This window comes from Grampus griseus (genome assembly GCF_964374135.1).
Source record: "Grampus griseus genome assembly, chromosome: 5".
NCBI classification, from domain to species: domain Eukaryota; kingdom Metazoa; phylum Chordata; class Mammalia; order Artiodactyla; family Delphinidae; genus Grampus; species Grampus griseus.
Genome location: NC_138998.1, coordinates 37,190,155 through 37,262,243, shown reverse-complemented (window position 1 = coordinate 37,262,243; position 72,089 = coordinate 37,190,155).

Sequence of the window (72,089 nt, the reverse complement as noted above, 5' to 3'; positions counted from 1 at the left end):
TTAATTTCTGCTTTACAGCAAAGTGATTCAGAATGTGTGTGTGTGTATATATATATATACATTTTTTAATATCCCTTTCCATTATGGTTTATTCAGGTAGCTTTTTTTTTTCAGGATAAATAAAACATTTTCTGATATTAAGACCAAAATTACTTATAAGCAGGGGACTATGTAATGGACTGAGTAATATTTATAACATGCTTTTTAATTTAATGAAACGGCCATATTTTATAGGGCTGTTTCTCTTATTGTTTAGCATAGATCAAAGCTACCATTGGCATGCATTTCTCTGATCTCACTTAGACGTTTCTGCTCATTCTCAGTTTTTGAGACATTACCTTCTTCCCAAATTCTAAACCAGTGTTTCTCAAACTTAGCTGTCCACTGTAATAATCTGAGGGCTTTTAAAAATGTAGCCACGTAAGCCCAACACAGAACAATCATATCAGAGTCTTTATTAGTTGGATCTGAATATCAGTAGTTTTTAGGAAGCTCCATAGAAGAATGTAATAGTGAGGGTAACTGAGGAAGACTACTCAAAGCATGGGAATGAGCCCAGGGCTTCACTTCCTGTTCCAGAGTCATTCCCTAGTCAATCTTTTCCAGCCTCATAGCTTTAAATACCGCCTGTGTCACCACTTACTCTGGACCCAAATAACCACTGTCCACTTGAAGACTCCACAGGGATGGTCAGTAGGCATCTCAAAATTACCATATACAAACCTTCACTCTTGTTTTTTTCTCTTCCCTATTGTCTCCCTCCCTCCCACCCTCCCTATCCCACCCCTCCAGGCGGTCACAAAGCACCGAGCTGATCTCCCTGTGTTATGCGGCTGCTTCCCACTAGCTATCTACCTTACGTTTGGTAGTGTATATATGTCCATGCCTCTCTCTTGCTTTGTCACACCTTACCCTTCCCCCTACCCATATCCTCAAGTCCAATCTCTAGTAGGTCTACTAGGACACAGTCTTTATTCCTGTCTTACCCCTAGGTTCTTCATGACAGTTTTTTTTTTCTTATATTCCATATATATGTGTTAGCATACCGTATTTGTCTCTCTCTGACTTACTTCACTCTGTATGACAGACTCTAGGTCTATCCACCTCATTACAAATAGCTCAATGTCGTTTCTTTTTATGGCTGAGTAATATTCCATTGTATATATGTGCCACATCTTCTTTATCCATTCATCCGATGATGGACACTTAGGTTGTTTCCATCTCCAGGCTACTGTAAACAGAGCTGCAATGAGCGTTTTGGTACATGACTCTTTTTGAATTATGGTTTTCTCAGGGTATATGCCCAGTAGTGGGATTGCTGGGTCATATGGTAGTTCTATTTGTAGTTTTTTAAGGAACCTCCATACTGTTCTCCACAGTGGCTGTATCAATTTACATTCCCACCAAAAGTGCAAGAGGGTTCCCTTTTCTCCACACCCTCTCCAGCATTTATTGTTTCTAGATTTTTTGATGATGACCATTCTGACGGGTGTGAGATGATATCTCACTGTAGTTTTGATTTGCATTTCTCTAATGATTAATGATCAGCATTCTCTCATGTGTTTGTTGGCAGTCTGTATATCTTCTTTGGAGAAATGTCTATTTAGGTCTTCTGCCCATTTTTGGATTGGGTTGTTTGTTTTTTTGTTATTGAGCTGCATGAGCTGCTTATAAATTTTGGAGATTAATCCTTTGTCAGTTGCTTCATTTGCAAATATTTTCTCCCATTCTGAGGGTTGTCTTTTGGTCTTGTTTATGGTTTCCTTTGCTGTGCAAAAGCTTTGAAGTTTCATTAGGTCCCATTTGTTTATTTTTGTTTTGATTTCCATTTCTCTAGGAGGTGGGTCAAAAAGGATCTTGCGGTGATTTATGTCATAGAGTGTCCTGCCTATGTTTTCCTCTAAGAGTTTGATAGTTTCTGGTCTTACATTTAGGTCTTTAATCCATTTTGAGCTTATTTTTGTGTATGGTGTTAGGGAGTGATCTAATATCATGCTTTTACATGTACCTGTCCAGTTTTCCCAGCACCGCTTATTGAAGAGGCTGTCCTTTCTCCACTGTACATTCCTGCTTCCTTTATCAAAGATAAGGTGACCATATGTGCGTGGGTTTATCTCTGGGCTTTCTATCCTGTTCCATTGATCTATCTTTCTGTTTTTGTGCCAGTACCATACTGTCTTGATTACTGTAGCTTTGTAGTATAGTCTGAAGTCAGGGAGCCTGATTCCTCCAGCTCCGTTTTACATTCTCAAGATTGCTTTGGCTATTCGGGGTCTTTTGTGTTTCCATACAAATTGTGAAAATTTTTGTTCTAGTTCTGTGAAAAATGCCAGTGGTAGTTTGATAGGGATTGCATTGAATCTGTAGATTGCTTTGTGTAGTAGAGTCATTTTCACAATGTTGATTCTTCCAATACAAGAACATGGTATATCTCTCCATCTATTTGTATCATCTTTAATTTCTTTCATCAGTGTCTTATAATTTTCTGCATACAGGTCTTTTGTCTCCTTAGGTAGGTTTATTCCTAGATATTTTCTTTTTGTTGCAATGGTAAATGGGAGTGTTTTCTTGATTTCACTTTCAGATTTTTCATCATTAGTGTATAGGAATGCCAGAGATTGCTGTGCATTAATTTTGTATCCTGCTCCTTTACCAAATTCATTGATTAGCTCCAGTAGTTTTCTGGTAGCATCTTTAGGATTCTCTATGTATAGTATCATGTCATCTGCAAACAGTGACAGCTTTACTTCTTCTTTTCTGATTTGGATTCCTTTTATTTCCTTTTCTTCTCTGATTGCTGTGGCTAAAACTTCCAAAACTATGTTGAATAAGAGTGGTGAGAGTGGGCAACCTTGTCTTGTTCCCGATCTTAGTGGAAATCCTTTCAGTTTTTCACCATTAAGGACGATGTTGGCTGTGGGCTTGTCATATATGGCCTTTATTATGTTGAGGAAAGTTCCCTCTATGCCTACTTTCTGGAGGGTTTTTATCATAAATGGGTGTTGAATTTTGTCAAAAGCTTTCTCTGCATCTATTGAGATGATCATATGGTTTTTCTTCTTCAATTTGTTAAGATGGTGTATCACGTTGATTGATTTGCGTATATTGAAGAATCCTTGCGTTCCTGGAATAAACCCCACTTGATCATGGTGTATGATCCGTTTAATGTGCTGTTGGATTCTGTATGCTAGTATTTTGTTGAGGATTTTTGCATCTATGTTCATCAGTGATATTGGCCTGTAGTTTTCTTTCTTTGTGACATCCTTGTCTGGTTTTGGTATCAGGGTGATGGTGGCCTCGTAGAATGAGGTTGGCAGTTTTCCTCCCTCTGCTGTATTTTGGAAGAGTTTGAGAAGGATAGGTGTTAGGTCTTCTTTAAATGTTTGATAGAATTCGCTTGTGAAGCCATCTGGTCCTGGGCTTTTGTTTGTTGGAAGATTTTTAATCACAGTTTCAATTTCAGTGCTTGTGATTGGTCTATTCGTATTTTCTGTTTCTTCCTGATTCAGTCTTGGCAGGTTGTGCATTTCTAAGAATTTGTCCATTTCTTCCAGGTTAATCATTTTTTTGGCATAGAGTTGCTTGTAGTAATCGCTCATGACCGTTTGTATTTCTGCAGTGTCAGTTGTTACTTCTCCTTTTTCATTTCTAATTCTATTGATTTGAGTCTTCTCCCTTTTTTTCTTGATGAGTCTGGCTAATGGTTTATCTATTTTGTTTATCTTCTCAAAGAACCAGCTTTTAGTTTTATTGATCTTTGCTATCGTTCCCTTCATTTCTTTTTCATTTATTTCTGATCTGATCTTTATGATTTCTTTCCATCTGCTAACTTTGGGGTTTTTTTGTTCTTCTTTCTCTAATTGCTTTAGGTGCAAGGTTAGGTTTTTTATTCGAGGTGTTTCTTGTTTCTTAAGGTAGGATTGTATTGCTATAGACTTCCCTCTTAGAACTGCTTTTGCTGCATCCCATCGATTTTGGGTCGTCGTGTCTCCATTGTCATTTGTTTCTAGGTATTTTTTGATTTCCTCTTTGATTTCTTCAGTGATCACTTCGTTATTAAGTAGTGTATTGTTTAGCCTCCATGTGTTTGTATTTTTTACAGATCTTTTCCTGTAATTGATATCTAGTCTCGTAGCGTTGTGGTTGGAAAAGATACTTGATATGATTTCAATTTTCTTAAATTTACCAAGGCTTGATTTGTGACCCAAGATATGATCTATCCTGGAGAATGTTCCATGAGCACTTGAGAAAAATGTGTACTCTGTTGTTTTTGGATGGAATGTCCTATAAATATCAATGAATTCCCTCTTGTTTAATGTATCATTTAAAGCTTGTGTTTCCTTATTTATTTTCATTTTGGATGATCTGTCCATTGGTGAAAGTGGGGTGTTAAAGTCCCCTACTATGAATGTGTTACTGTCGACATCCTTTTTATGGCTGTTAGTATTTGCCTTATGTATTGAGGTGCTCCTATGTTGGGTGCATAAATATTTACAATTGTTATATCTTCTTCTTGGATCGATCCCTTGATCATTATGTAGTGTGCTTCTTTGTCTCTTGTAATAGTCTTTATTTTAAAGTCTATTTTGTCTGATATGAGAATTGCTACTCCAGCTTTCTTTTGGTTTCCATTTGCATGGAATATCTTTTTGCATCCCCTCACTTTCAGTGTGTATGTGTCTCTAGGTCTGAAGTGGGTCTCTTGTAGACAGCATATATATGGGTCTTGTTTTTGTATCCATTCAGCCAGTCTGTGTCTCTTGGTGGGAGCATTTAATCCATTTACATTTAAGGTAATTATCGATATGTATGTTCCTATTCCCATTGTCTTAATTGTTTTGCGTTTGTAATTATAGGTCTTTTCCTTCTCTTGTGTTTCTTGCCTAGAGAAGTTCCTTTAGCAGTTGTTGTAGAGCTGGTTTGGCGGTGCTGAACTCTCTCAGCTTTTGCTTGTTTGTAAAGGTTTTAATTTCTCCATCAAATCTGAATGAGATCCTTGCTGGGTAGAGTAATCTTGGTTGCAGGTTTTTCTTCATCACTTTAAATGTGTCCTGCCAGTCCCTTCTGGCTTGCAGAGTTTCTGCTGAAAGATCAGCTGTTAACCTTATGGGGATTCCCTTGTGTGTTATTTGTTGTTTTTCCCTTGCTGCTTTTAATATGTTTTCTTTGTATTTAATTTTTGTTTAATTTTTGATTAATATGTGTCTTGGCATATTTCTCCTTGGATTTATCCTGTATGGGACTCTCTGTGCTTCCTGGACTTGATTACCTATTTCTTTTCCCATATTAGGGAAGTTTTCAACTATAATCTCTTCAAATATTTTCTCAGTCCCTTTCTTTTTCTCTTCTTCTTCTGGAACCCCTATAATTTGAATGTTGGTTCGTTAATGTTGTCCCAGAGGTCTCTGAGACTGTCCTCAGTTCTTTTCATTCTTTTTTCTTTATTCTGCTCTGCAGTGGTTATGTTCACTATTTTATCTTCCAGGTCACTTATCCATTCTTCTGCCTCAGTTATTCTGCTATTGATCCCATCTAGAGTATTTTTCATTTCATTTATTGTGTTGTTCATCATTGTTTGTTTCATCTTTAGTTCTTCTAGGTCCTTGTTAAATGTTTCTTGCATTTTGTCCATTCTGTTTCCAAGATTTTGGATCATCTTTACTGTCATTATTCTGAATTCTTTTTCAGGTAGACTGCCTATTTCCTCTTCATTTGTTAGGTCTGGTGGGTTTTTATCTTGCTCCTTCATCTGCTGTGTGTTTTTCTGTCTTCTCATGTTGCTTATCTTACTGTGTTTGGGGTCTCCTTTTTGCAGGCTGCAGGTTCATAGTTCCTGTTGTTTTTGGTGTCTGTCCCCAGTGGCTAAGGTTGGTTCAGTGGGTTGTGTAGGCTTCCTAGTGGAGGGGACTAGTGCCTGTGTTCAGGTGGATGAGGCTGGATCTTGTCTTTCTGGTGGGCAGGTCCACGTCTGGTGGTGTGTTTTGGGGTGTCTGTGGACTTATTATGATTTTAGGCAGCCTCTCTGCTAATGGGTGGGGTTGTGTTCCTGTCTTGCTAGTTGTTTGGCATAGCATGTCCAGCACTGTAGCTTGCTGGTCGTTGAGTGAAGCTGGGTGCTGGTGTTGAGATGGAGATCTCTGGGAGATATTCGCCCTTTGATATTATGTGGAGCTGGGACGTCTCTTGTGCACCAGTGTCCTGAAGTTGGCTCTCCCACCTCAGAGGCACAGCACTGACTCCTGTCTGCAGCACCAAGAGCCTTTCATCCACATGGCTGCTCAATTTGGGATGATTCACTGTCTATTCAGATATTCCACAGATGCAGGTACATCAAGTTGATTGTGGAGCTTTAATCCGCTGCTTCTGTGGCTGCTGGGAGAGATTTCCTTTTCTCTTCTTTGTTCTCACGGTTCCCAGGGGCTCAGCTTTGGATTTGGCCCCACCTCTGCGTGTAGGTCGCCGGAGAGCGTCTGTTTTTTGCTCAGACGGGACGGGGTAAAAGGAGCCGCTGATTCGGAGGCTCTGGCTCACTCAGGCGGGGGGGAGGGAGGGGTGCGGAGTGCGGGGCGGGCCTGCGGCGGCAGAGGCCAGCATGACGTTGCACCAGCCTGAGGCGCGCCGTGTGTTCTCCCGGGGAAGTTGTCCCTGGATCCCGGGACCCTGGCAGTCGTGGGCTGCATAGGCTCCCCGGAAGGGGTGTGTGGATAGTGACCTGTGCTCGCACACAGCCTTCTTGGTGGCGGCAGCAGCAGCCTTAGCGTCTCCTGCCCGTCTCTGGGGTCTGTGCTGTTAGCCGCGGCTCGCGCCCGTTTCTGGAGCTCCTTTAAGCAGCGTTCTTAATCCTCTCTCCTCGGGCATCAGGAAACAAAGAGGGAAGAAAAAGTCTCTTGCCTCTTCGGCAGGTCCAGATTTTTCCCCGGAATCCCTCCCGGCCAGCCGTGGCGCACTAACGCCCTGCAGGCTGTGTTCACGCCGCCAGTCCTCTCCCTGCGCTCCAACCGAAGCCCGAGCCTCAGCTCCCAGCCCCGCCCACCCGGGCGGGGGAGCAGACAAGCCTCTCGGGCTGGTGAGTGCCGGTCGGCACCGATCCCGTGTGCGGGAATATCTCCGCTTTGTCCCCCGCACCCCTGTTGCTGTGCTCTCCTCCGCGGCTCCGAAGCTTCCCCCTCCGCCACCCGCAGTCGCCACCCGCAGTCTCCGCCCGCGAAGGGGCTTCCTAGCGTGTGGAAACCTCTCCTCCTTCACAGCTCCCTCCCGCTAGTGCAGGTACCGTACCTATCCTTTTGTCTCTGTTTATTCTTTTTTCTTTTGCCCTACCCAGGTACGTGGGGGGTTTCTTGCCTTTAGGGAGGTCTGAGGTTTTCTGCCAGCGTTCAGTAGGTGCTCTGCAGGAGTTCCTCCACGTGTGGATGTATTTCTGGTGTATCTGTGGGGAGGGAGGTGATCTCCGCATCCTACTCCTCCGCCATCTTCCCGAAAGCCCAAACCTTCACTCTTCTTAGGTAGCTTTTGAAACTTTCTTTGGAAGTGATCTTTGGAGCCAGTCTATGTGAGAAGACTCAGTGTCTCAACATGTTACTCACCAGCGGCATTGCTTTTTACTCCTACTTGTTTTTCTAGCCAACTTCAACATTATTTATCAAACTTGACAAAAGTCCAAAAATCAACCCACCCTCAGAATACAAAGATTTATCACACCTGAAATAGATCAAAAGCATAACAGCAAGTTCTAAAGTAGCTTACCAAGTGGAAGCTCAAAAGTTGTTTAGTAATGACAACCTTTGGGAACAATGAGATAACTGCCTCTCAGGGTATTCAGGTTGTGATGGGCAAGGTTAATTTGATTATGGACAGCCCAGTATTATGTGTAAAAATATGTCACAATGTTATACAGTACATGAATTGGAAATATTTTTCTTAGAGAAGAATTATAGCTATGTAAAACATTACATATGTACCTGGACAGAGCTGGAAAAGGAAAAAAAAAAACCCATAATGATTTGGTAGAAAGTAGAAGTATGAATGACTTTCCTTCTCATTTGAAAATGTTTCCTATTGTTAAAAATTGCTTGTGCAGTACTTACAATTATAAAGCCATAAAATGAAAAGAAACATTGTCTTATAGAGGTATTTCATAAATGCTATGCAAGGTGACAAAACACAGAAAGAAATGTGACCACATAGACTCAGTGTGTGTATACTGCACACATTGATTTGAGTTAAATAAATACTGCATATGTTTGCTCTAATTCTTTTCCCATACAAACCTTATGAAGCGATGTAAGAAAAGAGATGCTTGAGATCTTGGGGAGGGGTTCTTGCGTACTGCAAACACATTATGGAAAACATCATTTGGAAGAGGGGATAAATGGAAAAGTTGGAATTAATGTTGACCAATTAAACTTGGGCACAGAACTCATTGTGTAAGCACAGTTCCTGGAAACCCAGTAAATTTGTTAGTATTTATGAGCTAGTATGTTTTAATTATTATTACTTACTGACTTCTTCAACATAAGGATTATCAGCTTTCTAGAATAATTACTGCCTCCATATGCCTAAAATCTTAGAATTTCAGAAAAATTGGTGAAGTGGTGTAGGGAACAGAAAGAAAGAAGGGAAAAGATTTAAATGTTACTTAGAAGGTGCTCCTTGATTTCTTAAATGTGACCACGTTTATTTGGTAGAAGAGGAAGAGGGTAAGAGATCCATGCTCCAATTTTATCACCTGTCTTCAGCAAGCTTTGCACTTCATTAAATTGTCTAGCGATGTTCTAGCAGGCCCTCCAATACATAACTCAGAGACATGGATATTAGTTTTATTGTTTTGTCATTTTTAAAGCCAAAAAAATTGTTCAGAAGGTTTTATTTGTTTTATTTCTTTCTGTAAGCAGATGTTGCTGTTTTTAGAATCTCATTGTTCCTTTTAAAAACATATGTAACCTAAGCTTCTAACTGAAAGATTTGGACTGTCTACATAACTGAAACATCCCATTTCCCCATATCAGCCAGATTCAGGCAAATCAACACCTTATTTACAATGTAAATTTACAGATACCAGGTAAAGCCAGTAATTCAGTGCAACTCTGTCCAGACATTTTGTGACCTGTCCTGTGAGAATCCTTTGATTCTCCCCACTCATGCTGGAGCTTGAACCTTGGGACAGATAAGTGGGGTGAAAATAGGTTTGTTTATAGTAAAGTTAAGCATAGCTCATGCCTGCATGAAGTCAAGTAGGAGGAGGTGAATGTGTTAAATAATTAGTATTCAGGTGATAAATCCTACACAGACATTGACATTGACTTTTGAAAGGCAATTGTAAACGCTCTTCTCTGGTTGAGTAGATGAAGTGGACCATGTCAGTGGCAGTAATGAGGGGAGGAGTGTGCATGGCTTTGGGGGGTCATACCAGGGTCCAGTCTGGCTCACTAACTAGGTACACTTCAGCACAAAATCCCTCTAAGCCTGTTTGTCTTCATTCATAAATATAGGGATAGTAATAATAATAATAATAATAATAATACCTCTAGAGTTGTTGTGAGACTCGAATAAGATAGCTTGTGTAAATTGCCTGGCATATGTAGGCACACAAACATTTTAAAATAATTAATATGGAGTATTTCTGTTCTTTCAGATTTTAGGATTAATTAGGTTATTCCACACACAGAAAGTTATCCCAAGTAGTTTTCCAGTTGGATTTCCTAGAGACTACCCAGAAAACAATTGTATTTTTTTCTCTGCTATACCTGTTCAGAACCTCCTTTACTGTTTTCTATATTTCAGGGTCAAGCTGTGTATGGGGAGCTCAGCTGTTTCTCAGAATAATGTTAAACAAAAATTATCACCAGCTCCCCAAAAGATGGGGGGCTTGGGGGGGTCCAGAGTAGGATCAAGTTCTAGGGTGAAGCCATCAAATGCTTCCTCCCTCAGGAAGCCATGTTCAAGGCTCTAGCTGGAGAGGCTTCAAGTGAATGCAGGAGTGGCAACCAGAGGGTTGGAAGAGAAGGCAAAGGGGCAGAAAGGGCCTGGAGACAGACATTCAGGAGTCGTCTGGATTGGGATGAAGCTGTGAGACAGGCACAACCTTCTCAGAGGATGACTGTTCTCTGGGAAGAGAGCAGAGAACTGAGCCACCCCCGGGGCTTTCACACTGAAGTAGTTCAGTTCATTCCCATCTATTTTGAGTCATCTAGCACATCACACATTTCTGTCATTAAAACCTGCATATTCCAGTATAGAAAACTGTTACACATCCATAAGTGAATAAGAGTTCTCATCACTCTTTCACAGTAAGTTGTTTTTGTATTCAAAAAGGAATTTGATGAGATATTTAACAAAGCTCAAGGAATGATTTAAGAAGACCTGGGCTGCCACCTCCTAACCCATGGGCTTTAGGCAGGCTCATCCCTGAGCCTCAGTTTCCTTATCTGTAAAGTGGGATAAAAAGGAAACCTACGGGACTTTCCTGGTGGTACAGTGGTTAAGAATCCACCTGCCAATGCAGGGGACATGGGTTTGAGCCCTGGTCCAGGAAGATCCCACATGCCGCGGAGCAACTAAGCCCGTGCACCACAACTACTGAGCCTGTGCTCTAGAGCCCACGCACCACAACTACTGAGCCCACGTGCCACAACTACGGAAGCCTGCTTACTTAGAGCCCGTGCTCCACAGCAAGAGAAGCCACCGCAATGAGAAGCCCACACACTGCAACGAAGAGTAGCCCCTGCTCGCCGCAACTAGAGAAAGCCCCTGGGCAGCAATGAAGACCCAACGCAGCCAAAATTAATTAACTAAAAAAGAAAACCTACAACATGAGGTTGTTAGGATTAAATAAATTAACATATTCCGTAAGGCTGTGACCTTCATAGACGTCCGATAAATATAGAATAGTGTTGATAAGCCACTTCCCATGCCCTGCTCATTGATGCCAGCTGATAGAGGTGCTGTTGACAGTGCTAGCTCTGGTGCTCTGGTACTTTGTGTGGGAGAGTAAATCAAACCAAACAAACTAACCAACTAACCAACCAGCTAACTAACAAATTGCCTAAAATCTGGCTTTTGCTTTTCTTAGGAAGAAAAGTTCCTATCCTTCCTGTCTTCTCCTGCATATGTGCCCACACACCCAACACCCTCTCCTTCAGCATGATTCCAGATCCCTATCTCCTTATGTGGCTGGGATATTTATTTCATTGTCTTTTTCGCCAAAGTTCAGCTCCAGTCTGAATATGTATCCAAGAGCTCTTCCAACTTGTCAGTCAATAAATGCATATTAATGGTCAACTCTGCTCTCAATAAAGACCAGGAGGTTAGAAGAGACAGGGCCACAGTCAGGGAGCCTAGGAAATGCTGAATAGCACTTATCAAAGATATGAGTGAGTAAGGTGCCAAGAAAGTAGTACAGATGATGCTACATGAGAGGCTCTCTGTGTGGCAGCGTGGTCAGAAGGCTTCCACTGGTCAGCCTTCTGAACAGCCTCTCCCCCTGAGTCAGCTTTAAAGAAAAGCAAAGTTTCAGTGTGTGGGATTGCATTAAAAACAAGCTCACTCTGCATCCTGGGTCTCTAGCTTTTGGCAGGACCCAAGGCTGGAGATGAGTTTGGAAAACAGCCTTACTTTGTCCACAAATCAGAGACAGTAGCTTGATGCCTTGTCTTAATAACTTTTATGGAAAAATGCTTGTATCCTCCCACGTGGTTTCCATAGACTAGCAGGATTCAGGCACTCACTTTGTTTCCAACTCTTATCCCCACACTGGATTTGACTGCTGTGACTTTGTTATAAAATCAAAGTGGAGTTTCCTGCATTAGAGCTAAGGAGGAAAGGGATTACAATGTAGAGGACAGCCTTACAATTTCCAGCAGGAACTGTCTGAATGAAAACACTGTTTCCTACTATTTCTCTGGAAAGATCACACATTATAATCACTATTTACAGTATACTGTGTAAAATGATCTACATTTGTTTTCTACAATGGATACTGTGTCATTTAATTAATTTAGACTAAAGAAAAGCAATCAACATTCAGTAACAACATTCCCTTAGGGGATATAAATGAAAAGTTCTCCATACCCTACACAGCAGTTAGAGCAAAGGAAGTGCTGATATTTATTTATGAACATCAGTGCTCGTAATTGCAAGCAACAGAGCTCTAGCTGATTTCAGTAGCAAGGCATGTATGAAAGGCAGAGGGAGTACTTTACAGATCACCATAAGGGTCGGAGAAACACAGTTAAGTAGCCAGAGACAACAGCTACTGCCATGCCACAGAGCAGGCTTGATGAGAAGAACCATGGCTGCACCCACCAAGCACAAGATGATGGCACTTGAGGCGTAGCCACTTCAGCCTGAAACATGGTGGCCCTGCAACCAACAAGCACCATTGCCACCAGAGGAGGGATTCATGCAGTACCTGTTTCTCTGCATCTTTGGCTTCTGATTCTGTCTGGTATGATTGAGTCTGACTATTGGAGACTAGTCCATGACCTCACACCATCCCTGCAAGAGAGGCTAGAAAAGCAAAGATATGGCAGTTTCCACTTGTAGAGTAGGAGTGGGCTCTTCCTGTCTCTGAAATTCAAAAGACAGGGAAGTCCTTAAGTGCATGAAACACTTAGCAGAAAAAAAAAAAGACAAATGTCTACCCAAATCAGCATTGCCAGGAATAGGACCTCCAATGCCCTAATCATAGCTATAGAAATGTGTCAGGCCCTCCCCTTGAGCTACACAGCCCAACAGCATGGACCTCCTTCAAAATAAGGATAAATCACCATCAGTGCGGGAAGATGCAGGAAGAGATTCTTTTTTTTTCCCCCAAGTACTGTGCTTGATCAAACTTACCTGAATGGAATCTGTTGCTCTTGTGTGAGAAGTCTTCATTTTGAGCTAATCTTGATCAGATATTAAATTGGGTAGAATTTCCTATTATGCTTTTGTCTTTACTAAGAACAGCATGTTCTCTTGATGGGCCCAGGATACCAAAGACCTGGACATGCAGCCATGGTTTGAAAGAAAACTAAGAAAATATGATTCATTTTAGAATATTTATTTGACCATTAGAGCCCCAATAACAGTTGGTTTGGAACAACAGTGGAAATAAAATAAATACAGGGCAAATGATTCTACATGAATCCTTCCTCTGGTGGCAGTGGTGCTTGTTGGTTGCAGGGCCACCATGTTTCAGGCTGAAGTGGCTACGCCTTAAGTGCCATCATCTTGTGCTTGGCGGGTGCAGCCATGGGTAAAAGAACCCGATAGCCTACGAGGCGTTTATAGAGCTCAAGTCCAAGATTCCAAGATAGGAGATACTCAAATAAACAGCTGCCTCTTCTGTAACTGCACTTTAAAATCTCATTCTATCCACACAATTTTCCCCCTACTGTCTGATGCACGCTTGGGTTGATATGATTTTTTTTATTAAGATAGATTGATTGGCCAAAGTTTTAATTTTAATTCCTGGGTTTATTTAAAAGAAAGCAATTTAGCAATCCGTGTGGTTAGCAATGTTTATGGAAGATGAAGCAAAGGAGCAGAGATAGCCAGGAGGAAAAAAATCTGCAGTTTAGCATTCTCGTCCCTGTAGGAATCTTCCTTATATTATGGAAATTTCTGCAGACCTTAGGCCATGAGTATTGAACAAATCTCACCTTCCACAGCTTCTCATTGACCTACAGCACAATATAGGGTTTTTTGAACATAAAAGAATCATTGACAACCTCTATATTATTCTAAGAAATTGTTTACCCATGTGATAAAGAAGCCTCTGAAACTTCCTTAATTAAAAGTATGTTACATCAGTGACCCACCTTCCTGGTGGAGAAGCTGAAATCCACCAAACTTGTTTCTCCCCTACCAATTAAATCACATCCTTTGTTTGCAACTTCTACCCTGTTAGCTCTGTGATATCACAAGGACGATTTCCCCCTGCATGACATGTTGACTGGCTATAGAACAGATTGCCCAGGGTCTCCAATGTCTCTGGGCAGTTGAAGCCTTTGCCTTTGGATTTATTAATTTGTAATTACATTATTTGAGGAATCTGGTGAAAAAAGGGCTGATGATATGTCTGCTTGATTTGCCTCTCCTGCTCTTTTCAGCGTACCAAACTGAGTGGAGATGAATTTCAGCAAAAAAGGCAGACCTAGGTTCCCCCTCCTCTCCTGATGCTGTATTGATATTATGGGCTCACATGATTTCAACGTTCTTGCATCTGATAACATAAACGTGTTTACCATAGAAAGAAGCAAGAAAGAGGTCGAAGGAGTATGAAAGGGAAAAGAGGAAACGCTGTTGCATCCCATCCTTGGGACAGTAACGATCATTTTGCATAGATGTGTGAGTTTCCTGGAAGAGTCAACTAAGCAAAGCTTTCAGACTGCTAGGAATCTATAAGGTTGCTTTAATTTGAAAACAATTTGAAGAAACAAAAGAAAGAGAGACTAAGAAGGCAAGCAAGAAAATAGCAGTTCTGTGGATTAGCACTAGTTTACTAATTACTTGTGGCATCCATGATGTGTCTCTTTTTAAAAAAGGTATTCAAAATTCAGTGAATGGTAATTTTATGTATCACGTATTTTAAAGGAGAGATTTATTTAAGTAGGGGCAGCACACAAGGAACTCAAAAATAATTGGGTTGTTAAATAATTTAACTAATATAAAACTTAGTTAACAAGGGTTTATTTTAATTATATAAATAATGCATCTCTTTCTTGACTTATAAAGAGTTTTGCAACTGAATGGCTCTTTTGTATGAGACCAAATTGGCAAAATGAAAAGCAAACTGTTCAAGTAGCCATCCAAGCATCACCAAATATCTGAGTGTTTTCTCCAATCATGTAGATCTCATTCATTCATTCAAGATTAAATGAAATACCTGTGTTCTAGACATCATGTTGAATGGGGCTGGGGGATGCAAAATAAGGAAGCTATAATCCCTGCACAGAAGGAGCTCGGTCTCAGGAGAATTTGCATGTGTTTGTTCCTAAGGCTGCATCATAAACTGAGTGGCTTAAAACAACAGACATTGATTCTTTCATAGTTCTGGAGGCTAGAAGTCCAAAATCCAGGTGTCAGCAGGACTGATTCTTTTTGGGGGACTCAGAGGGAGAAGCTGGTCTCTAGCTTCTGGTGGTTGCCCTCAATCCTTGGCCTTCCTTGGCTTGTGGCAGCAAAACTCCAGTCTCTACTGTGGTCACATGGTATTCTCCCTGTGTGTGTCATTGTCCAAATTTCCCTTTTCTTATAAGGACACTAGTAATTGGGTTTAGGGCCCAGCTTAATCCAGTATGACCTCATCTTAACTTGATTACACCTGTAAACACCCTACTTTCAAGTATGGGTACATGCTGAGGTACTGGAGGTTAGAACTTCAACATACCTTATTTTTTGGAGGGGGAACACATTTCAATCCATAACACATCCAAGGAGACCCTATGCAGAGGTGAAGAGAGCTAGGTTGGATAAGCCTGGAGGTGTACCACCCGTGTGCAGGGACTGCAGGAGGCCTTGTAAGTGACCTGTCACAGATGATGCAGAGGAATGGAAGATGGGGGTGGGGAGCTGCCCAAAAGAAAGAGTTGGTTTTAACCATCTGTACCAACAGGACAAACCAACACCACATAGAAGCCAGTCAAGAAATACGGTTCCTGCTCGCTTTCTGACAAGGAGTCAGAAACTGAGACCACCAGACTGAGTAGGGTAAGGAAACAGCTTGTGTAGGGTAGCCCTCAGCTCCTCTGCCACCACAGGCTTTCACTTGTAGCAAGATCCAGTTGCATGAGGAAAGAAGATGTAGCCTGAAATAAAGTTCAGGGTTCTGATTATTAGCTAAGACGAGACGCATTTATTAGTAGTATGAGACTTTTTGAGGAGTAAGATGACCAGAGGATTTATTGGCCAAGATTGATCAGAAAAGTTATGGCCCTGTTTTTCATTGAAGGAGGTGGCAGGGGAAAAAACATCCTACAGAATGGGCAGGAGGGACAGTCTTGAGGAAAGAATAGTCACTTACAGAGCCCAGCTGGTTCCACACAAGCCTTAAAATAGAAACGGATGTCTGGTGGGTTTGGGCAAAGAGGCTGTGCTATGTCCTGACATAGAGGTGCACTCACACCCTTCTATCTGCCCTCTGCCCTGGGCTCTCTCAATTCTGGGACCTGGAGAGCATCCAAAAAGTCCCCAGGATCACAGGGGATGAACTTGGAAGGTAGTTGAGGTTTGAGAGTGACACTCAGTCCTGACGGTGGAGAGTGCGGGTTGACGTTTCCTGTGACCTGGGCTGTGGGGTAGTCCGCTCTAGCTGCAGATCTGATGCTGGACTGGGCTGAGCCTTGGAAGACCATCAGCTTTACAGGGCCAAGTCAGAGGTGGGGGGATCCCATGGAGCTGATCTGCTTGTTCACCCCCCTCTCTGCCTGTGACAGAGATTTGAAATCCCCTGTGTTGACAGTTCAGTGACAGCAGGCAGCAAGTTGCGTCAGCTGGGAACATCAGAACCAGAAGTAAAGACAGGCATTGAAAGCAAAGTGGAACAGGCGGGATCATTTATCCCTCAGTACGGGTGGAGGGGGCTGAGGAGGGCAGCAGGGTAAAATGCCTCACTCTAAAGTCAGGGCCACAGTCTGTGGTCATAAACTCTCACTCCCTAAGGAAGGGAGGGAGAATTTTGAGTTAGGCGTATTATCTAGCCCAAGGGCACAATCAGAGGGGAACTGAGTTACTGTGACTTTTTTAAAAAAAATTATTGAAGTATAGTTGATTTACAATGTTGTGTTTAATTTTTGCTCTACAATAGAGTGACTTAGTTATACACATATATATTCTTTTTCGTATTCTTTTCCATTATGGCTTGTCACAGAATATTGAATATAGTTCCCTGTGCTATACCATAGGACCTTGTTGTTCATCCATCCTGTATATACTAGTTTGCATCTGCTAATCCCAAACTCCCAATCCTTCCCTCCCCCACCCCCCTTCCCCTTGGCAACCACAAGTCCGTTCTCTATATCTGTGAGTCTGTTTTTGTTTCGTAGGTATGTTCATTTGTGTCGTATTTTAGATTCCATGTATAAGTAATATCATATGGTGTTTGCCTTTCTCTTTCTGACTTACTTCACTTAGTATGATAATCTCTAGGTCCATCCATGTTGCTGAAAATGGCATTATTTCATTCTTTTTAATGGCCGAGTAATATTCCACTGTATATATGTACCATATCTTCTCCATTCATCTGTTGATGGACATTTAGGTTGTTTCCATGTCTTGGCTATTGTAAATGGTGCTGCTATGAACATAGGAGTGCATGTATCTTTTCAAATTATAGTTTTGTCTGGGTATATGCCCAGGAGTGGGATTGTTGGATCATATGGCAGCTCTATTTTTAGTTTTTTGAGGAACCTCTATACTGTTTTCCATAGTGGCTGCACCAATTTACGTTCTCACCAACAGTGTAGGAGGGGGAAACTGAGTTATTTGATGACAAAGTTTTTAGCTGCACATGGAAAAATGGCATCGAGAGCTACATTGAGTTAATTCATAGAGAAACAAAGAACGTTCTATTTAGATACATCTATATTATGACTGTATTTTCATCCTGCTACTGAAACAATTATGTTGGTTAAAGAGAATGAGTGGGTGGAACAGAGACCAGCAAGGGGCCCTGAAGGCCCCCCCAGTGGGTGTGGGAGGGATGTGTTTCATCCAGGACAGCCCAGACCAGCATATAGGAAAATGCTTTTACTGGCTATTGACAGTCAGTGTGGCACTAAAAAGACTCATATTTCTACACTAGTAAAATTAATCACATTATTTTCTCAAAAGCTGCAGGGAGTTATCATTTCTGAATTATATCAGATTGATGAAGTGAAGGAGGCAATAAGGATCATAGGCTTCTCTAAGCTCCCTGGGATGGGTGTGGCTTGTGGCCACAGAAATCTATTGTAAGCATCCCGGGAAACACAATACATCTGTCAGTTTTGCAGGCACTTGGCCCCCAGCTTGTGTTAAGTATGTAGGAATGCAAATATGGAATTATAGTTTATTGATTAAAAGCAGAGAGAAGCAGTCCCTGGAATTTGCTGGCTCCTGGTTCCCAAGTCTACTCTTCCCTATGGTACACTTCGCTAGTGTGAAGAGATTCATATTTTGAATGCCAAAATTAGACACAATAACTAACAAGTATATAATGTTTAGTAGGTACCCTGTTCTAAGGGCTTTATATAAAATAACTCATTTAAACCTTACACCAACCTCATAAGGTGAGTACAGTTATTATACCCATTTCATGTATGAAGAAACTGAGGCACAAAAAGGTTAAGAAATGTGCCCAAGATCATATAGTTAATAAATGGCAACCCTGAGGGTCATACAGGTAGTATGATAAATAAAACTGAAACAAAGACCAGTTTGGATAAGGATGATTTGAAAAATATTCTGTTCTTTGCAAATTGGAAGGAAGGGAGCTGTCACAATTTCCTGTCACTCCACCTTCCCTTTTCCTCAGATATAAGCCGGTTCTGTGTTTGTTCAGGAGCCTTCACGTACAGAGGTCCACCTGGGGCTCTGACATATCATTTTCTTCCTGAAGAGATACCACAGAATAGGGTGGAAGAGTTTTGCATCTATTCTCAGAAACATACTCATCAACTCTTTCAGCAAGTGCAGAAGAGAAATTAAAAATCATAGAGGGATGTCACTCATTTTGCTGCCTGCCTTTAAAAAAGTTGTTATCTGTGTGGATTTTCTCCACAATTATTGAATGACCTGTGCTTCTTATTGATAAGAGATGGAAGTAACCATCCAATTTCTAATGAGACAATAAAGTTTATTACACATGCCAGGAAAGACTGGCTTTGGATGAAATTGTAAAGAGTAGGGCTGGGATTTGGGTCTCCGGTCTCTCTTTACATAGTTTTACAGGATCATAGAGCATTTGAGCATGAAGAGCCCTGAAAGATGTTGTCTGATCTCCTGGTTTTACAGATAAGAAAACTGAGGACGGAGAAGGCATGTAATTTGCTCCAATTAGAAAACCCTATTATCTGGACTCCTAGCCCAGAGCTACTCGGAACGTACACGTATACTACACACAACCACACACACAGAGACATGTCTACACACTGACACATAGCACACATTGCACATATACACATGGACACACACAGGTATACACACGTACTCACAGATGAGGGTACAAGCAAGCACACATGTGCACACAAGTGCCCTGCTCCTGTATGAAGTCATATTTTCTGCCTAAATTCTTCATTAATAACCTGGTAGTTGGTGGAAGTTGATTACTCTTTCCTAAGAACATTTGCATCTTAAGAAATGTCTCCAGAAAACAGAACCAGAGTGAAAATACAAAGTAAAGAATTTTAAAGCTGCAATTTCAGACAGAATCAGGGACTGAGTGCTGCCCCCTGCCCTGCCAGCCGCTTCTTTGGGGAGGACTTCTTGTCCTTGGGACCATCCAGCAAAATCAATATTCTTGTAAAGATGTTAACATTTCTTCTCAATCCAATTTTGTCCCAATCCACCTTGCTAGGGTTCCGCTTTCCACAAGCATGGCTCGTTTAAAAGACATTTTAAAAATAATCGTGAAATACAAAAGACTAATGTATAGGTTGTGAAGGAATTGTTCATTTTTATCTATTCTTTCCTCTTCAAGAAGACAAACTGCCTCAGAGCCATGGCTGTGGTTCCAGCTGGCTGGTTCACCTTACTGCTCTGCGGAGCCCAAGGTTTCACTGGGCTCCGTCTGCTCCCTTTGGGCCCAGAGCTTAGCTGGGGGTGGAGCCTGAGGGCGACCTTCTCATTTTCAACACTGAAATAAATGTTCATTAGACAAAAGCTTCTCGTCAACATTGCTGGGTTCAATATAAGCGGCTTGCCTGACCCACATATTGCAGCTCCCTTCATGTTGCAGTGATACTGTAATAGCTCATATTGTACCTTGAGGTTGAACTTGGCTATTGATCTATTTAAACGAAAATATGGCAATTAATTAGAGATGGGCTTGGACTAAAATATCTGACCTTTCTGGATTCTTGAGAGTGTCATTGGGACAACTTCTGACAAGAGACAGAACCTCAGAAGGGCATTTTATAGCCAAGGATATTCTCAAGAAATCACTCCATGGGGCTGGACCAAGGACTTGCTGCAGCAGTTTCCAGTGTATTCTACCAGTTTAGCGTGAAAATCCACACCCTTTGACCCTGGAGGAGCTCAGGCTAGCTGTGGGACAGGATGGTGAGGAAAAAGCTTGTTTCTTGACATATATATGCTGAAGTACAGAAAGAAATACAGGGATATTTTTCACTTGGCTTCGAGCCTCCTGGAGTGTCTGTCACCTGCCAGTGATGGACGGCCACGCAGGGTGAGAAGATGGGGCCCCATGCCATGCAGAGAGCTTCATTCCTACACCAGTTATCTTAGCAGGAATCTGTCATAAACACAGCAGAAGGGGACACCAAGGCCTTCATAGCAGCCCCTCAGTGGGTGAGTGGGGGGGAGGGCCTGGGTCCCCCAAATTCTCCAAGCACAAAGGAGCACATGGGAGTGCTCTCCACAGCAGCACCCCAATGGCTTTTTGCCAGACTGAGTCAGTTCCTCTTTTTCACTGCAGCCAGTGAGGTCCCATGACCCGGCCCTGCTCTAGCTCTTCCCCTTCATTTCTCTCCTCCCAGCCTGACTCATACTGTCCAGGTCCAGTGGCCTGTTGTTTATGTCTCTTGAATGTGGCCAGTCTTCTCTTTCCTCGGGCTGGGCTGAGGTTGGGTGGGACCGTGGAACACCTTTTCTGAATGTTCCCAGGGCTGGTTCCTCCTTGTCATCTCCACCCTCAGGCCTCAGTTCCCATGTCCTCCCTGCCACCCCTCGGATGTAGCCCTCCCACCCCGTCCCCTCTCATTTCTCAATTGTATTTTCCTCCCAGCACTTTATTACCAAGATTTTCTTGTTTATTTCTGTCTCCTTCTCCTATTCTGGATGAAAGCTTGATGAAAACGAGGACTTGACTCGTTCTTTTCATCACTGTATTTGGCACACAGTAGGTGCTCAATAAATACTTGTTGAATGAAGAAAGGAATGTTAGAGTTTTAAGGGGGTGCAGTGACATCAAGATTTCCTTCTCAAGATTTCTTCTTCCTCATTAACTGCTTATAAGGCAGGATGACCTTTACATCTCCCGAGAATTGTTGCACTGGTTGATATGACAAAAGTGATCTTTGCGTGAGGTTGGCAATTGGCAATATCTTTCCAGAGTCTCTGGGGATGTAGGCCATCTTGGTGATGTTTTGGAATCTCATAAAGTTCCCCATCCTGTTCATCAGACAGCCGGGGACCAGAGATGCCCAGAACGCTAGGCAAGGCCCCTGTGCCCTGGCTACTCTGATTCAGTTATTTCTAAAGCTTGGTCCCAACCCTTACTGAGGCCCACCAGACCAAAAGACTCCCTCTCTTAAGCTTGTACTTACAACATCACAAAAATGTCTTGGCTGAATGGCTTTCCCTTCAGGAGTGTTGGAATCTAGGTCTTATTTCAGGCTAAATAGCCATTTAAATTCTGGCTCTGCCACTTATTTGCCTTGTAATCTCAAGCAACTTACTTAACCTCCCCAGACCTCAATTTTCCCAATGTGTAAAATGAGAATATTATAATAAAGTTGTTGTGAGGTTTAAGTGAGAAAATGATGTAAATAAATAATAGAATGGCTATTTACTGAGTTCAGTTACTCCCTTTGGACTGTCTTGTCATTTAAAAGAGATGTCACCTCCTCCCTGAGGCCTTCCCTGACCCAGACTGAAATAAACCTCTGCTCACACCTCTATCCCAGCACCTGTCTTGGTTTCTCAATAACGTTAATCACCAGTGGACACAATCTGGTTGGCTCACACGTTTGTAGTTTATGGTCTGGGTGTCCCCACCTGGATGAGAACAGGGTCCCCTCTCTGCCATCCTCAGTGTCTAGAACAGTGCCTGGCCCATAGTGGATGCTCAGTGCTTAATGCTTGTTGAATAAATGACTGAATGTTCCAGCTGCTTCATATATGTCACTTCAGTTAATCCTGACCATTCAGCAGAATAATAGTCCCATTATTTTAAAGATAGTGAAAATGAAACAAATAACCTAAATAACTTGCAAACTGATAATATTTTCTGAGTGTTCACTACAGGTCAGACACTAAGGGGAGGGGTTTTCAGTGCTGATCTCCTTATTAAGGAAGAGGAGTCAATGAAGGAGCATTGAGCCCAAAAGGTCATTTAGGGCTGAGCGCTTACATCCACTATGGGCTAGGCACTAGTTTTTTGGTTTTTGTTTTAAATGTTGAGCCTTCTTTTAATTTATTTTATTTTTATTTTTCGCTGTGTTGGGTCTTCGTTTCTGTGCGAGGGCATTCTCTAGTTGTGGCAAGCGGGGGCCACTCTTCATCGCGGTGCACGGGCCTCTCACTGTCATGGCCTCTCTTGTTGTGGAGCACAGGCTCCAGACGCGCAGGCTCAGTAGTTGTGGCTCACGGGCCTTGTCGCTCCGCGGCATGTGGGATCTTCCCAGACCAGGGCTCGAACCTGTGTCCCCTGCGTTAGCAGGCAGATTCTCAACCACTGCGCCACCAGGGAAGCCCTAGGCACTAGTTTTAAATGAGGATTACTTCTTAGAATGAGATCCAAGGTTTCCTTTATCCCAAGACCTGTTCCTTTATCCAGACCTGTTCAGCAGCTATGTGATGTCACCAACGTCTCAGCATCCTTCTAGTTTTCTGCTCGGCCTCCCTTAGTACTGGCATCTTCTTCATGCTTGGTGCTTCATTGTTGCAAGATGGTTGCTGTATCTCCAGGATTCACATCCACATTCCGGTAGCCTCAAACGGAGGCTGGAAGATGGAATCTTTTTGCTGGGCGTTTTACCTCCCAAGGAAGAAGAAAATAGCTGTTGGGTAGAAAACCAGAAAAATGATGACTAGTCCATTGGCTGACAAGATGACCAATTGTTCTTTAATAAACATATCAGATAATCAGAGATCAAAATGAGTTAGGGGAATATATTAAGTCTTTGGTGTTTCATATGACCATAGAATCAGCTTGCAGTGAATCCCACAAAGTACTTAGGGTTCTTAAAATATGTTGATGAGTGCCCTTTGAATCAGACACTCTCAGATATTTGTAGGAATGGAGGCAAGCTCTTTTTCAAAAATTTGACTGACCATACCCAGGATTCAGACTTATTTTATGCTGTCCACAAAGGCCATCTACCTGAATCCAGCTGCCATAGTGAAAATTCACATGGAGAATACACCTGGAATTGATTCCTCTCTACTCTAAAGGGATTGGGAAATGATACTCACTGAGTGGGCAGATGCTGTAATTGCCTCTCCAATAGTCATCTCCACCCATTCTTCCTTGCAACATAATCCCAGTCTATTCAGTTATTGGGGAGAGATACCTTAAGCTCACAGAGTATAGTTCTCCACTCCAACTTTAAGGAACAAATCATTATTTATCTAAATCAGTCCTGGAAAACTCTTTACCACTGGACAGTAAATGATCTATGGTGGCAGGGAGTGCCCAGTTCTAGACGATGAGAAGTAAGGGAAATTTGCTGGTGGTTGTAGTGGCTGAGAGCAAAGAGTCGGGGGTTAGGATTGAGGGATAGTTCCCTTCTCCAAAAGACGAAGATTTTTTTAGACATCTTTTTATTAAAGTATAGTTGATTTACAGTGTTGTGCTAATTTCTGCTGTACAGCAAAGTGATTCAGTTATACATATATATACTTTTTTTATATTCTTTTCTATTATGGTTTATCATAGGATACTGAATATAGTTCTCTGTGCCATACAGTAGGACCTTGTTGTTTATCCATTCCACATATAAGCTTACATCTGCTAACCTCAACCTCCCATCCCATCCCTCCCCCATCCCTCTCCCCCTTGGCAACCACAAGTCTGTTCTCTAGGTCTGTGAGTCTGCTTCTGTTTGTAGATAAGTTCATTTGTGCCATATTTTAGATTTCACATATAAGTGATATCACATAGTATTTCTCTTTCCCTTTCTGACTTACTTCACTTAGTATCATAATCTCTAGTTGCATCCATGTTGCTGCAAATGGCATTATTTCATTCTTTCTTTTAATGGCTGAGTAGTATTCCATTGTACATATGTACCACGTCTTCTTTATCCATTCATCTGTTGTTGTACATTTAGGTTGTTTTCATGTCTTGGCTATTGTGAATAGTGCTGCTATGAACATTAGAGGTGCATGTATCTTTTTGAATTATAGTTTTGTCTGGATATATGCCCAGGAATGGGATTGGTGGATTGTATGGTAATTCTATTCTTAGTTTTCTGAGGAACCTCCATATTGTTTTCCATAGTGGCTACACCAACTTACATTTCCACCAACAGTACAGGAGGATTCCCTTTTCTCCACACCCTCTCTAGCATTTGTTACTTGTAGACTTTTTAATTATGGCCATTCTCACCAGTGTGAGGTGATACCTCATTGTTTTGATCTGTATTTCTCTAATAATTAGTGATGTTGAACATCTTTTCATGTGCCTATTGGCCATCTCTATTTTTTCTTTGGAGAAATGTCTACTTATGTCTTCTGCCCATTTTTGGGTTGGGTTGTTTGTTTTTTTGTTGTTGAGTTGTGTGAGCTGTTTGTATATTTTGGAAATTAAGCCCTTGTCGGTTACGTCATTTGCAAATATTTTCTCACATTCTTAAGTTGCCTTTTCATTTTGTTTATGGTTTCTTTTGCTGTGCAAAAGCTTGTAAGTTTGATTAGGTTCCATTTGTTTATTTTTGTTTTTCTTTCTATTGCCTTGGGAGACTGACCTAAGAAAATATTGGAACAATTATGTCAGAGAATGTTTTCCCTATGATCTCTTCTAGTTTTATAGTGTCATGTCTTATGTTTAAGTCTTTAAGCCGCTTTGAGTTCATTTTAGTGTATGGTGAGAGGGTGTGTTCTAACTTCATTGATTTACATGTGGTTGTCCAGCCTTCCCAACATCGCTTGCTGAAGAGACTATCTTTTTCCCATTGTATATTCTTGCCTCCTTTGTCAAAGATTAATTGACTGTAGGTGTGTGGGTTTATTTCTGAGCTCTCTATTGTGTTCCATTGATCCATATAAGACAAAGATTCTTAAGAAGTAAGTCCTTTTCCTTCCAACTCTGAAGGTAGATGTGTCACTGTACCTGTGTGGGCATCTTGGAAGACATCAGTCCTCATATTGCTTTGTTGCTGAAACAATGGGGCGTCTACTACCTCTGGATTTCTTGCAATATGAGAAAAGTAAACCCCTATTTAAAACACTGAAATTGTTGTTTTTTTCTTCCTGTTACTTGCAGCCATACACAATTCTAACTCATACACATACACCATGTTGAGCACTGAAATTGGTGCTTTAGCTACCCAGTTCTACACTTTACGGCTCTGTACTTGACTTCAGTTTTCAATTCTATAAAACAAAGCTAGTAAAAGCACCTGCCTCGTTGACTGTGGTGAGGATGGAACAAACAGTCTGGGCAAAGAGCTCCTTGTTCATTCTGTCACACTGTAAGCTGTCAGAAAGTGGGAGCTATCATTATTATTCAAATGTGTTTGCTTTGAAATATTCTGAGAACAGTACAAGGCTGGCTTGTAGAAAAGGAGAGGGAGCAAGAGGGTCAGCAAGGGAACTGCTTGTGGCAAAAAGACAAGGGGGCTGGAAATGTGGACCAGGAAGTTCTGTGGGATTATAACAGCTGCAAAGCCTGGCTGGGAAGGTCCTGGGAGGAAAAGAAGGGGCAGAAACGAGGGAGAGAGTTGCATAGTGTAGCACTGTGGTCTTGTCAGAGCTACAGAATTGCAAAATAAGCAAAAGAGGGCATCCATGTACAGTGTTGTGTTAGACGGGAATAATATCATGAAAGAATGCAATTGCAGCAGCCAGTTAGAACTCGGCATAAATGGATGGATATTCTTGCCACACTTTTATTTCAAAGACCTCTGTATATGGCTGCTAGAACGGAATATGTGTTAAAAAGAAAAAAGCAGGCAAAGACAAACAAATAAACACAACAGAGATACGGAGAGAGAAAGGAAACCAAGCCTGACATGAAAGGAATGATATCATCTCGGTGGTGGGGAGAATCATTGAGCCTTTGAATCATTCCTTGTGTGTTTTCTGTTCTGCCCACAGTTAGGATTAATTCTCCCTGATCAGAGCTGCTCACTTAGAAATCTCTACTGACCTCCAAGTTCTCACCCAGAAGGCAATGCAACCTCACAAACTAATCTTCCCCAACCTTGGGTGGTTATCTGGAACCACAGAGAAGCAAGGGTGTTCATTTTAAAGATGCTCCAGCTGAAAGGGTCCAGACGTCATGCTGACCCCTTTCACTTTAGGCTCTCAGCCTAAACACACAGCAGATCTCAGACATGAATCAATAGTGCTACCAATCCAAACAGCTGGAACCCACCCCAATTCTGAGCTGTCTTGGGTACAAAGCATGATGGTATTTCTGCTGAATGTGCATAGTAACGATATTTTACCTTAGAAATCCTCAGGGAGAGCCAGTCTCTTGGCACCAAAAGTCATGTATAAGTGTTTCTGAGTCTTTCTCACATATTTAGTGACGGGAAGGACTCCCATAGTCACCAAAATATTCCTTAGACTGTATATTATGTATATTAGACTGTATATTATGATCTGAAGATGTTAGTCTCTCCTTTTGTTCCTGATGACTCTGGAAACAAGCACATGACTTTATGGGACTTTCATAGGCCATGAGTATTTCATTTGGCAGAAATGAGCCCATCTTTTATATATAACAGATAACACTTGTGTCTGTGTGTGTGTGTGTGCACATGTGTGTGCATGTGTGTCCATCCCTCTATCTTCTCTCACCTGAATTGTTACTAGGATCTATGGTCTCCTTGACTCTGTTCATCCCCCTGCCAATCTATCCTCCACATTAGAGGCAGAACGAGTTTCCTGCCTCTTCCTTGCTTAAAACCCTTCAAGGGCTTGTCCATAGGATGAAGTCCAAGGAGTAACATGGGCTTGTTAGTCAGATGAACTTCTCCCTGGTTTGCCTGAGATAGTCCTGATTCTTGCCTGTTGTTCCTGTATATTAACAGTGTCTCCTTTCACTCCAAAAGTGGTTACATTGGGAAGATATAGTGGAAGATAAGTTCTGTGGGCATCCTATTCATAAGGTCCCAAATCCTCCAGCCTTAGTTATCCCTACGCCACCCTTCAATTCCATGCTCCAGAATAAAAATATGCCATATTTCTCCTTGCCCAGGACCCTTCATACATGTATTTTTTTCCCTTGCCTAAAACATTTCCCCCTCCTTCAACCTCATTCACTTGGCTGACTCCTACACATTCTGGGAAGCCTTCCCAGAATCCCCAATTCTATCAGAGTTAGATAGCCTTCCTTTGGCCTTCCATGATACCCTAAGCTTTCCTTACTTCAGCTTATCACACCATCTTGATACTGCCACAGTGCCTGCTGTGGGACAGACTCTATTATCCCTCTCAGTTATTCATTGCTTCTGCATAAGGATTATACATCCCTGCCTGCTGCCGTGTCACTTGCAGGGTTTTGTACCCTTGCCTGCCCCATTGATGGGAAGCTTGGCTACATGGCTTGCTGTAGCTAGTAGAAGGGAATACAGTATATGTTGTGTCTGATGGAAGCTTTACAAGCCTTCAGGTGTGTGCACCAGCTCAACTGCTTTTCCGTGGTCGTAGGAACAACATATCCCATGTGAAGTCTTCTCTTTCAGCCTGGATCTCAGAATGAAAAGACATGTGGGCAAAGTCACCACCTACATCATATAACATAAATGAAAAATAGAAAAAGCAGTTGTGATTGTAAGCCACCTGAGATCTGGGGGTTGTTACTGCAAGATAACCCAGTGAAGGCTGACTGCTCTGTGTAATCTCCTTTATGTCTTAGTACAGTACACAACCTGAGGTCAGGCAGCATGTCTCTCTAAATCACCCTTGTATCTCCAGTTCCTAGAGAAGCAGCCAACATTGGTCATTCCTCATTAGGTTTCGTTCAATGAATGTATAGATGTGTACCTTTTGTTTTCTTGAATGATAGATTGAATATCAACTTTTCCAAGGTCCAGATTGGTTATATCTTTAGAAAATATTATGCTTCTCACACAACAGTCCAATTTTCTATTTAGTTTGATTATCACACACAACTGGAAAATAAAGAGGTATCACCATTTGGCAGGTGAAAAAACTGATGTCAGAGAGATTTTTACTTCTAAGATCACACAGCTATCTAACAGCAAAAAAAAAAAAAAAAAAATGAAAGACTTGACTTTCTGGTGCCCAGTTCAGGGTTCTTTCCCATCCTATCTGTGACCCCAATCCCAGAGAAGACAGAAAATAACTGTTCCTCTCCACCTAAAGCCTTCTTGGTATCAGCTTTCATCTGCTCGCCATGACCACTCTTAAGGGGAGATACATTGAATCCATCAATCCCTTTCTTTGGGATTAAGGGGGGCAGTTAGCTAAAATGTCTTCTCTGTTTTAAAAAGGGACCATTTGAAGAACAGAAAGGGAGAGAGAATCACCCAAATTTAGTTCCTGTCTGGTCTTTGTAGATTTCAGGAACAAATTCTGAGCTCCCACAGAGTGAATGAGGTTTTTTGTTCTCCACAAAGGTTGTGTTCAAGAGAACAGACTCCAGTCTGCCTCACCAATCCAAATTCTCAATTTCAATAAAGAGAAACTCTTATTTTTGGTGGTTTATTTAAGTCAAAGCTGATGTTTAAGTGTCACATCTTCCTACATCAACAAATATTTATTGATTATCTCTATGCACAAGGCATTGTGCTGGTGGGAGTTGAGTTAATTTTAAGTGCTTCCTAATTGCCCTTTGGCTGGCTGAGGTTAAAGTAATTCTTAATCAGAACCTTTGTATCTGTCTTTACTGAGGAAAATGTAAGGGCAGTGCGTCTCTACTGGGCACATTGGAATCACCTGGGGAGCTTTTAAAACTAGTGGTGCCTGTGTCCCACCTCCTGCATTCTCATTTAATTGGTCTGGGATGTCACCTTGACATTGGGATTTTTAAAAGTTTCCCAAGTGGATCATATGTACAGGCAGAGTTATAAACCAATGTGTTCAGGAGTCCAGTCCCCAAATTCCTTCTTGTAGACTGATGATCAGAAGCATTAGTTCAAATAATGTTACATTCCCAAGATCCTCCTGACCCAATTCACCAGCTGAATTTGAGACATGGTGCTGGGGCAGAAAGAGACCCTGTAAAGTGTGGCCAAGAGATCTGGGCTCCAGATCTGGCTCTGCTGCTCACTGAAAATATGACTTACCTTGACTTAAGTGCTCTGGATCTCAGCTTTCTGGTCTGAGAAATGAAATAATTAGACTTGATCAGTGTTTTCTAAACTTTTTTCATCAAAGGCCACCTTTTAAGCCCTCTCTTCCCAAGTGGATATAATGTTTTTTAAAACTTCATCTATCACACTCCATTTATTAAGTGTTAATTCTCCCTCCCCCAATAAGAAGATGTGGCACATATATACAATGGAATATTACTCGGCCATAAAAAGAAACGAAATTGAGTTATTTGTAGTGAGGTGGATGGACCTAGAGTCTGTCATACAGAATGAAGTAAGTCAGAAAGAAAAAAACAAATACCGTATGCTAACACATATATACGGAATCTAAAAAAAAAAAAAAAAAAGGTTCTGAAGAACCTAGGGGCAGGACAGGAATAAAGACGCAGACGTAGAGAATGGCCTTGAGAACACGGGGAGGGGGAAGGGTAAGCTGGGACAAAGTGAGAGAGTGGCATGGACATATATATACTACCAAATGTAAAATAGATAGCTAGTGGGAAGCAGCCGCATAGCACAGGGAGATCAGCTCGGTGCTTTGTGACCACCAAGAGGGGTGGCATAGGGAAGGTGGGAGGGAGATGCAAGAGGGAGGAGATATGGGGATATATGTATACGTATAGCTGATTCACTTTGTTATAAAGCAGAAACTAACACACCATTGTAAAGCAATTATACTCCAATAAAGATGTTAAAAAAAAAAAAGAAAAGGGGGATGGTGCTTAAATCCTACTAGACATCACTTTCCTTCACATTTTGGCTGACTTTGAATAAACGCAAAGTACTGAGTTGAGTGAACACCAAGTGCATCCCTTTATTCATCTTAGAAAACATGACCGGGATGCTCACCCACCACCTGGGAGCTGAGCATGGCTGGGCTATCCTCACTTACCACCCCCATTCCTCAGCCCAGCCTCTCCCATGACCGTCAGGAAAGCCTAGACAGCAGGACTGCTCAGCTTACCTCGTCTTACCTCTTGGAGTGAGTGCAGGCAGCTCCAGGAGGAAGCGTGTGACATGGGGTCCTGCTTCCAAGAAGACAATGTACTAACCCTGCCTAACAGACAATGTCAGGCTCTTGCTAACCTTAGCAAACAGATTTCCCTCCCTCATTCTGTGAAAAGAAGTAAGTAAGAGGAAGGAGGGATGAAAGCTGTCTCCATGGCCTTTTGCAGGAGAGCTGCCCTTAGCAGAATATCTTTTCTCTGGGGACTGGGGCAAGAATGTGAGAAGGAAAGAAAAATTGAACTTGTGTGGCTATAGGTGTCCATCAGATCCTCGGATTAATGTAAAACTGTCAGTATTATCATTGAGCAAATAATGTTTAAGCGTAAAGCAAAGAAAACTGAGGTGTTAGCCAGCCTCTGAGTGTTATTAGAGACAAATGTTGATTTTTTGTTAGTCCTTTTAAAACAGTGAAACTAGTTTATAGATCCCCATGACTAGCTTTGAAATTTGGGGATGGGAACTGATGGCTGGGCTGCTGAATTAGTGAGTTCTTATTCTTCTAAGACTAAAAAATAAATACCCTATTATTTAAAAAATGTAAATGATTTAAGAAAAATACTGTTGGTGGTGAAATGGATCAATATTAAAGAAAAAATATGGAATGTGTTCTAACCAACACATATGCTTTGAAGCTGCTCAAAACCAACTGTGATTATGGGAGGTAACTTTTTAGGCACTAGAACTTTGGGCTGTTTTAGACGACTACTCGGGGAATCCTAGGCTTGGGGAAAAAGCATTGTTTTAGCTGAAACCCTTTTGTCCACTCATCTTAAGCCACTGGAGTGGATACTGAACAAATAAAAAATATACATTAAATAATATATCTTGGTAAAGTGTTAAATTTTGATTACTCAATGGCGAATTATTTCATTTGATAACTACCAGGGACTCTTCCTTCCCTCAAACCTTATCTGGCTTTTAAGCAGTACAATGCTTCACTATTTCACTTCTTTCTGAGAAGTGGGGGTAAAAACCTGAAGAGGCTAAATGCATCCATGTTGATACTCATGGGCATCTGTATAGCAAGTGTGCATGGCGCACGTGTGGTGGTGGAGTAGGGTGGACTTGTCAATTCTCTAACCGTGCTTGATTTCTCTTCATCCAAACGACCCTGCTCACTCATGCAGAGGATCAGCCTTTCATTATACATGACCAGGCCCAGTTGATTAGACCAAGGGTAGACAGCTGATCAAAGAAGAGCCAAAACATTGGTTAGGTTAAACCAGACTTTTCTTTATAATTTGAACCAAGAGACACAGAGTCAGCAATCAAAGAATGGTGCACTCTAGATTTCAAAAATCGTATAGAATCAGGGCCAAAGTGGACTCTAGTCTAAGTCAAAGCATGAACCAAAACCATGGGGAAGCAGAAACTAGGAACACTGCAGAGGAAATCAGTTGTCAAGAGAACGCAGCAGGAATACAGAGAAAAACAAAGATGAGAGGCAAGGTAGCCAGATGATTGAACAAGTATTTAACAGTCTACTACCTGCTGAGAATATTAAAATGAATAAGAAAATGCCTCATGCCTGGAGGAGTGTATAGTCTGAAGAGACACACATATACTATTAGCTATTACAGTCATCAAATTTATTTCTCAAACTTTTGTTTATTCTCTTTATGCATCCTCTAAGTGGTATGTGGAGATTTCTATGGGACCACAGAGGACCGTGTGGGTCATTCTGGCTGGGGCATTGAGGAAATCTCCACAGAAGTGAGAATAAGCAGTGAAAATATTTCTAGTATATGATGCTTTCCAAATTGTGCTCCATGGAACACTAGTTCCATGAGATGTAATCCTTGTTAGTATAGATGGATGGATGGATGGATGGTTGGATGGATGGATGGATGGATGGACAAATAGATCCATGAACAATATTTTCAGAAATACTGAGTTTAACAACATCCACAAATTTCTTTACTGTAGGTCTTCTCAAAGCCTTTAATATTCAACTGTGAATTCTGAATCTCCAAGAGAAACTTAAATTATATAGTACTGCCCCGAATTATTGGTTTACAAATCTCTTTTTTCCTTTGAGCGTTTTATAGGGACCAGTATTTTGCAAGTACAGATGGAAAAAATGCATTTTTCCCATTTCTGTTTGTTTGTTTCTTACTCCTATTATCCAGAAGAGAGTATTATTGCCATTATGCAGGCATAACAATATTTTAATATCAAGACTATACAGGGAGGACTTGCTTGTAGATTCCTAAAAGGATCAACCAGTAGTTCTTCAAAAATAATTTGTTTTATTTTGATAAACCACTGACCAATCTGACTTAAATAAGAAGATGCTTTTTCCAATTTTTGGATCATCTTCTTTTAGCAAGTTGCTGAAACTTTATCAAAATCACATTTCATGGACATTAGGTGGGAATTGAGGTCCCATAAACCTTGGGGGCTCTGGGCCATGTCAGTGTGCAGGAGTATTGCGGCCTGGACTTCACACACTTACTCACCCACCTGTGTGGTAAAGTTGCGATTAGCATTCTAGGGTTCTTCTCATGATCACACAAATGGCTCCAACTCCCTGAATTCTGGGTGATGTTTTTCAGCTCAAAGGAGAGAAAGTTGTTGCCTCAGAACCAATAGAAATCCAAAGACTTAACAGTCTTGTGTCTCAGCATGTTTGAATCCAGTTACTTAATTTGAATCTTTAGGGTTTTTTTCACTGTTGTGTTCATTTTCTTCTTGCTGATTTTGAGATATGAAACAACCTCAAAGACCTTCATTTGAGGGCTCATTAAAAGTCTAGGAAATCTTTCATTTTCTTGTTCCCTCTCAGGCATTAGTTTGCATAGCTCATCATAATAAGAGGGTCAAGGAGAGCATGGAACTACTTCACACAGCATTTCACGCCTATCCATTGCTGTTAAATGGATCAAATCAGCTCTGTGGGCCCCTGACACCGTTGGCTAGGCTTCTTGTCTCTCTTGCCATATGTTGTGTTGGCTATTAAAGAGAACACTACACACTTAGAAAAATTAATTGTTATAATTGCTTTTTTTTGCACACTGGACAGAAGGTTAACAAGGCAGCCTCTGTAAGAGCTTGTTAGCTATTTGGTTCTGCTAAAACTTTGTAGTTTTTACTTTATAGTTTTCAGATTTTCTGTCAGATTGGCTATAGCTACTAGAAAAATTATTTTTTTCCCATTGGAAAATTGAAAAACACTACCCATTGACACCAAAACAGTTTTTCCTTCCTGTAAAGTAGGAGTTACTTCTCTTTCCAAGATTGCTAATTTATTGTTGTTCATAACAGCCTGTTCTTGTTTTAGAACTCTCTCTTCTTGTTTCACTGATGCAATGCTTTCCTTTATCTCACTAGGGATACTAAACCTAATTATTTTGAAATCCTGTTCTAGCTGCTTTGTTAACTCTGTTTCCTTATATGTAGGTTCTTTTATTTATTTGCTTGTTTTGTCTATTCTCTTTTTCAAGACATTGACTTTCCTCAGATGCTGAAGATTTTTGGTCATGTATCCATTTTTCCCCATAGATTTCTCCACTGGCCACCAGAATGGAAACTTCTTACTGTTGTTACCTAATCTCAATATTATTTCTCAGAGATCCTCCTAGTTTCTGGTCCACTGATAGTGCTCCACTGTGTCTGGGGTGTCCAAGGGCATATATTACAGTGTGTGCTCAGCCTGTCACTTTGTCCTAAAACCAAGAGTTACTTTTGTACATGCTCTTACTTCCCCCAGGGAATATTATGTAAAAATCTTTAGAAATATTTTTTATTCAAGGCTTGCCCTAGGGGTTGTCAGATTCCATAATCACCTTGCAGATTTGATTTTTGCAATGGCCTTTATCACATTTTCAAATGACATCTATTTATTGAAGGCTTGCTGTGTGTTTAGGAATCATTCTTGGCTACCAGCCCTGACTTCTGCACTAACTAGGACGTGTGGACTTGAGCTCATTAAGTCTAAGTTTCCTCTTCAGTGAAACTGAGATAGTAATTTCCACCTTATAAGGTCAATGTAAAGATATTAATTATGTGTGCAAAACAACTAGTAGAGTGCCTGTGACACAGTAAATGCTCATACCAAAAATAAAAGAAAAAAGAAAAGAAAAAAATCTTTTTTTAACCCAAATGTTTACCAGTTCCTTTCTTTTGCACCTAGATTTCCATTTAGCATGATTTTCCTTCTGTCTGAAGGACCTCCTCCTTTAATATCTCTTTTGGAGCAGGTCTGCTTGTAGTGAGTTCTTTTAGCTTTTGTATGTCCAAAAAAGTCTTTATTTCACCTTCATTCATGAAAGATACTGCTGAGTATAGGGGTCTAGAATGATCATTCTTTTCTTTTAGTACTACTACATGTTAATCCACCATCTTCTGCCTTGCATTATATCCAATAAGAAGTTTGCTGTCATTCTTTGTTCTTTTGTACATAATAAATATTTTTTTCCTTTTTTTAAAATAAATTTATTTATTTTTATTTTTGGCTGCTTTGGGTCTTCTTTGCTGTGCGTGGGCTTTCTCTGGTTGCGGCGAGCCGGGGCTACTCTTCATTGCGGTGTGCAGTCTTCTCATTGCAGTGGCTTCTCTTATTGAGGAGCACGGGCTCTAGGGGCGTGGGCTTCAGTAGTTGTGGCACGCGGGCTCAGTAGTTGTGGCTCGCGAGCTCTAGAGCGCAGGCTCAGTAGCTGTGGTGCACAGGCTTAGTTCCGCGGCATGTGGGATCTGCCCAGGCCAGGGCTCAAACCCATGTCCCCTGTACTGGCAGGCAGATTCTTAACCACTGTGCCACCAGGGAAGCCCTTTTTTCCTTTTAAGGTTCTCTCCTTATCACTATTTTAAAACAATTTGATTATTATGTGCCTTGGAGTAACTTTCTTGGGTTGGAAGGTCAGTTGAGCTTCTTGGATCTGCAGGTTTATAAGTTAAAATTTGAAAAACTTTAGCCATTATTTCTTCAAATATTTTTTATCCCTTCCCCTCCTTCAAGGACTCCAATTACATGTATATCAGACTCCTCGACGTTGTCCCACTGCTCACTGAGGCACTATTCATTTCATCTCAGTCTTTGTCTCCCTGTATTTCATTTTGGATAGTTTCTATTGCTCGTCCTCAAGTTCACTAATCCTTACTTTAGCAATATCTAGACTGCTGTTAATTCCATCCAGTGGATTTGTCTTTTCAGACATTGCAGTTTTCATGTCCAGAAGTTCAAACTGCATCATTTTTATTTCTTCTTATTATGCTTATGCTTTCCTCTCTCTTTTTCAACTGAGTTATAATAATTGTTTTTAAATCCCTGGCTGCTAATTCTATTATCAGTGTCGTTTCTGAACCTTTTCTATTGATTGTTTTCTGGCCTTATTATGAGTCTTATTTTCCTTTTTGTGTGCCTGCTAATTTTCAGTTGGATACCAGACAATGTGAATTTTACCTTATATGTTGCTAGATGTTTTTATATTCCTCTAAACATTCTTGAGCTTTTTTTTCCTGAGATACAATGAAGCTACTTGGAAACACTATAACCCTTCCAAGACTTGCCTTTAAGATTTGCTACGCAGACCAGAACAGCCTTTAGTCCAGATTTTAGTCTAGTCTGCTGAGGCAATAACCTTTTGTGTACTGTATTCAGTGCCACGTGTGTCATAATGTCTTTCCACTCTAGCCAGTGAGAACATGAAATTATTCCTGGTCTGTTCCTTTCCAGTAGTTCTTTCCCCTGCCTTGGATGGCTTCCTCACTTGCATGCAGTGATCAGTACTCAGCGGCAGACTCTAGGGGAAACATCTCCAGAGCTCTCTTTCTGTGCAGCTCTCTACACTTAGTAACTCTGCCCTGAAAATTATAGTTGCTTTAGGCTTCCTTAATTCTCAACTTTGTCTCCTCAACTCAGAGAGACCTCCAGGTTCTGTTTGGGTTCTCCCTTCCTGCACTGTAGCCTGCAAACTCTCCAGGGAGTAGGCTGGGGCGACTATAGAGTTTACCTGTTTTGTTTCCCTTCTCTCAGGGATTGTTGAACTGTGCAGCCTGCTGCCCAATCTCTGAAAATTATCGTTTCGTATATTTTGTTTGCTTTGTTTGTTTTTTAAGGCAGTAGAGTAAATCCAGTCCCTATTACTCCATCTTGGAAATCAGTGTAAATGGTCAATAAATCATAATTATTCATCTTTTGTTTTCAATTTTGTGTATGTGCTTTAAATTTTTTCTAGCTTTATGGAAGTATGCTTGACAAATCGAAATTGATATATACAATTTTTATTTAAGGTGTACAAGTTAAGGTGTACAATGTGATTTTTGATATATGTATACATTGCAAAATAATTATGACAATCAAGCTAATTAATGTATACATCATGTCACATAGTTACATATGTAACTTTGTATGTATGTGTGTGGTAAGAACACTTGAGATCTACTTTCTTAGAAAACTTCAAATGTACAATATCTTATTAACTATAGTCACCATGCTGTATACTAGCTCCCCGGAAATTATTCATCTTATATCTTAAGGTACACTTTGACCGGGGCTTCCCTGGTGACGCAGTGGTTGAGAGTTCGCCTGCCGATGCAGGGGACACGGGTTCGTGCCCCAGTCTGGGAAGATCCCACATACCGCAGAGCGGCTGGGCCCGTGAACCATGGCCGCTGAGCCTGCGCGTCCGGAGCCTGTGCTCCGCAGCGCGAGAGGCCACAGCGGTGAGAGGCCTGTGTACCGGAAAAAAAAAAAAAGTACACTTTGACCAAAATCTCCCCATTTCTCCATTTCTCACTGCCCTCCCAGCCCCTGGTAACCACCATTCTACCCTCTGTTTCTATGCATTTGACTTTTTTAGAATCCACATATAAGATCATGCAGTATTTGTCTTTCTGTCTCTGTCTTATTTCACTCGGCATAATATCCTCCAGGATCGTTGCAAATGGCAGGATTTCCTTCCTTTTTCAGGCTGAATACTATTCCAAATGAAAATCTTACATTTTCTTTGTCCATTCATCTGTGAATGAGCACTTGGGTTGTTTTTATATCTTGGCTACTATAAATAATGCTGAAATGAACAAGGGAGGGCAGGTATCTTCAAGACAGTAATTTTATTTACTTTGGATGTATACCTAGGAGTGGGATCGCTGGATCATACAGTAGCTCTAGTTTGTGTATTTTGAGGCAACTCCATACTGTTTTCCACAATGGCTATACCAAACCATGGTTATTCTTATTTTTAACTTTTACTATGTACCCAACATTATATTAGGCCCTATGGATTTTTTAAAGTAAACAATAAAACTGGAAACCTTCTTATATGTGTATGCATTCTTGTGTCTTTACCCATCTGCATATCTCTACATTTTAATATTTTGTTTCCTTTTTAAACCGGTAATTCTATCCTAGCCAACGTATTTTCTTTTGTTTCCTCCTAGCCTTTGAAACAATTATTTTTAGTATTTGCATATTCTTCCATTGAGTGGATGTACCTAACTTACTTACTCATGCACTTGTTTTTGAGTAATTAGGTTGTTTGCAATTTTGTCTGCTGAGATAAAACCAAAATGTAATACCATTTGTATGTGTGTGTGTGTTGAGAAATCACCAAATTAGGTTCCTTTGCAATTTGCAACAAGAAGGAAAGCCTTAGTAATGTTATAAAGTCAGAGTTCCACTTGTCTTCTCTACAATTTTCTTCTTTTATTTTCTCCTTCCTCACAATCTCTCTCTGTTTTTCACTCTCCTTCTTTCTCTCCCTCCATCCTCCCCTTCTTTTCTGCTTCCCAGTAAGTACTAACTGAGCACCTTTTGTGCTCTGGGCACTGTGCTGGTTCATCAAGTATAATTATGAACAAAAAGCAGGATTTTTACCTCAGTGGAACTTGTGATCATGCAGGGGCAGACAGAAAATCCAATAAATAATAACAATAGATAACAAGTACTCTGACAGGGGAAGTACATTTGAAGAATTCTGATAGCGTCAGCCCACTCAAGTTTCCCACCTCTCTCACAGGAGAGTAAGAGACAGAAGGAAGGAACAGGCATTCTGGCCAGCCTCCCCTTTGCCCGTGATGTGGTACAGAAACATGCAGGGGGGTTATTTTCTGACAGGCCTGGGTTCAAGACCAGGCTCTGCTACCTCCTAGCTGTATAAGCAGGGGCAAGTTATTTAACTTTTCTCAGTCTGACTTTTAACCTCAAAATAAGGGTCATAATACATTATGTACATAATACATAATTAAAGATAATGTAATGTAAAGAGCAAGGCACATATTAAATGCTCAGAAAAGTACTTGTTATTATTACTAGCTGTGTGATCTTAGGCAAGACAACCCCTCTGGACTTCAGTTTACTTACCTATAATATGATTATTCATAAGATCCCTTTCAAAAGTCCTACAGAGGCAATGAATTTGCACAAATGCCTAGCTTTGGTCTCTCTGTTCTGTTCTCTGGGACACACTGAGAAGATATCTCAGAACTTCTCTTGAGCACAGTAGTTCTCTTCTGTTATCCCTGCTCTGGCCCTGAGATGAGGCTGTTCTGAAATAAAGTGGGGTTCTTCCTTATCTGGAAACCTGACAATCATCAGGAAACCACCCATCGGCCAGCTCTTCTCCAACAACTGCCTAGAAGTCCTGATACCAGCCTTGGAGAGCAGGTCAGGCTCTGATTTAAAGTGAATAAACCAAAGATTTAGGTCAAAGGGAAAAGTTAACACACTAACCAAATAAACAAAAAAACCCAGAAATCAAACCTTTCAACAATAGAAGATATAAAGGCTATTTCAGGTCATCTCCAATAAGAATAGAAAATAACTTAGATTTTTTTATTTTCTGGGTTCTAAAAGTAGCTATTTTTAAAATTTCATAAAATGGGACTTTCCATACCCTTTTAAGCATAAAGTTCATCTCCTGTGAGATATTCTGGTGACAAAGAAAACAGAGAGACAGTAAAGAACAATTCCAGATTGTGTCAAGACAACCTTTGACTTGGAGTCCTCCATTTCTGGCTGCTAGAACATTGGGGGAAAGTTCTTCTTCGTCATTTCTTTCCTCTAGGCATATTTTTCTATTTTCTAAATCCCATGCTCCATGTTTTATAAATTCCAGGTGCTTTGCCCATATTATTGAGCACATAGACATTGGGAGAACTTAATGAATCATCAAGTCCAACCCCTCTACTTTAAAGATGAGGAAGGTGAAGCCCAGATTTAATAATAACAACAATAATAATACTCAGTGCACGTTGATAGAGAAAACATGAAAGAGAAAGTTTAAACATGACTGTTATTCTCTGCTCAGGCTTTAACCATGTTTAAGAACCATTGGTCATACTCAGTGGTCCGATTTATGAGCTATTGGATTTGTGCTGTTTTAGGAGCCAAAGAGATCATTTTTCAGTCACTCCCAAGTGTCAGGCCCAACAACACATATTTCTAATTGGTTCTTAATCCTTAAAGCTGGGCCTCAAGGTCTTCACTATTGCCCACTAGCTGACTATATGAACAGCTTTTAAAAAGGTGAGTTTAAATTCTTTAAAAAACTTGTCTTAAATAACATTGCAAAAAAATGAGACTAACTGACATCATGTGTTTCCTGATAGGATGCCCTCAGATGGAAATAATTCTACTTATGTAGAATTCCTTCCCCAAATGCATAACCTGAATCTAATCATGAAGAAACGTCAGACAAGCCCAAATTGAGGGATACAAAACAACTGACCTGTAGTCTTAAAAAATGCAAGTGTCATAAAAGACAAAATATTAAAAGGCGGAGGAACTGTTCCAGATTAAACAAGACCAAAGAGACATGATAACTAGATATAATGCATGATTGATGATTAGATCTTGGGCTGGAAAAATATTATAAAGGACATTATTGGGACAATTGATAAAATTTGAATATGGGCTAAGTTTGCATAATAGTATTGTACCAATGTTAAATGTCTTGAATTAATAATACTATCATTATGTAAAAGAATATTCTTTTTTGGTAATACACATTGAAGTATTTAGGGACAAGGGGGCTTGAGGTTTACAACTTAACTCTCAAATGATTAAGAAAAGCAATTCTGTGTGTCTGTGTGTGTACATGTATGTGTATACATAGAGAGAGGAAGGGTGGTTGGATTGGGGGAGGAGATGAAAAGACATACACATGTATAGATGGGGATCACTGACTTGTGTCTAGATACATCAGCAAGAGCAGGAATTGGGGGCAGGTGACACAAGAGTGAGGTTGTACCTCATGCCTTTGGACAGATGATTGGGTCGTGGCTGATTTGCAAACAGACCCTCTCTTCTCATTTTATTTTACTAATATTTCAAATTACCTGCTAAAGTATCTACAAACCAAATGGGCAAAATGGCCTCTTTGTTGAATTCCCCATTCTTTTAAAAGGGTTGGATGTAATTGACGCTCTCAGTACTATGTGTCATGTGCCAGGCTCATATCAACTCATAAAAATGTCCTAAGGCATTAATTATCACAGCCAAGGAGAGTAAAGACGGCAGCTCCTGCTAATTGTCAAAATCCCCTCTGTGATTGCACACTGCCACACACCCAGTCGGTGCCTAAGAAACATGAATTGGCGATGAAAGTTGTTATTCTTCGTCCTCGCAGGCTGCAGCAGTGATTAAGTGGGGGAGGACACCTCAAAAATCCCCCTCTGCCTGCTCAGGCTCAAACACTCTAGCAGCTCTTGGATCCCAAGCAAGTGGTGGCCGCCCTGCAATAGCGATCAGCAATTCTGTTTGATTTAGGAAGTGCTAATCAATAACAAGTTCAACTTGGGGAACTGCACAGGCTTAATCATTTTGCATCTGGCACCCAGGCCTGTCACCCCCCAGCTGGAAGGGAGAGAGACAGGAAGGGAGGGAAGGAGAAGTAGGGGGTGGGGGGAAGGGGGAAACAAGTCCATGAAAAACCCAGTAAACCTCTTTCTTGAGTTAAAAATCGTTTCAACTTTCAAAGACGAAATCTCACCCCCAAGTGAAAGACATGACTTAAATGCAAAGGCAAGTGAAGATAAACAAAAGGCCCCGTTCAGATCTTCCCAAGGTTATCCGTCATTGTCAAGGCTTTCTTTACACATCATAATGATTCCAAGCACCCTGCCAGGTGGTCTCAGATACTATTTCTATATGTTACAGGATTTTTTTTTTCTTTTTCTTTTCTCCAGTAAACAGCAGTTTACAACACAAGGTTTGACTGTGATTTTCATCAAACTGCAACTTATGCAGGCTTTTGAGAGATGTGTTATTACTTAAATCCAGCTGTAATGCTCTTTTACCTTCAAGGGCCATTCCTTTTATACATTCTGTCAGCTAAGGGTGGCAGGATAACAATTAGCCTGCAAGTTTACATTAGAAATAAAATGTAGGGGGCTTGCATGCAGGGTGTGTTCAGACTCCCCTCCAGTAGATTCAAGATGTGTCCAACCCCCTACTACCTCACCCAGGAGGCTGGACGGCATGGAGGGGAAAAGGCAGGATGCAGACCCAGCCCATGGGCTGCAGCAATGAGCCATTCCCCATGGAGGCAAATCTGCAGTTGAAAATCAGGCTGATGTCCATCTGAAGAAGCTAAGCATCGGCCAAGACCAGGATGAGGGAAAGGGAAGGAACATTGAGAGCAGGAAACCTGAGCAAAAAGGTTCTGAACAAAAGGCTAGAGGGGGAGCCTGGTGTGGTTTCCTGAGCCTCTGGGCCTCCCAGGGCCGCAGGCTCATATCACAGATGCCTCTGATCACCACTAAGAGCAGGGATGCAGGACATGAGGGAGGGGGAGCTTTTAAGGGGCCCCAGGAAGCCAGGATTCTGGTGAAGGAGAAATACTGAACTAAGTTTTCTGGGCTATTTCAACGTGAACGTTTGAGGGCTAGGTCATTTCTCGTGAAAATGAAAATGGACCCATTTATGTAGTGATGACTCTTTTGGCAATTTTCTTGGGTTTTGGTCAAAATTAGTTGTTTTCTTACAAAATTCAACATCCTTTCCTGTTAAAACACTCAAGAAAATAGTAATTAAGCTAATCTTGAAGCCAGTATTTCATTTGGTGGGGAAACACTAGAGACATTTACTAAGATCAGGAACAAGACAAGGTTGCCTACTATCTCCACCACTATGCAACGTGTTACTGGTGGCATTAGCCAAAGCAATTGGATAGGAGAACTCAACTAAAGGCAAGAGAACTGGAAAAAAAAAGAAGTAAAACTATCTCCTTTTGAAGATGACCTGACAGTATATCTAAAACCCTAGAGAATTAATAACAGCACTAACTCAAATGTTTAAAAAATTAACATACAGAAATCAATAGCCTTAATATACATAAATAATAACTAGGGGATATAAAGTAGGAAAAGCCCCACTTTAGGAATAATCTTAAGAAGTGTGCAAAACTCTAAAGAGGAAAACTTTAAAACACTTCTGAAAGACACAAAAGTAGACTTGAATAATGGAAAGACATCTCTTGTTCTTGGACAGGCCAACATCATAAAGATGTCATTTCTACCTTAAAAAAAAATGGCTGTTTTCTTGTTGTTTTATTTTTTTGCTCAAAATTGGTGATTTTTATGACTGAAAAAGCATAAACAAGTAAAAACAACACAGATACCACTGCACATCCAAGATATTGGCAAGGAGCTCTCATTCGCTGCTGGGGGGAATACAGATGAATTCCCCCCTTGGAGATCACCTTGGCAGTTCACATGACTGCTGGCTTATAGAGTATCACTAGTTCATCGAAAAATCTAGTCTCGTTGGATCGTAAACATGACAAGATTTTATTCTGTCCAACAAATGCCCTACAATAACATGTTGAGTCTCCCCTCCAGCTGAGGAAAAGGCTCCCTTAATATCCTTTGGCCATTTTCTTCAGGTTTTGGCCACTTTTACTTATTAGAACAGTCTCATTTATGGGTTTAAAACTCAGTTGTGCTTGTTTTAAAGCTTTGACCTCTTATGTGATGCAAAGCTCTTTTCCTCCTCTCTCTCAGGCCAAGCTATTGTTAGGGAGGTGGGGTCACAGAGACTCAGACCCCACCTTCCGCTCTCTTTTCTTCCTCCTCTTGAGTTGGGTGGGGAAGAGGAGAAGGAAAACAGCAAAGTTCCTTCCTGCACGATTGGGTGAGGGGGCAGTAGGCTTCTGTCTGTAGACTTTTCTCTGTGGTTTTTGCTGCTTCTCCAGCCCACACCAATGAGCTGTTGATTTCGCCTCCACACGGCAGGATCCAGACACTGAGCTCTCATGGGGCACGTGTATGGCTTCTTTGAAGGGCTCCATGGAGACCTCAGCCCTGAAGAGTTACTTGACAAGAGATTTAATCCTCCTGAACTTCTTCCACCCTGACTCAGTATCTCCACAGAACATAACCTTCCCCCACACGATGGCGCTGTTGTTGGGCTGGGGGGCGGGTACCAGCAAGACAGCTCAACACATCCACCCTCTATGGCATCCTCTCTGTTCTCTTAGACCAACAGTGCGGTGTGTTTGTCATGCCCAGTGGTGGGAATGCCGCTGCCTCTCTCAGTCCTCTCTTCTCTCTCCTGCCTCTTTCTCTACACCCTGGAGCAGTAGGTGCTCTGCAAATCCAAGCCCTCACCCCCAGTTTCCATAAAAGAGGACCACCAGGCTGACTTAGTTTATATGTGGAAGGGAAGGAGAATGATTCTGACACGTGCCCAGAAAGCCCTTATCATTGATTACCTTTCTTCCTCCCTTGACTTTCCTGGTGGATATTGTTTAAAGAGAGAGGATATCCTTTCTTTGTGAGCTTGGATTCTCCAAAAAACCTTCCTCCTTTCTGCCCCGTTCTTCCCTTAGGTTGACCAGGGTGGGAGTGGTTAGAGAAGAGACCCATTCTCAGCATTGGCGCCTCTCAATATGCCTTCCTGGGAGGTAGCTGGTCACAACTGCTATGACATCATGGTGGTTATATGGAATGTGGGGACTTAACATCTTTTGTCCTCAGCTTTAGGCCTTAGCCACAATTCTGATACAACAGAATAATAAAATAGAACATGTGCATAGCAGACCACCCATCAGTTCTACTCCTAGGTATGTATCCTAGAGAAGTTCTCACAGATGTGCATGAAGAGACGGCTACAAGAATATTTCTAGCAGTATTATTTATAATAGTGAAAAATAGTGAAAAACCTCTAGGCTCGTGGGCTTCAGTAGTTGTGGCACGTGGGCTCAGTAGTTGTGGCTCGCAGGCTCAGTTGCTCCGTGGCAGGCTTAGTTGCTCCGTGGCATGTGGGATCTTCCCGGACCAGGGCTCGAACCCATGTCCCCTGCATTGGCAGGTGGATTCTTAACCACTGAGGCACCAGGGAAGCCCTAAACAACCCAGTTTTTAAAAGGGCAAAGAACTTGAATAAACATTTTTCCAAAGAAGATGTACAAATGGCCAATAAGCCCATGAAAAGATGCTCAACATCATTAGTCATAAGGGAAATGCATTCAAGACCACAATAAGATACTTCACACCTGTTAGACTAGCAATTTTTTAAAAAAGGAAAATGACAAGTGTTGGCAAAGATGTGGAGAAATTGGAACCCTCATGCATTGCTGGTGGGAATGTAAAATAGTACACCCACTATGGAAAATGATTTGGCAGTTCCTCAAAAAGCTAAACATAGAATTACCATATGACCCAGCATTTCCACTCCTAGCTATATACCCAAAGGAGCTGAAAGCAGGGACTGGAACAAATATTTGTCAATATTCATTACAGCATTATTCATAATAGCAAAAGATGGAAATAATCCAAGTGTCCATCAACAGATGAATGGATAAAAAAAGATGTAGTATATACCATACAATGGGGATATTATTTACCCATAAAAAGGAATGAAGTTCAGATACCTGCTACAATATGGATAAACCTTGAAAACATTTGGCTAACTAAAATAAACCAGACACAAAAGAACACATATTTATAATTCCACCTATATGACATATGCAGAACAGGTGAGTTCATTGAAACAGAAAGTAGATTAGAGGTTACCAGGGTCAGGGGAGTGGAGATATGGGAGTTTCATTCAATAGTTGTAGTTTCTGATGATGGTGATAATTGCACCATATTGTGAATGTAATTAATGCCACTGAATTGTACACTTAAAAATAATTAAAATGGCGAATTTATGTTAAATATTTTACAATTTTTAAAAATTAATAATGTACTATACCAAACCCACTGAATTGTACATTTTAAATGAGTGAATTGTATGGTATGTGAATTATATCTCAAAAAAACTTTTAAAGAAAGATCTGAAGGAAATATGGCGAAATATTTATTAATCCTTGGAAATGGGTATAAAGAGTGTTTGCTTTAGTATTCTCTATACATGTCTAAATGTTCAAAAACATTTTTTCTAAATCAAAAAATCAGTGGGTGGAGAATGATATCTGAAAGAGAATGTGGATAAGCATTCAAGAAGAGGGAGATAAAACAGGCAGTGTTCACCCTAGTTGCATTTGGAAATGCAGGTGCATCTTTAAGCAAACCATCTGTTTGCCCAATATTTATCTTATAACCATGAAAGAAGAAAATATTGACCAAGAAAGGATTTCTTTTTCCTCTATTTTTCCCTTGAACTAAAGCTGCTAAGAGGCTAGGGTTTGTTTTTCTGGAGCTCCTTAGCTGACAAGGTTTGCTACAAAAGGAATAGAAATCATTCTTAGCTGGTGGGAGAAGGGAAAGTAGGTCAGCAGCACTTGGAGGGTGCTCACATGTTCACTCATTGCAGCCCAGGATGCCGGGGTACCCAAAATGGTGTCGCAGGGAACTCTGGCATCTCCACTCTCCCCTCTGCCCCACTGAGTAGTCCTGATCTCCATCAATGCTTCAGTGATACTCAGCACAGGATGCCAGAGGCTAGTCCAAAGACTGATGGAGGAAATGGTGGACCTTCTTGCCCTCCTGCTTGGAAATGTGGGGCAAAAATGGTGCTGTTAAGAGGTACTGTCTGGGCAAATGTGTGGCTGATAGAGATCCATGGTGCATACTAGGATGAGTTGGGTTTGGGGAATAAAAGGTTAAAAATTCTGTACTTCCAGTGTTCTGGTAGCATCTTCAGGAAACCCCTTTTGTGGAACCTGAGATTCTCCTAGCAGGTGCCACTCTGCTCCAAGACTTTCCTTTTCGATAACTTGCCTGTTTCCTGAAGTGACAGAAGCTTACAGACCTGAAATATACAGCTTGTTGATACAACCTGATTATCAGATGCCAGTCCAAAGCTAGTTGCCAATGCTGTGTTTGAAAAGTTAGTGTGTGATTGGTATTTTCTATAAGCTTTTAAAGGATTGGGATTTTTAAAACTTTTATTGAAGTATAGTTGATTTATAAAGTTGTGTTTAATTTCTGCTGGACAGCAAATTGACTCAGTTATACACATATATATTCTTTTTTGTATTCTTTTCCATTATGGTTTACCACAGGATATTGAATATAGTTCTCTGTGCTATACAATAGGACCTTGTTGTTTATCCATCCTGTATATAATAGTTCACATCTGTTAATCCCCAAATCCCAGTCCGTCCCTCCCCCTTAGCAACCACAAGTCTATTCTCTATATTTGTGAGTCTATTTTTGTTTCATAGATATGTTCATTTCATGTTTTAGATTCCACATATAAGAGACATCATATGGTATCTCTGTCTCTTTCCAACTTACTTTGCTTTGTATGATAATCTCTAGGTCCATCCATGTTGCTGCAAATGGCATTATTTCATTCTTTTTATGGATAAGTAATATTCCATTGTATATATTCCAACATATGCCACATCCTTACCCATTCATCTGTCGATGGACATTTAGATTGTTTCCACGTCTTGGCTATTGTGAACAGTGCTGCTATGAACATGAGGGGTGCATGTATCTTTTTGAATTATAGTTTTATCTGGGTATGTGCCCAGGAGTGGGATTGCTGGATCATATGGTAGCTCTATTTCTAGTATTTTAAGGAAGCTCCATACTGTTCTCCATAGTGGCTGCACCATTTTACATTCCCACCAACAGTGCAAGAGGGTTCCCTTTTCTCCACACCCTCTCCAGCGTTTATTATTTGTAGACTTTTTAATGATGGCCATTCTGACTAGTGTGAGGTGGTACCTCGTTGTAGTTTTGATTTGCGTTTCTCTAATAATTAGAAATGTTGAGTATCTTTTCATGTGCCTCTTGACCATCTGTATGTCTTCTTTGGAGAAATGTCTGTTTCGATCTTCTGGCCATTTTTCAAATGGGTTGTTTGGTTTTTTGTTGTTGAGTTGTAGGAGCTGTTTGTATATTTTGGAAATTAAGCCCTTGTTAGTCGCATCATTTGCAGATATTTTCTTCCAGTCCGTAAGTTGTCTTTTCATTTTGTTTATGGTTTTCTTTGCTGTGCAAAAGCTTATAAGTTGATTACGCCCCATTTGTTTATTTTTGCTTTTATTTCTATTGCCTTGGGAGACTGACCTAAGAAAACATTGGTACGATTTATGTCAGAGAATGTTTTTGCCTGTGTTCTCGTCTATGAGTTTTATGGTGTCTTGTCTTATATTCAAGTCTTGAAGCCATTTTGAGTTTATTTTTGTGTATGGAGAAAGGGTGTGTTCTAATTTCATTGATTTACATGTGACTGCCCAACTTTCCCACCATCACTTGCTGAAGAGACTATCTTCTCCCCATTGTATATTCTTGCCTCCTTTGTCAATTAAAGGATTGGGATTTATTTTGGCCGTAGAATCTTAGTTCCCCTTGAGCCTCCCTGATGAGCAATGAAGGACCTGGTTATCTTGGAGGTCATGAAGCTACCAGAAGGCCCACCCCACCCACCTTCCTACAGCATCAACAGGCCTTGTGCCCTGCCCTAGCAGAGAGAAATCACACCCCCAAGAGTCCTTCTGTGCCGGGTCTTCCTCTTCCCTCTCCACCAGCACTGAAGTCGTCTTGTGTTTCACTCATGGCCTATGGGTCTGGGTTCCCTATACTACAGTCCACTCATTTAGAGGAAAAACAACTGCTGTAGCAGTACCTCCCGGAACTAGAAAGTCAGTCCTTAGTTGTCAAGAAAAGTTAATGATAATACCAAAAAGATCCATGTTAAACGTATTATTTTATGTATAGCTGCTTCCAAATAAACTAATATCATGGATAGATTACAGAAGCCTTCACTGAATAATAAATGTTTAAATATGCCTTAGGAAATAAGAATTAAATCTCTTACAAGATGCAGTACACATCAGAAACAAAATACCTGACATCCAAAAGTAAGAGTAATTTTCCCAGGATCTGCTATTTGTCCTAGAAACTCCATGGGTATAGGGATTAATGACGGTAACAAGCATCTTTATAGACCTCATCAAAAATGGAAAATTTAATGAGTCTAGCTGGCACATTTCAAATATTTCATCACTTTGCTAACATCAGGGACAGTCTCTGATATGCTGGGAATCGGCTGCAGTGTTCGTTATTTCGAGTACTGCAAACAGCTCAGTGTGTTACAGCATGGTCTCCCCACATGTGGACATGAGGCTGTGTTATTTATTCCCATAGAGTTGAGACTAAAGAGAGAAGAAAGCAAGTTTGCAAAGTCATGGGCACAGGGATCGGGCGAATGTTAGGAAAAGCATAGAGGCCCTGGGGTTTGAATCCAGCACCCATCACTTACAAACTAGATGATCGGGGGCAGGTTTCTTGTGTGAAGTAGAGGTAACACCGTGGTGCACACATATATTCACTTCTTAGGGCTGGTGTAACAAACTACCACACACTGGATGACTTAAAACAATAGAAATTTATTCTCTCACAGTTCAAGAGCCAAAAGTGCAAAATCAAGATGTTGGTTCCTTTTGGAGGCGCTGAGGCAGAATCTGTTCCATGCCTCTCTCCTAGCTTTCGGTGGTTGCTGGAAATCTTCGGCATTCCTTGGCTTGTAAGCGGATCACTCCAATCTCTGCTTCTCGCATCAGGATACACACAGGAGGATACACACGGGAACCTTTTTCCCGTGTGTATCCTCAGCGTCTGTATCCAGTCTGCCTCTCCTTTTTCTTATAAGAACACTGGTCACAGGATTTAGGGCCTACTCTAATCTCGTGTACCTCATTTTAACTTGATTACATCTGTAAAGACTCTATTTCCAAATAATGTCATATTCACAGGTGCTAGGGAGTTAGGACTTGAACATATATTTTGGGGGGGACACAGTTCAACTCATTACACTGTGCCATGGGCTTGTAATTATTTTATTTGCCATGAACTTGTAAATACTTTATTTGACAATTCAGAGAAGCATTTAACACAGTACATAGCTCATGGGAGTTATTCAATAAACACTACTTCTTTTCCCCCTGATAATATGACAGCATGACCATCAGATTGTATTTCTAAATTACAGGCATGAAGCTATTAATTGACTGGAAGTCTGTGGATTTCCAAAGAATTTTTTCATCTTATTTAGGGATGTTATGGGAAAGCCACACTAAGATTTAAAGAAATATCTGAGACTCAGATATTCCTTCTAGTGGAACTGAAATAGCTTTCAACTTGAAAAAACAATGTGCTACAAATGTTTATCACAGCAACCATGTCTGTCATGGGAACAAATCTGGCCTTTCATGTCTCTCTACGTATTGGTAAACATTAAATGGCAGTTAGTCAATGCGGCCAATAGTACTTTAATAATAGTCACAAAAACCTATTGAGGAGAAACCATAGAAAGAGCATGTTTTTAAATGTTCATAAAGGATTAAGAAATATAGCAGAAGTATAAAAATTTAATAATCACACTTGATATCAGAAAAATATAGGCACATTTTCTTACAATTTCAATTGGATTAATTCAAAACCTAACCCAGAATAGGAACAGAGCAATATGCCAGATTCTTTGGCTAAATCCTTCATTGTTAAACTCTTGAATTATTGCAAAGACCTCAAAGATTTCAGAATAATGATGATATAGAGCAGTAACTTTCTATCAGTGCAGAAAATGTACAGAGCTATAAATCTTATTATAATATAACAGAGTTCTAGAAATGCTTAAAGTTCTTTAAATACCAACTCAGCTAGTTGGTGAAACATAGTGTCTACAATTTACTGGTAAAAAAACTAAGGTGAATGACCTCACTATAATCATGGCAGAGGGAAGGTGGATTTGCTTAGCTAATTATACTACGAAGACTGATTTGATCTACAACATCCTCTGTAATACCTATTTTTAATGAAATATACAAAAGTTTGCAAACATCTTGTCAGCCTTATAACTCTTTCCCCCAGGACTATTTAAAGATCAAAAAAGGAAATTTCAAACATGCAATCTGGTGGAGGGAAAAAAGCAAGTAAATAAACAACAACAAAAAAGCTGTGTCTTAGAGTAGGCAAGCCACTAGCTAATACATTATTCCACACTCGCCAACTCATTCCTTCCTTCATCAGTCCAGTTATTCCAAAAATACCTTGAAATTATGGGTCTGGGAGAGTCCACCTGTCCCATTTCCCTTTTGATACCTTATTTCCAGACTCATGAGCTTCCTCTTTTTAGCACAACCATATATAAAGCTTCCAAACTACCCTGTTTCTTTGCATTCTGATCTTCAACCCTGTTCCTGAGCTGTCCAGCACCAGGTAGACACACTGTTGATACTACTTATCAGTGCTGATGATTCCTGGCCCTCTTCATTTGTCCCTTTCTTTTGCTGGGAATACCACTTCAGGATACAGCTCATCCATGGGAAATTTAGTCAGCCTCTCTCCTTGCCCTGCTCTTGACACAGACCAGCTAAAATCCATTTAAGACAGTGGTGAGTTCACCGAGAATTTTAAGGCAGAGGTTTCATGAAAGCTGACCTGTTGAAAAATCTTTGAGCCTGGGGAAATACCAATGCAGGAAGTTTCATCCATGTCACGCTTCACCCTGATGCTCCCATTCCTATCTTTAAGGATTCAATCCAGTGGCAGAAAGGAAGTTCCGTAGGAAAAAAAAGCCCATGTGGGCTTTTTCAAAGCACAGGTCTGATGATTCTGCCCGGTACACGCTCGTCTGGGATTTCAGTTTATAAGGACAACATCCCCAAATGAAAATAGTATATGAATAACAAAACAAAAGAAGTAAAAACCAAGTCCACCACCACGCACACAAAAAAACTGCCGAGATGCACAGAGGCATCCCCTGACTTTGCACATGCAGGAAGAAAGAGTTTCTTCCACCCAGGAGTGGAAATCCCAAACACCAGTGCAGCTTGGTCCAAACACAAGATGTTTGGTAACCGGTTGGGAAGGGACTGAGCTTGATGAGCTGCTCCAGCTGCAGTTGGAAACTGCTTTTCCTTGAATGGATGGCCTAGAACACTTGCAGTGGATACAGCCTAAGATGTCAGAAAACTGGTGAGGCTTAAGAACTGTATCAGATGATGTGCAATCAAACTCCTAACCAGAGAGAGTCGGTGTGAAGTAGTCAGTTTTAGAATCGCTGGCCGAGGGCCTGGGGACCCCAGGGGTGGAGGGGCACTCCATAACCCCCTTGGTCAGAGTGTCCTCTTGCCCTGTTCCACTGCTTCCCAAGCTCCCTTGACTGGGTTGAAAGGAAATAAGGTAATAACCAGATCTGGAATTGTCCCGGGAATGGGAAGGATGCCTTGGCTGGGAACTGGCTAGGCCTCCATCTCTTCACCTGTATACTAAGGAGGGTAAACACGTTTCCCAATGAGAATGGAGGCAGAGAAAGACAAGCGTTAGGAAAACAAAGATTTCTCTTAGCATATTCCTTTACAAAAGGCCTGCCCACCAAGAATCCAGCAGCCCAGTGGGTGGGATTGTCCTCATGTGTATTGCACACCCGAATTATCGACATTTAAAGAAGATGCTACCCAGCCACCATCGATAGACCACGTGTGTTGAGTTTTGGCTTCAGATGTTGCAAGGAACCCTGATCATCCATTTATACTCTCAATCCCCGTTCTTGTCGATTCTAGGCCCTTTGCTTTTTAAAAAAATGTCCGGTTGCATAAATGCTTGTGAAATAGATTGAAACAAATCGGTTAAATATTTACATTGAAACTATTCCTTTGAACTAGTTAACATATTCCAGTTAGCTAAACTTATTGCCCATGTACATTTATAAATGTTTATGTGTTTATAACATTTTTAACACCAAATGGCTGGTATCTGCTTTGAATTAATATGGTATATTAAGTTTAGCCCTCCTTTACCAAGGACACTTGTTCATTATTCCAAGGCAATTATTTATATGCTTGAAAGTGGGTTTGCTCAGCCTGAGTCCTCAGCGTTATGTGTTCAGGTTTGAAAAAGCCAAATACACTTGCATAAATGCAAATTAATTATTTAGGGAGGAAAGGCTTTAAGGAAGGCAGTGGGCCACTTCAATAATTAGACCTAAGAAAGCTAACAGCAGCACGATCCGTGGTTATTTACTGTGCTTCCTCCCTCTTCAAATACAGAATTAGATCTTTAACCCTGAAAATATACACAGAAATGCATATATGACCCACATATTCTTGAGAGGACCTGCTCCTGGCCCCTCTGTCCCATCCCTTTCCATTATTCCAGCCGAAAGACTCGGAGAAGCAGATCACTTACAGCATTTTAGAGCAGATAATCCACTTGGTCATTCCTCAAGGCTCCAAAAACTAGACCTTTGAACAATGACAGCTGGAAGATCCTGAGGCATAAGACACAGCTAATAGAGGATTCTCCTCCTGTTTTCAGAAGTCTTTGAAAACCAAAAGGCATAGTTCACAGCACCACATGTGACAAGACATTTATTTTCATCTATTTGCTGTAAGCCGTTGAAAACTAGAAATATCGAATTAGATCAAATGTTTTAAAATAGGTTAAATTGATCTGTTCCTTGCATTTTGGGTTCTGCCCAAGCCGTCCTCAGGTTGGGGCCACCGCGGGATGAATATATATTTCATCATAAGAGGGAAAGAAAAGCCGCTAATGGTGATAATTACTGCCACTGAGCTAGAAGGCTAATTGTCAGAGGAGTTCGCTCCTCTCTGCGGTGAAATGCGTTTCACTCTGATGAAGGGTTGGGCAGGAGTGCCGGTGTGTTTGGGATGAACCGATTTTTCCTTTCAGTTCTTTCAGGATGTTTAAAATCATTTCATCTACAGACACAGACCAATCAGATAAAAATCCAGTGAGAATTTTGTCAAGCAAAGGCATTATTAGGTATTTTTGTTTGGTCTGGTTCCTGCGAACCCCCTTTGAAGAAAGGAATATGTGGGAACCCGCAGGACACAGGGCCCTCCTGATGGCCTTGACCTGGATTGTTGCTGTGTATTTATTCCTTCTATTTTTGTGACTCCAATCCAAGGGTAAGCAACACCTTTCTTAAAGAAACTCCAGGCCCTTGACAGCCTTTCTCTCATCATTAATCCTCACAATTTCCCCCAGAAGCAGGGAGAAGACAGCTCTTGGCACCCTCCTTTTATAGCCGAAGAAGCTGAGGTTTGGGAAGGTTAAGTGACTTGCCCAAGGTTATTTAGCAAATTAGGAGAGGCCACCTGGGAATAGAGCTCTGGGTTCTTAGGTTCTGGGGCTGCAGCCAGGAAACCCCAGACACAAAGAGGCTCTTTTGTGCTTGATTTTGTTGACATACCTATTTGTGCAGAGAATAGGTCAATGTTTCAGTTCTGCTGTCTTCCCCCCCACCCCCACCTCTCACACACACACACACACACACACACACACCACACCACACCACACCACACCACACCACACCACACCACACCACACCACACCACACCATTAACCATCTGGGGAAAGTATAGCCCTGGATTAGAACTTACAAATAAGCTCACCGATTTGCTGCAATGTTCTCAATGTATTCTATTGTTTTAGACCTTATTGCTCCAATGTGTCACTCCTATTTCCTGTCCTCACTCTGAGAACTGGGCTCATAAACCTCATTATGACCATATTTAAAGAGTTGTTACAAGAACAACTACTCCATTGATCTGGGCTTTCTTTAAAAAGAAAAACTTTGAAGAAGATTTATTGCTATCATCATGGGGGGGAGAATAAAAGTGGGGTGTCATTTCTGGAGAAGAATGAACGTCCTCCAAATCGAGGTGCTTTTGCTCCGCCATCGGATTAGCAAGTAGGAATGGGACTTCAGGAAGCATTGCCTTAGTGCTTAGGAGTGAGTAGTGTCAAGGTAGGGGGAAGAAAGAAACCACATCTTGAGGAACATCTTTTTCTATTCAATCACAGGGCTAGGAATAGAATACTGACACGCTAGAAGTTTAAAAAGGTGAACTCATACAGAGAAACTGCCCGTGGGGAGAAGTGACCTGTCCTGAGGAAAAGAGGGAGAGGCATATCAAAGTCTGGGAGGAAAGAAAAGAATACCATCTTCAGGCAAGCCGTGCCTCCTCGCTTGTGTACAGGAACAGTTTAGAAGTACAATAGATCCTTTGGTAAAATGCTTGTACCTCCAGGGCTGAGATTTTTTTATTTTTGAATTGCAAGTGCCCCATCTAGTGGTCTATTTCTGAAACAACAAGCTCAAGGTGTGACTGATGTCATCCTTTGGATGCAAATGATTTAGTTCAGGATTTTTTCATTTTTAATGACTAATGCCTGCATCAATCATAACAACCTACTGAGAGTTTAACTTCCGGCAGCCACAGTTGGCATTGGCTTCCAAGAACTAAAAGTATCTGTATATTGGCAATTTAAATCAGCATTTTTCTACTGCTCCGATCAACTTCCCTGATTCATTATTATCTAAAATTTACTTATCTTGACATTGTTTCTGGGATGAACAAGAAAATTTACCAAAATTAATGCTTAAATTCAACATGTGGTCTACTGTGAAAATGAAGGACAGTCGGGCATTCATTTGGCATCTGGTAAACAAACAGAATGTGCCTGAAGCTCTTTTAGTGTAACTTCCTTGAAAGGTTTTGCTGTGCAGGAGGGGGGGGAGTCAGCTGACCTCAAAGGAGTCACGGGGACCTGGTGTGGCAGCATTGTGGACTGCAACGGTCTCAAAGCATGAGAATATCCTACTGATTTTATTTCAGAAAAATTCTTCTCAATGATATAAAGATGGCATTAGGTAACATTGGAATCAGGTCCAGAATCCATTTTCACTTAGTCCTACTAGGTCTTGAATATCTCTGAAGCTTGCCAATTGTCCTTTATAATCAAAGAGAACAGGTTCCAGCTGGTTTTCTTTGCCTAGGCAGCAATATCTAGTTAGAATTCCATATAATTCTATTTTGAATTGTCTTTAGTTAACTTTCTATCAGTGGTAAGTGATACTGCTTTTTCATTAGGTGATGATCTAAAATTTCCCTTTTAAGATAGATTTATTTAAATAAAAATGCTCGTCAACTTAAAGAAAAAAAGCGTTGGATAGAAAATAGTACAGGAGATATATGAATATGAGAGAAATCATAAATGGACATGAATGCAGGATCATTGGAACCACAATGTGAAGACAGATCGTACCCTGGGAACACCCGAGCCTGTTCTCTCATCTGGATCTGCCACCTGCCCTCTGTAATTATCTGGGCATGTTACTTAATCTCTTTGTACCTCCATTTTTCTTACCTGTAGAGTGAGGGTTTGGTTTTAGGTGAGCTCAAAGACATCAATCAAAGCAGAGCTTCTTAGGGCAATTTTAAAAGTGAATTTATTCTTTGCCTAAATTCAGGATGGGAAGGGAGATAAGAAAGGAAATAGAACATCCTTAAAAAGCCTTCATGAAAGAATGAAGGTGGACAAGTGGAAGACCCAAGAGGATAGACTGGTGGTGAATTATGTCTGGCATCTGAGTTGTAATTATCCACAAGCCCCATATTATAGCCATGTTCTCCAAAATTCTAGCTCATGTGTACTAAGGACACATCAAATCAAAGAACTATCGAAGTGTATCATTTCTTATTATAGGGTGTCAGGAAAAGAGAGATATCCTGCCCCTTAAAGCCATGCAAGGGGCTATCCAGTGGGAATATATTGCATCTTCCAGCTCCCCTTTCCTTTTGCAGAGGGAGAGCTTCCTGGGGAGTGCTAGGTGGTAGGGGACCAGCTGGGTCCGGGACCTTGGGGCTTCAGGCCTTCAGAGCAGAGAAGCACCACATGCAAGTAGGGCAGTGTCCTTTGTGGGTTCACTGGGGATTCTGGGGCTTGAGACGCAGCTCCATTTTCTCCCTTCACTGAGCTGCCAGGGTTAAGCAATCAGTGGGGGCCGCGCCTGTGCTCACGGTCTGTGTACACAGTCTCGGCCAGTCCTGACCTCAGCCCTGCAATGCAGGATGACGTTCACAGATGCGGAACCTGGGGCTCAGAATCAGTAAGTTCCTTGCCAGAGGTCACCTGGCTTATAAGTGGCAATGCCAAGCTTGAGTCTAGGTCTCTGTGTGATCCTGGGAATGCTGATTCCACTGCCATGGGGGACAGGAGGTCTGGGCTCCACACTGGGAAGCCGTGGTTCCCCATCCTCTCCACAACTGATGTAGGCAGCTGGGCACAGAGAGCTTGGCCTTTCACCTCACTGGTAAAGTTAATCAGTTCCATTCTGCCCGATGGTCCTTTTATCAGCCCCAAGTCTCTAGTATTTATGCTATGATGCCCAAAGTTATCAACTCCAACCTTTGGCTTCCTTTCCTCCTAACCAACCTCTGAGAGTTCACCCCCATCAGAATGGTGGCCAGTCCTACCTAGGCTGGAGGGACTGGAGCCACTCAGTTATGTGCTCTCGTGGGTCACAGATAGACACACGGAGGGAAGCTCCATCCCGTAAGGAGAAGAACAGATTCCCTCCCCTTCTCTCCTGTCTCCCTCAGGAACCTACATGACGCTTACGTCTGTAAGAGCAGATGGGCCACCTCTGTTCACCTCATACCTGAGCTAAAAAATATAAAAACTAGCCACCAGATGAGAAGAATAGCCAATTGCAAAAAAATAAAAAAATCAGAACAGCTGAATTCCTGCATGCATCTGAAATGACACCCACTGTACTGAGTTGGTACCGTGCTTCAGGCAGTTCGCTAGGCAAGGCGGAGCAGAAGCAGCTGATTAGTATCCTCCTCCTGCTCTAAGACCTATGAGGAATTACTATAATACAAGGTGGAGTACAGTATCATGTCACTTCCTTGCATCTTAGCGTTTTTCTTTTTCTTTGTAAAACGGGGATAGTAACACCACCTGCCCTGCAGGGTAGGTTTGAGGGTTCAACAGAAAAACCCATACACGTAACACATGACCTCATAAGTTATAATAAATGGTACACACCAACATCCTCCTCATACCAGCATCTGCAGAATGAAAGTGGTGGACTTTGAGTGACATTTGGGGTGAGCTTTGATGGCTGGATTTTGGCAGGTAGAGATTTGTGGGGAGAGCAGGGTGGCATTCTAGGTGAGGGAGCTAATCTGAAAAAAAGCAGGGAGGTGAGAAAGCTCAGGAGAGAAAGTGTTAAGTTTGGGAAACTGTAAGAAATATGTCTTGGCAGGAGGGCAGACCTGTGAAGGGAGTGGTGGGCCTATGGGATGGAGATCCTGCAATTCAGAGACGAGAGTTTGTTTGAATTGATGAGCAATGGAGATCCACCCCGGAGTCTTTGGACGGGGTTAAGATAAAATTGGCCCTTGTGTAAAGAAGGACAGAGAGAGGAAAATCAGGGGATGGGTGGCCAGTCAGGTGGCAGTGATGGCATCTAAATGACATCTAAGCAGATGGATCTGGTGTGGACTGAACAAGATGACTCAGGGGTGTAGACACCATTACCTTCTGTGTTTTCTCCTCTGAAGTGTGGCTTTTACTCAGATGGAACAGTGGGAGTCCCCAGCATCAGAATCTGAACTCACGTGCCCATTGCCCAATGCCCCCCAGGAGAACTTTAATGAAAATCCAAGTTCATTCCCCCTAAGACTGTGATTCATAGTCCTTCCCAGAGGCCAAGTTCGGATGATGGTTTGTAGAGCACCACCACTGACCTCTCCAAATGCAGTGAGGATTACAGCACAAAACCAGCTCCTTGTCTGAGGACAGTCTGTCTCAGGAGACCCCCTCCTCTCCTTTCCCCAGGCTTGTGTTTGCTGGGTGCAGCCTGAGACATGGCTGGTTGGACAGGTCACTTCGTGAGGGGATGGACAGGGGCTTCAGGAGAGGCCAGTCCCTCTGTCTCCCCTCCCAGCTGCCTGACCACCCTCTCCTCTCTCTCGGTCTTCCCCAGCCCCCATATGGCTGTGAGATAGGGAAACGAGTCTTTTGAGAGGCTCTCTTACAGTGCTTACGATGCTTGGGTAGATGGTCAAGGATTCTCATCTGGCTCATGAATGGGATTGGGGTAGGAAACACCTAAAGCCAACATGTCCGTCTTCACATGTATGTATTGGTTGATTTTCACCTGGAAAGAGTGTCAGTGCCCCCCTTTAGAATGTTGGGATTCTAGGTCTGAAAAATAGGACAGTCAGTGATTATCTTAAATCCCTCCTCCTCCTGTTTCTGTCCAATAGAGTCAAAATAAAGAGAACCGTGACTCTGGGCACCGAGCTGGGAGTCACGTGTTGGGACCCCAGACTCTGCAGATCCCTGCGGTGCTCTTGGGCAAGGCATTTCACTTCCCCAGTTCTCACTTTCTCTTCTGCACGATGGTGGGGTCTGGGGACCTCACAGTCTAAAATTCAGTTCCAGTCTCAGAAAAAGCAAGCGCCAGACATAGTCATATGGTCAGTTTTAGTTTTATTCCCAATCCTTTTCCCTCACTGATAACTCTGGAGGACAGATTCGGGACTGTGGGAAAGAAAAACACGAGTCAAGAGAACAGGCCCTTGGAAGCAGGAGTCACCCGCCCCCCAGGCCCTCTGGGGCCTATGTTCACAGACTGCGTGGGTGAGGCTGACTCCGTGAGGGGGCAGCTATTGGTCAGATGTCTTTTCTCTCTGTTTGATCCCAAACCACAGAAAAAATAAACCTATGACCCTTTGGAAGATTGTTTTCAAGGACAATTATCCTCATCATCAACATCTTTATCAAATAAAGAAACCTCTTTTTCAAATCTCTGTCTCAGACTTAAAATAATCTGTGGATGGCGGTGCCAGGAACTTATGATGCCAGCTGAGAGCACACCCTCAACTGGCCCCCTCTGACATGGTGGGAACCAGGTCTCAGTCTTCAAATCTGCAGGGAATGTTGCAGCCGACGCTTGGCCTGAGGGACACTCTCCTGGAACACGGCACGTTCCTGGATATGCGATTACCTACGGCCTGTCCTGCATCTCAGCAGGGAAAGCAAACCATAGAGAAGGGATACTGGGCAGCCAGCCAGACCCACTCATCAGCAAAAGAACTCATGCCTGCCTCGGTGAGGGGGATCCAAATCCACCCCTCATCAAAATAGCCACGGTCCTTCCGCAGCCTACCGGTGTCCACCGAAGACTTTCTGCCCTGCCTTACTCCGTGGGCGGGGGCGGCTAGCCCTTGAATATCCTGAGGTCCTTCCCACTGAGTTTGCAGAAGCCCTTGGCTTCCTGGCCCAGAATGTACGGGAAACGTGGTCCACCCTCTGAGCCCTCAACAGATGAGGGAACAGGCTCCGCGGGTGCGTCGTTGGTCCTTGCAGCCCCAGGGGGGAAGTTATGAGTCCCGGGCCTGTAAGAGGCAGCGGGGAGTCACATCAGCCTGTCTGTGTGCAGCTGAGGCCTGGATACAACCCTGGACTCCCGTGACTCACGCTGCTTCGTGGATGCTGATCCGCTTCTGCAATAAGCCTGTTTTCTGAGTATCAGAGCTGAGAGGGTACCAGGAAGATTAGGAGAGCTCCCTTTCCTTTTCTTTCCTCCCTCAAGGACACCTCATGCAATAAGAAGCTGTCACCAGCTTTACCTGGAGTACCCTCGAGCAGAAAGACATCTGGTGCTACACCCTCCTTCAGGATAAATAGTTTACCTGACTTGTCAAAGCCAAAACCTTTGGCCTCTGAATCCCATGACTTTGAGCCGGTGTCTATCCTTCCTGCAAATCTGATATTGTATTTAAAATTCATTGCAGCTTCCTTTGTGGTGAGTCTGTGGGGGTCTCAGACCAGAGAGAGTAAGAGAGAGGCCCAGGGGTTATTTTACTTCAACTCCCCTAGAAGGAAGCTTCCTCTCGACTCTCTAGAGAACAATCACTATTGTTTTTACATTTGGGGCCTTAATCAGATGCTCGGGTATCTTTCTTTTATTGCCCATCCTCTTGTCATCCTTCATGGAGGCTGCCGTTGCATTAGATAATTGCATTCTCCCTCTCCAGACTCACTCTTCACAGACATTCTTGGAAGGCTGAGCTCATGACTCATCCTTCTCTGATATAAAGTGACTCTCTGAATTCATCACTACCTGACAAGGACTGCCCCTGTCCCCATTAGGCACCCCATCATTGACTGGTTGGTTAATTTCAGAATTTGGTTTAGGGTCCTAGGAATGGTTGCAGAATTTTTTTTGACATCAGGCTCCTTGAGCCCATCAGTTTATTCAGGATCCAGGAACAACCCTTAATATTCAGTACAGTCAGTCCCTGCAAATGCCTGGGTGAATAGCACTCACTTGGGAATGAGCCATAAAAGTGGCCGCTGCTTCTCCTAACAAGCACTCCCGACCCCCAGTTCACAAGTTCAGGCGCAGTACGTGCAGGGGCTGCCTCGAGGCTGGGGCCCCTCCTTTCCTTTCTGGAAATGTCTGTCCCTCTACTCTTAGCCAGAACAAACCACTGCTAGAGGGGCCCTCATCTGTCTCAGCCCCCTCTCCCTTTCTCTTCCCATAGGAAGCCACATAATTCTGAAGGTTACAGGTGAGAACCCCAAGGCCCACAGAGATGGCCTCCTTCGTGTTACTGGTAGAGCCCGGACGTCAGGTCTCTGCTTTCCCCAGCCCTTTTCATCCCACGAGGGCTGTGTGTCTGGAGTCTCCAACACCCCTGCCATGCCACTACCTCCGGACCCTTCCCGAACTTGGGCCTGCACCCCACACCCCTACCTGCAGGAGCCTTTTACTAGGTGCAGCCCTCCTTCCTCAGCCCTTCCCTGTGAGGTTCCCTGGTTGAGTTTGCCTTGTGGGACGAGAAAACCTTACTTTTATAGCGCCTATGGAAGAAGCGAGTTTGCCCTGCACTCCCAGTTCAAATTCAGGGTGTGTCTCTCACAGAGGCAATGTTTTCAAAGGAATGTGGGTTGTTTATTAATACGAGGAATGCAGTTCATCAACATTATGATGTCTGTGGAATGATCTCGATGGCAGTCCTTCAGTGGGCTGAAAGCTGCCTGTAATACAGTTTTGCACAGGGCCCCACAGTCCTACTGACTGAGCCAAGCCTCGCACCTTAGGCTCGAGGTAAACAGCCACCGGCAGTGTAGATGTGGGGTAAGAACACCCTGTGTTCATGAAAGGGGACGGAGTTCCACTTCCTGTCCTGTCCTTCTGGGAAGGTAACCCTGCAGCCCATTCACAGGTTCTCACTGCCGTTATGTCAGCACTGACCTCCGTGCCCTGCCTCCCGGCTCTTCGGGAGCTGACCTGTGAGGAGTTGGATTCCAGGGTGTGTGGGATTTCAACTGGCCTAAGATACTGGGAAGGCTAAGGGCTTTGAAGACAGAGCATCCTGGGCTTAAATCCTGCTCTGCCTCTGCCGTCCTGTGTGATTCTAGATCAGCTGAGCTTCGGTTTCCTCACCTGGAGAACGAGAGTGATGATGCCTCACTGGGCTGTCGAGTAAATTTCCTGCAATTAGGGCCTAGCAGAGTGTGACCACTAGTAAAGGGTTTCACAAATCCTTATTCCCTTTCCTGATTGTACTTTGCCAGTAAAACCCAGGGGACAAGGACGCACACCCTGGTATAATGCTGTCTGTGTACTAGCAGCTTTCACAACCCCTGTGTCTCACTCAGGCCGTAAGTCAGGCAGAGAGCTTGTTAATTGATTCAGTAGCCTTGACCTGCAAGCTCTTTCTCCCACCTTGCCTTTGTCTTGGCTATCAAGAAGGTTCTGCAAAGATTGCCATCAGCAAGGCTGTCCAGCCTTGTTCTCGAGCGGATCACACCAGTAACTTGCTGTGATGGAGAGCGTGCCTCAAACAGTAACTTGCTGTGATGGACAGCGTGCCTCAAACAGCCCGTGTAATTGTGGTGAGCAGGCGGGGTGGTGCAGCCACTGTGCTGAGGAAATTCAGACTTGCAGGGAACACGGCGCTGCCTAAGCCACAGTCATTCCAAAATTAGACCTTTCCTCCACTCCATCATTACAGGGGTAAGCAGTCAGAACACTTCCTGAATAGGAACCGTGTATTAGAAGTGATTTATAGAAGCATCCACATGTGTGTGTATGGGTGGCAGGGGGAGGGAGGGAGCCTTGGGGTTGGCCCCAGACCTCACTGCCACTCTGCACATCTCAGCCTCAGCTGCAGCTCTGGTAAAACGACTGCACAGGGAAGGGCCACAGTCTACTGGGAAAAGAAATGTGAGGTTCTTTCTGTTCACAGACTTGCCAGGCATAAGGCTCCCTCGTTAACAATTCAGACGCCCTGGATTCTGCCCTAAAGGTATTGATTCAGTGGGTCGAGCTTGGGGCCTGGGCATCTGTGCGATAATAGGCTCGCTCCGTCAGTGGCTCTCAGACTGTGCTGTGCATTAGGTTCATGGGAACTTTAAAGTATCCCAATGCCCAGGGTCCAGCCCAAACCAATAAAATCAGAGCCATTGGGTGTGGACCCCAGGCATGGGGGCTTTTTAAAGAGCTCCAGGTGATGGCAATGTGCAGTCAAGTTTGAGACCAATGCCTAGATAATCTGTGAATCAGGCGAGTCTGGGAAATTAGAGGTTCAGGAATAAAAAACCTCATTAGGAGAACCAAGTGCCTCATTTATTTGTCATCAGCAAACTGGAATTCAGAGCCCCTGATGGTTTAGGCAGATAAAATCATGTTATGGGGCTGTTCCCAAACAGTTGTTCTGAAACCTGGCTCATCATTAGAATCACCTAGTTTGTGTATTTTTCTAATATAGCTTCTCAGACCTCAACTCAAATTCACTGAACCATTTCTATATATTTTTTTTAAAGATCCTAGGTCATAGGGATACTCCTCAGGATCTAGAGCCAATGACTTCAGAGAGTTTTTTTAAAAGTTTAACCTTTTGATTTATAATTATGCAGGAGGCATGAGGGTTTGAAATCTGCTACAAGGAAATTTAAAGGTAACTGAGCATTTCTATACATATTTTAATTTTTTTTAAAAGAAAATAAAATGTTTGGTTGATGAGTGGGAATTGTAAAATAAATGTCACACTCTAAATTTCCAACCTGGTGTTCCCTCAACTCTTGAGCCCTTAAATAAAAGATGAGGTAAGACAACTCAGCCCTTCAAGTTGATTTCCTCTTCTTGGTGCCACTTCTAGCCAAAGCAAGAAAAGGTTTAAACCTCCCTTCCCCGCCCAATCACCACAACAGGAAAGAAAGAGAAACAAATTACTGAATTACAGAAGTTCAGTGAAGTCCCCGGAGCCATCTCCTCAGTGTGGTTGCAGGCTAGCTGTGTCTTGTAGGGGGCTCCCCCTAGTGACAGATTGTGGGATAATTTCTGATTAGAAAAAGCTGTGGGCCAAGAGGGCCTCTGTGCTGCTTGCTTCCTGCAGTGGTCCTGGTGTGCTAGGCCTGAGTTCACCTCAGGGCTTTTCTGAGCCATGCATTTCTCAGCGAGTCCCTCGAATTTTATTTTCAATCCTGGCAAGGGCAGATTAAATGGCTACATGAATGGGAAAATGCAGGAGGCTTTGAAACAGATGGTTGGCTGGGCAGCCTCGGTGACTTGCCAGGCGCTGGATTGTGTTGCCGTATGAATGTAAATCCCACTGCGGCTGGGTTTTTATTTCTCCAACCTATGGATGACAGTGGCTCCTGGGTCCCCCTGGCAGTGGGGCCTGGAGCGGTTACCTGCTATTATTCATGTCCCATCAGGGTTCAGCTTATTGCCTCTCTGGATCTTCCTGGTTCCTTTCTCTGAAAAGGAGTGTCATTCTAGACTAATTTCCTGATGGTGTAAATGATTTAGCAGGGCTGATGAATATCAATAGAGCTGCAGATGGGTTTAAGGCTCCTAATGAATGTGACAGCCACCAATGCCAAATATTTTTGCAACTTGCATTTCCGATGAAAACAAGCTTAAATAGTATCCACAAAGGTTACTTCTTTAATTATGCATTATAAATTTTAAAGTCAGTAGTCAGGTGTCAACAAATTATGGCACAGATGAGAAGCTGTGTACATGGGCCTCGTGCTGAATGCACAGGAGCCAGAGAGCCCTGGGTTTGTATCCCAGCTCTGCCCCTAACAAACTGTGTAAATTTGAACAGGTTATATAATTTCTCAAAGCTTGATTATAAAAGGTAGGTAATAATACTTGCTCTTGGGCATTTTAAAAATAATGAGCGTAGGGAAATGTAGTGTTAACCGGCATTCTTAAGTCCACAAGTAATTATTTTGTACCTGCTATTCGGAAAGGGCAGTGCTGGGTGCTAGGAATTCAGAGCATTCTGGAAACTCACAGGTGAAAGATTCAACTGGATCAATGATATGTCAAACACAGACCAGGCTCAGACAGTAGGGGGGTGTGTTGTCTGTAGAGAATTTAAAGACAATAATAAAGCTGACTGAAAGTTGATCTGCTTTTTATCATCAACATGTGCCAACAATTCTAAACAATGTCAGTGTCTTTCCCCCCCAAAAATCTCTTATTCATCTAAGTTCTAGAGAACTATTGTGTTACTATCGGGTTTTAATAATTTATATGTAAGCTTCATAGCACCTCAGTTTTTAACTTACTTATCCTCTAACATTGTATTCTATATAGAAGTTAATTTGAAGAATTCCCAGTTATACAATGGGCCTCACCTCCACGCCCAACCCACATGGACTCAAACACAGGAGTTTGTTCTAGAGCAAGTTTGCAACCTTCAAAATTGCTGGAGCAGTTAATTTTGGTGCAGGTTTTGCCCTCAGCCCTGGTGGTACCACCTCTTCCTGCATTTAAACAATAAATTCAAAATAAACGATAGCCGCTGAGTGATTATAAAAACAAAGAAACAAAGATGTTGAATTACATCTTGAATTCTGTCACTTCTGTGTAACAGCTTGGAGGTTTTATATTTCAAATTTAAAAACAAGAAAACTGTGAACTGGAGGTGTAATAGTTTTGTTTGGCAAGTACACGTTTTAGTGAGACATGAAATAGTTTACTGAGTTTTAGTGAGACATGAAATAGTTTACTGAATTTGAATATCTTTAAAATCGCAGTTTGCTCTTCTTTTTCAAATTGTTAATTATTTGGGTTTTAAAATTTTTTTACTGAAGTATAGTTGATTTAAAATGTTGGCTTGCTTTCTCATGTACGGCAAAGTGATTCAGTTTTATATATATATATATATATATTCTTTTTCATATTCTTTTCCATTATAGGTTATTACAAGATATTGCATATAGTTCCCTGAGCTATATACAGTAGGTCCTTGTTGTTTATCTATTTTATATATAGTAGTATGTATTAATATCTGTTAATTCCAAACTCCTAACATATTCTTTCCCCTTTGGTAACCATAAGTTTGTTTTCTATGTCTGTGAGTCTGTTTCTGTTTTGTAAATAAGTTCACTTGTATCATTTTTTTATTCCACATATAAGTGATATCATACGATATTTGTCTTTGTCTGACTTACTTAACTTAGTATGATAATCTCCAAGTCCATCCATGTTGCTGCAAATGGCATTATTTCATTCTTTTTTAAGGCTGAATAATATTCCATTGTATATGTGTACCACATCTTCTTTATCCATTCCTCTGTTGATGGACATTTAGGTTGTTTCCATGTCTTGGCTATTGTAAATAGTGCTGCTATGAACATTGGGGTGCATGTATCTTTTTGAATTAGAGTTTTCATCTTTTCTGGATATACACCCAGGAGTGGGATTGCTGGATCATATGGTAGCTCTATTTTTAGTTTTTAAAGGAACCTCCATATCATTCTCCATAGTGACTGTACCAATTTACATTCCCATCAACAGTGTAGGACGGTTACCTTTTCTCCACACCCTCTCCAGCATTTGTTATTTGTAGACTTTTTGATGATGGCCATTCTGACTTGTGTGAAGTGATACCTCATTGTAGTTTTGATTTGCATTTCTCTAATAATTAGTGATGTTGAGCATCTTTTCATTTGCTTTTTGGCCATCTGTATGTCTTCTTTGGAGAAATGTCTGTTTAGGTCTTCTGCCCATGTTTTGATTGGGTTTTTTTTTTTTTTATATTGAGCTGTATGAGCTGTTTATATATTTTGGAAATTAAGCCCTTGTTATCCACTCCAGATGTCAAATATTTGAACTATGTCCCTGCAATGGATTACAAAGTATGTTTTCTAAAATTGATTGACATAAATGGTGGCCCTTCCTCGTTGAACATGGCACTCCTCTGATTAAGATAGAAGTTCATATAGAAGAACTATAAAACCTTCTAGGCCCAAGATGGAGCCGCTCCTGCTGGGGGAGCCATGTCAGCAAATCGAAACGTAGGTATCTGTAGTGTCCCTGTACATACTCTGCTTGACCAGAAACCCGATACATCCAGTCAGCCATTCCCCAGACACCAAGCCAGCTCTGGACTCTTTTTAATTTCCTTCTTCCTTCACACGCCAAACAAAGGTGACTTTGTGCCTCCAGCCAATCAGGTATTTCCTCCTCTTCTCTTTCTTGTTCTTTGGGGTTTTTTTTTTTCCTTTAATTAAAGTATAATTGACCTACAACACTATGTGAGTTCCAGGTATACAGCATAGTAATTCAATATTTCTACACATGACAAAATGGTCACCACTGTTACGTGTTTTTTATTGTTCATCCTATAAAAGTTTCCCTCCTTCTGCTCCATTTTTCAGTTCTTAAAACAGAGCCTGTCTGCTTCAGGAAGGGTTAAAGTTTGTTTGTATCACCTAAATGATATTCTTTAGTCATTTTTTAACAGTCTATAACAGACACAGAGCTGGCATCTTACAAACAGTATTTAGTACTCTCAACAGGACAATGAGATGGGCATTATTACCCTGATTGTTCCAGGTCTCACAGCTTGTGAGTGACAGAGCGGAGCTGACACTGGATTATCTGGTTCTAAAGCTTGTTCTCTTAACCACTGTGCCATCCAGAGGGGACACGGATGCCAGCATTTCAATTCCTGACTAGATTACAGGAGAGGCCTAAGGCCAGTGAGATTCTAGACTTGCTTGTCTAAACAGCCATGCAATTAGATAAGACACTGACACTCGCAAATCAAATCAGTCTCAGAGCTGAAATGCGGCAGAGGGATCATGGAGAACTTCACTCACAAGGAATGAAGCTGAGGCCCTGAGGAATTATTGCACCAACAATCACACAGCTACTACTGGCATAAGAAACCAGATCTCTATCTGCCCACACCATGCTACACACCCCATCCCCGCCCCCGGGGCCTAAATTATGCACAATAAGCTGCTTTTCCCTTTCCAATTCTCCCATTCTCTTATTTCCACAGATTTTGGCTTGGAAAGGGGAGGTTCCGGTCGGTTGAAGCTTTAGCCTGGAGGCAACAGGCTGCCAGTGTCACTGACAGAAAGGAGAACTGTGGACCAGAGTTAGTGCAGGTACCCTGGCTGGAATGATTTTAGAAATCTACTGTTCTCCATGGGCTACAATACTCAACTTCCCAGACACAGCTTAATACTGACCTTGACAATGTGCTTACACAACGTGCTTAAAGGATAAAGGCTCACCTTTCAACATCCCCTAAGAAGGGTTTATGTAGAACCATGCTTTCTTCTCCTCTTGAGTTGTTCTGTCCTAAAAGTTTTTCTAACTTTTTTACAACTCAGTTCATTTGCCTGCCTTTCAAGAATTTGCATTATTTGCCCACAAGTCTGCTTCCCCATGTAGAAAATGTGAGCCCCTAGCTTAATCATTCTAAAATTGTAATGCATATGACTATAACTAAATGCAGGTTCCTGGACTTCACCCCAGATGGTCTGATTCAATAGATCTGGGCGGGGCCATCTGATCTGCATTTCGAATGAAGGTTCATTGCAGATGTTCTGTAGACCCCACTTTGAGATGCTCAGAAGCAATGTTCTCGATGACATATGTTCTTCAATTCTTCCCAGTCCCTTTTGAGTGACAAGCCCTTGGTAAATATCTGCTGAATGAAAATTAAGGCCACTTCTATCCTTCTACTGTAAATATACACTATTTGGAAAATTTTGGACTACTGCAGACTAGGCTTATTTTAATGATCACTGGTATTGATCCTTAAGGCCATCTTTCTCAGACATTGTTCGTGGTTTTGTTTGTTGTTTTAAGGATCCAAACGTTGTGTGTTAAAGGAGAAGTTACTTAATAAGCAATCTGTCTTAGAAAAGCATCAGCAATATTTCACAAATATTTTATATTAACTGTTAGGAAATAAATTGAAAGGTAGACTATAAAAAAGAATAGTCCATTTGCAGGTGCTTCTAACAACAAAAAAGATACAGCTTAAAAGAAACATTGGAGTTCCCTTTCCTGATAATATAGAAGCCTTTTAATATTTGCAATGTCGAAAAAAGAATTGATTAGGAAGATTCATAGAACCCAATTTCAAAGGAAACCCAACAGTCATTTTTGCAATAATGAGACCTCCCAAGCGTAATACAGATGTAGAAATTGGAATCTGATAGAGTCTGGGAAATGTAGGATCTCCTCTTAAAATATAAAATAAAATCCTAGGGTTCTTCTGCCGGTTTTTGCGACAGTCATTATTTTTACACTTACACCAAAGTTTTAAAAGATGAAGAAAACAATAGGAAGCATATGTTTCCCTAATATCTTTGACAGTTTGTGAGACCAGGAAAAAAAAAAAAAAACACCAGAAGACTTAGTGATTTGCTCTACAAATCATTACAGGGCATCAGACAAGGTATTCGCCAATTACTGTAGCATTTCTTGGAATTAGTTAACAGCTGGAGGTTTTTAGCCATTGTTTTCAAGAAATTCCACCTGGAAATCCATTTGTCATATGTGACTTCATGATCAAATTATTGTACGGCCCCAAACTGAACCACTTGGAAGTTTGGTGAGCAAAAGTAAATGTATTTCCCTTTTTACAAAAAGTTCATCGAACAGTCGAGGCAAATTATTCTAAACTAACCATCTGTGTGAGTCTCATGTACACACTGCTATATTTAAAATGGATAACCAACAAGGACCTACTGTAGAGCACAGGGAACTCTGCTCGATATTGTGTAACAAACTAAATAGGAAAAGAATTTGAAAAAGAATTTTAAAAAAATAATTAAAAATTCAAAACACTCAAGAGCCCGCCTTACTGTGATCTTCTAACCATGCCCTGTCTAACCATGCCCTGTCTAACTATGCCCTGTCTAAAGTTCTCTGAACTTGGCATCTACTCTTCAGAGGTGTTGCTGTCCCCTGAAATGTTAGAGACAAGTTCCATCTGCTAGCTCCATCCCAGTTTACTCCATCCCCATGAGGAGTCAGGTTAGGACCAATCACATATCGTGAAAAGAAAAACTCTAAATTGAACTCTAAATCCTAAGGTAAAAGACCAAAGACAATATATCATTTTAATTTCCCTTGATGTTAAAGAATATTTTGAAAAGACACTGGCTTATAAATAGAGATTGACTAATGAGTATCCAAAACTTAAATAGAATCACATTGAACTGAATGAACCACAGTGGGAGCAGTGGAAGAAAAATCAACTTCAGGACATAATCTCCACAGCCCTCAATTTCTCTAGATCAGATCTACAGAGGTGAGGGGGAATAGCTTAATTTAAGTTTTCCCCAAAAGTAATGCTGGATGTGAAGATCTCTGTCACCCGTGTTTTCAGGAAAAAAGAAAATGGAACAGGGGAACATTATTTTGGGTTTCATTACATGATGACTTGTATTTTAATTTACAGACAAAACAGACCTTTGGCAATTCATTCATCTAAATCAATGAATTGTTCCTACCTTACCTGATCAAAATTAAGTTATTCCAAAAGACTGTACTTTTATTCAGCCTTTAAAATTGAGCCCCAAACGGATATGGAGTTTTCTCTGGGTCTCATGGATGTTTTTCTCTTCCTTTAAGACGTTTAACACAACTTGCTCTTCTCTGGGGGTCTGTAGATGATTAGAGCAGTGCCAGAGGCCTTGCTCAGACAAATCTATAGGCTCTACCTGTCTGGTAAGTTCCGGACCTGGGCTGGTGGAAATCACAGTAGGCTCAGGGCCAGGGGAATTCATCTCAGGCCTTCCAGTTTACCTGTATAATTTTGTCTAAGCCATTTAACTTCCTGGGGCCTCAATGTCCTCATCCATAAAATGGGGGTGATTGGCTCATTCCTTTTAACTCTAGCTTTCTAGATTGGGTGACATATCACTTGCAAAGTGCCTCCTCCAGTCAAGAGAAAGATATAAACCTCCAAACAACAAGAGCCTCTATGGTTTGTAATGATAATAACTAACTTTCAGTGAGGACCTACAATGTGCCAAGCAAAATGCTAAGTACTTTACACCTACCACAAAATTGGAAAATAGGAAGTTTTTTTGTTTGCTTGTTTTGGTTTTATTAAATTCTGCACATTTCAGCATAGAATGCCCCAGAAGCTGTAATTGCTTTTGTATATACTGCTGGACTCCTTGTGGATACACTACAAGAGGAATGAAAGTGAATAGGGGTTTTTGCTTCTTTCCTCCAGAACCCACCTACATAACTCATTGACAATCCACACAGCAAAACTACATCAGCTGCTCATAGGAAAACACCCATTTGCAAATATGCAAGAGTATCCTACCAGACAGAGGGAGTGAGCCCACCTAATCAAAAATGGGCATAGAGCAAGTAAGTCTATCCAGAACCCTGGGAGAATCCATTCATTTATTCATTTTTAAAATTTCAACGAATATTTATTGACTGCCTAGTAGGATGTCCTGGGGATACAACAAATAGACAAAGTCTCTCCCCTAATACATACTAATGGGGACACAAAGGAAGTATACATAACCAATGCATTCATGTGAATGAATTGTACCAAGTTAATTTCTCCTATGGTAGTAGTACATCGGGTACCAAGATAGACTGGGCACTTGACCTGAGAAACTGAATATATCTCTGTCCTAATTCCTTGACTTTTCTCTGATCTATGTCCCCTTGGATGATATCCCTCTGAAGTTGTGTATTTGCCACTAAGACATATTAGATAGACGTTTAAAATTCTGTGGCAGAATAATAGTACCAGTAGTAGCAAGTATTAATCAATGGCTTTTTCCCTTGGTATTTCCTTTTTTTCACTAGTGGAGAAAAATTCATGTTGCTTTTTAAAACTACTTCTGTTAGGGTCTTGGAGTTCTTCAAACAGGTTATAGGGAGAAAGCTAAGTAAAGGGCTTGATGCTTCTTAACTAAATGAAGTCAAGGCCCTTATATAAGAATAAAGTAACAGAATGAAGTTAGGTCGCAGAGCTGGTGTGTACGTTACAACTTCAGGTGAGTGAACTTGATTTCCAGCAATAAACATTCCATCAAATTTAATTTCCTTTCACAAACTTAGGGTGAGTAAATGCAATTTCCCGTTCCAAGCAACCATGTCTCTGAGATTAAGGATGTATGTAGTCCATAGAACATAACAATAAAGTTTAGAGTCAGTATTTCTCCAAGGAATTCTTGCAAACTAGTCAGCGAATGATTTAATGATAACAAGATACAGAATAAATATAAACATGGGGGGAA